The sequence below is a fragment of the Anopheles ziemanni genome, chromosome 2, assembly GCF_943734765.1.
Source record: "Anopheles ziemanni chromosome 2, idAnoZiCoDA_A2_x.2, whole genome shotgun sequence".
NCBI classification, from domain to species: domain Eukaryota; kingdom Metazoa; phylum Arthropoda; class Insecta; order Diptera; family Culicidae; genus Anopheles; species Anopheles ziemanni.
The window spans coordinates 966586-1038674 of NC_080705.1; the positions used below are offsets into that span (position 1 = coordinate 966586).

Below are 72089 nucleotides of genomic sequence, written 5' to 3' on the forward strand. Positions count from 1 at the left end.
ACATAAAATTGTATGTAACTCCCTCCTTGTGTGGGTGTCCGAGAATAAGGAACGGCAAATCGATCGTTGGGAGTAATGATACATTCGTTCATTGCGGGATGCATTTTCATATCAAACATGGACCAACGTTAAGAAAGAATGAGACAGGGAGAGAGAGCGAGAGACATAGTTAAGAAAAGAAAAAGGAATCGAAGCAGCAAGGAACGTAAGGTGGTAAAAGGAGAAGGAGATCCGGAAAAAAGATGAAGCACCGCAAATCTACAACAAAAAAACCCCTCGGCTCAGCCCCACCCTTGTGTGCTGCAATCATAAGCATCAAAGCTACCCCCATCGTCCACCCAACCGCCGCCAACCCCACGTACGGTTTTACATACATACACACACACACACGCAAACACCGCAAGCAGGCAACCAACCAAAAGCGTCCGAACGCACACTTCAGCACCTTTTTCTGCCCGCTTTATTAATAATATTATCAAAATGACTCCACCTTTCTGTCATAATAATAAATTGTTTATGACGGAGGGGTGCGATGGGGCGAAGGGCGTTCGCCGGTGGGACGAGCAGGACGGCAACGTGTGCCGTTTCGAAAAAACAACCCCTCTTCGGCTTCATCGATCCGAGATCGGCGCTCGTCTGTGTTGGTGGGGTAGGTAAATGGGCAAGTAACACGCTTCGGTAAACACAAATTTATGTTTATGCTTTATGAAAGATAGCCGTCGCGCGCGCAAGAGGAGGAAGACCGACACCCTTCGACTTACGACGAACGGTCGACGAAAACAAATACTTCGCCGAGCGGATATTCGATAAATATTATGATTCGTGTACGTCGCGCTGTTGTACATAAGCCGCACACACGCGCGCACTGCTAGCATACCCGCCCGCCGTGACATCATGCTGCGTGTTCCATCATGCTTGTCAGAGGGGCGAGTACATAACGGCACACGCACACACACTAAGGCGCGTACGACGTCGGGGAAATCTCGACGAAACACCGTATGGTGGGGGAAAACGCTGTACAGACACGGACCCGTCGGTCGTCCGCTGGTGTGCGTGAAAAACCGCAGGCTTTTCGAAAAGCAATTGGTTGGCCGCTCGGTGGTGTGCAGAAGTTTGTTTAGTAATGTTTTGTAGTTTACGGAAACGCGATCTCTCGTCCGCCGGAGCATCGACACACGCGAGAGACTTTGGTGCGTCCGTTGTTCACTTGTGCCGTGTAAGCGGGGTGCGTTTTTCTTCGCGCGTTCCGGAAAAACCTCGACAACGCGGCCTGCCAGCTCTCGACCGGAGGATTGCCGAGATTTGTTTTTGATTTCGGCGCTCGGTGTGGATTTTAGCGTAGTTTTTCCGCGACCGCTGTTGGGTGTGTGTGTGTTTGTGTATGCGGGTGGGATTGACATTTGAGCGTCCGTTCGGTTTCGTCGTCGTCGTCGATTTATCGCCCTGTGCTCCTCTTGGCTGTGAGTCTTAAAGATGCTCCAGGAAACGGCCTTCCACAACAAGTGCAACGTTCTTGGGGCGAGGAAATAAACACACATTTTTCCACGACATCCCGAGCAGAAACACTGTGAACGATAACGATTTGTGCGTGAACGATAGCCTTCAAGCAAGTGACATACAAGTGACACCATTCATTGCAGTTGTTTTCTTGGAAAAAGAAAAACGAGGAAAAGAGCAACTTCCCTCTCGGTTATGTTAAAACAAATGCTATCAGTGCAATGAGAATTATGGGAGGAAGATAACCAAAAGTATAGTGAAACGATTGGTGGCAAGCTGTCATTGTAGTTTGATGCGGATTTTCCGTGGATGGTGTGGATTGAGCATGAGAAGCTAGTGAAGGTGGGTGTAGTGAAACAGGCGAATTTTCCCCCTTCTCAATCCCGTATGGTGCCCACCGCAGATCCCGGGTGGATGTGTGTAGTGCAAGAATCGTGCGTTCAAGAACGTCGTTCCCGACACGGAACACCGGCAAAGGCAGCAGCAACAGAAGAAGCTGGACCAGCACACAAGCAATGATTCAGGTCGACTCTGTTGGATATTCGTCAAACGTGAAAGATGAGCCCAGCGCAGTTGAAGGTGAATTTCGTTTCCAACTTGTCCGAACGCAAGTCCACGAATTCGGGGTCCATCCGTTGAAGCTGGTAGTGGATGTTTTGGAATGCCGACGGCAAATGCCAATCGCCATGTTTTTGACCGATTGCAAAACTCGTTCGCTCTACAGAATAGCATGAGTTTCTCCACTTCCTTTCGTTGGCTTTGTTTTGGGTCGAGTTGGGTGGCGGTGTGGAAATGCCAGAAGAGCCGAGCCAGCGTATGCAAACATTAACAATCAATTATATTTATAACATAACATTTTCCCATGGCACTCACAAAACAGAACACTACCGATAGGATAAACAACACCGCACTTCGTGGAAACGCGCGTGAGGGATAGGTGGAAAATAAATAAATTTTTCTCGCCCGTCCGTGATCCGGGCTTTCGGCTTTCTCCTTTCCCCCGGTCATCGGTTACCTTGTTTTTTTTTTTTTTTGGTGCGCTGGTCAAACGTCCCGTGCGTCTGGCGAGGGATGCAAAATGTTGGGAAAAGTGTGCGGAAAGAGTTATTCGGAATCGATCGACTGTATGTGTGTGGGGTTTTTTTTAAACCGATGTATGGTTTCTACCTAATCGATTTATTTTATTTTTAATCGACCCCCGCCCGGATGATAGGGTAGGGTTTCGTACCGTTTTTCGCCTCATATCATAGCAAATGGCGAACAAATCTCAACCATGTTTACGACTTATTATAAAACCTCCTATGTAGGTTATAATGCGATGAATAACCAGATTTTATGTAATTTGACATGCTGCCTGCTTGCAGTGCTTGTAGTTCGTGACAACTATGAACGGTTTCTCTGCCATTCGAGGTTTACTGGATCTCACCTGGAGATAATTTGTGCAGAAGATGAAAGATAGATTGAGATAAAAACTAATTGCAGCTTTTTATTGTATAAAGTGGTCAACAAATCTGCTACACTGTGTGAGCATGCGATACAATTTGTACACCTTTATGCATCGTAGTAATAACGTATAAATACACTACTTACAAGATGATAATACGTTTGGAAGCGAAGAAATAATGCTACAAGCCTTGCAATGTTTCAAAGTATGCGATCGAATTTCAAAGAAAAACAACAATGATTCACGACAACTTTTCAGTTTGATAAAGTTTTAATAGTTTATTGATACTATGAACATAATGTTGATTATCGAATTGTTTAGCAAAATTCTTCTTATGTTACCTATCTACCTTTTCGTGAAGATTTAATTAAAGCATCGCCCTTAATCTTCCGATTTTGAAGCAAACACCTTATATGGTTAGAGCTTGGGATTAACGTTAACGCCGTTTGATTTATAGCTGCATTAGTGTTTTATTTCTTAGTTTGAAAAAGGCGTGCTTTATGTTCAGAAAACGAACCTATTTTTATCGGTTAAAGGCTCCTGTATACCCTGACAAGTATCGGAAAAATCGAACCGATTCGAACCCCCACGAGTGAGCTATTGATTGATAGACGTCTTGTCTTGTCTTGTCTTGTCTTGTGGTCTACGTTGTGTCTGTCACTCCGTCGAGACAAAAGCTCGTGCAAACCAAACTGCTCCTGGAACACAAAAACGCATCGTCTTGCGATTGGCGACCTCGCGAAGTCAATCTCGCACGTTTTGGCGCCGCGATGACGGATAGTTTTCCATCGTCTCGACCGATTGATAATGGGCGGAGTTACGGCTGCGTTATGACTGCTTGCCGTCGTCGTCGTAATCGGTCGTAACATCGGCGTCGATTCGACGAACGAGGGGTGCATTGCATTATTGTGGCTGCTTGGATGGCTCAGGGGGTTGCTGTCGAACCGTGAGTTCGTGTGTGCCGTGGGTTGACGACGAAGCCATCCAATCCGATCGATGGATTAATGGAAGCACCGTTGGCGATTCGTTCTATTTCTAGCTGTGTCGTTCAATGGAGGGATTTTTAACAACCAAAATGTGAGTGAGAAGCAGAAACAGTATTTTTAACCAGTCATTACTTGTGCAATAAACGGCGAGATGCATTTTGAACATTTGCCAATCGTTGTCAATTTACATTGTCAATATACAATGTATCGATCGTTCAGGGTAGTGTAAACACTGTGTGCTTAAAGTGATAATTGTATATTTAGCACAGGTTTTGCACGTCAATAGTCATTTCTTTATGTCGTTGCAAGGTTATTGGTAGGGCAAACAACCATTTTTACCGAGATTTTCGATAATTAAATCGATAGGATAAACGCTTACAAATTAAATCGTCAAAGCAAGCTGCAAGTATCCGTTGGGTTTGGGTAAAGCTACCAAATCTGCACGACTTAAAAATGGCCAAGCTCATTAGAAACAGGCATTCCATGTGGCTAACGAATGTCAAAAGGGAAAGGGTCATGGCGGTTTAAAATCATCATCTACAGGGAGCTTGAGGAATGTAATTTCCTCTGAGTTAAATTTAAACAAACGGACCTTTCCCGTTCCACAATAATCACGCCCAAAGGATACGCTCTTTTAGGGTTTGAACTGGGATGAGGATTGCAACCGTCGCCGAGAGTCCCAAAATGACCGTCATTAAGCGAGATAACGCACACGGAGCTCCCTCCAAAGGTTTCCCTTCAACGCGTCAAGAACCGGCACCGAAGCACTTCTGGGTGTGATTAAAAATTAAGATACCTCGTTCTTGGAAAAACGAACAAATAAATGTAGGCCTTCCGGAAAAGAAATGGCCAACGGAAGCGGTCATATCGCGACGGTTTGTTTTAGAAAGAGGACGGACGGGGAAAAGGACCATCCTTGCTAATGGCTTCCTGATCTTTCGACTGCCTCGAGACATTTATCACAACGGAGAACAACGCGCCTGTTGGAAGCGAAATAGGTTCGAATAATATTGTCATTTTGCTCGTAGATAAGATTTTCCATGTTATTGTTATTCAGTTATGCTCGACGCCGGCCGTTGCGGTACATTTGCCTGGTCCCGCGTTCTGCTTAAGGTTAGGGGAATCGTTCCGCCTTATGAATGTTTTGACTACGGCGTCCGAAGATTATATTTATCGTCGGCAAGTCGTCAGCGGAGCACTATTCAACCGAATGGTTCGCTGTTTGTTGTTGATGATGATGATGATGATGTTGTTCGGCATGCGCTAACCATCGTAGCGGAGAGTCGGATATTTACCATCAATAAATTTCGCGCGAGTCGATGAGCCGAGGACTGTTCCGTCTATTTGCACCTCCCCGGGTCTCCGGGGGTAGCCGACGCCAAAGCCGAAAACCTGATTGAACGATTGGTTTACTTTCAGCTGGTTATAAAACAGGTTTCCTGTTTAGCGTGATGACGTGTAGAATGTTGCATTGCGCAGGGTTTTCCTACGAAGTCGTCCGTGTCGGTGCGCTGTCCGGTGGAGTTTTTCCTCCGCCACGGGGAGAAATTATCAACCCGCGAGCGAGGACGTTTTAGGAGGACGCACGTACACATTTCCGGTGGACAGGCCGTCAAGCGGGCTGTCTCGATAATTTTTCGGTCGGTCGGGTGGATGGAAAGCGGGGGGAGAAAAGCTGCCAAAATGTCAAGCTCTTCTAAATCCAACGGGCTAATCATGTGTGCGAGTCCATAAAGATGGTCATGCGCGCGCAACATGCGGACAAGATTAACCGGGTTTTGCTTGTTGTGCCGGATCGGATATGGAGCTTCGGGGGGGCACTGTTCGATCGAAGCACTGTTAATTGTACTCGATGAGTTCGTTTTTCTCCCGTTCTACCGTTTTTCCCTGTCCGCGACGCCCGCTGCTTATGCGTCGGTGAACTCGTTTTGTTCGCACCGATAAGGAGTCCCACGGGGAAGAAGGAGCCACGTGAGGAGACACTGTCGAAAACCGGCCTCGAGTGGGTGTGTGTGTGTGTGTGTCGGAGAGTCAAGAGGTGAAAAAGATGAAGAAGCGTTTCGATTGCACATCACAAAAGGGTTATCCGGGGGCTATCGGGGGGAAAAAGGAGAGGACAAAAAGGACCAGGAACGGAGAAACAGAAAGGAACAGAAAACTGAGTCAGTTCTGCCGAATAAAACGAAACGAAACAAGGCGCGCGGTTTGAATCGCGGTGCATAAAATGGTCGCCGGGCTCGATGGGAGGCTGTCGTCGTGCGTCGTGTTGTGATGATTTGGAAAAGAAAAGCCTCGATCGGGTCCGGGACGGTGCAGTTCCTTGCCGTTTCGGTCGCTGCATCAGCCGATTATTGATTGATCAGCACGAAATTTTCGAGAAAACGAGCCTCATACAACGACCCGGGGCCGAGTCGCGACTTGTCATGTTGTCGTCATCGGGGGGTTGCCGTGATTTGGTCGGGATTGTGTTGCCATCATTCATGCACCCTCCCCCTCCCGCCATTCCTTTTCGGACCGATCGGATCGATCGATCGCGTGGTCCACCATTTTGTTTTTCGGGGTCCTCGGGCCAAGAAACAGGCTCAAATTAATAACTCGTTTTCTCGCCACAGCCATGATGGTTGCCTTCTCTCGTCCCCGAAACTTGACTGGCCATTTGAGCATTATTTCGCGTAACCACATGGCCTGCACGCGCCCGGAATGCAAAAGCAAGCCAAATGGTTCCGTATGGAAGGCGTGCGCTCTGATTTAAATGACTTTGGTGCTAAATTTACTCAGGTAACTTATTTTAAGTGGGCCAGCGAAGCTTTCGGCAATGTGAAAATTATTGTCCTCACAGTAACGGGAGAGCCCTCCCCGAAAAAAAGCCTCGGACGGAAATGTCGCTTCACGTACAATAACAATAAATAACCGAAAAACTACTGCCACAAACGGTGGTCGGGAAAAAAGAGAGGGGAACGGAAAAACACGACGGCGACCGCCCCGAGGTATCGGTTGATTTATTAATTTAATTTGCCAGACGAATTATAATTAGCTCGAGTCCGGTCGAGGCGCTGATGATTCCCGCCATCGCCATTCGGAAGGCGCCTTTTCGCTGGGTTTCGGGTCACCCAAGTGGGAGGGGGAGGGGTGTCGTTGCTCGCGCATTAGCATAAAGTGCATAATATTTTTGGACGTTTAAGTTTTTCGAACCAATTGACGTCTGTCGGCCGCTCCGTTGCTTCATTATCGCTTTGAACTCGATTGTCGTTGATGCCTTCTGTGCCTTCTTCCTTGAGTCGCGGGCGCGCTGAAGTGCAAAATAAATGCGCAAATTAATAGTTAGTGTTACCGCTCGTTTCGGGTGTCGTCAATCGCATCAATCCGCTTGTTGTTGGTCGGTTTTATTGACAGCGACCACGACAACTTTATGGCCGGTGACCACGAGTTCAACCATCCAGTTGATGCACATTTTATTAAAATTCATTCCATTCGGCTTTATTGAATGTTGGGATATTTTAAGCTCATGGTTGAGGAAGTTTTTCCATTAATCCAAATGAAAACATCTTTCGTCGGTTTAGTTTTGTGATGGGTTCCATAATCCAACTACTGTAAGAAGTGACCAGTCAGATCTTTCAAAAATATCCATTTCCTAATGGAAATGTTGCGCAGTGGAAACGTTAGTTTGCACCGAGGCTCCGGAGGGTTTGTTGGGGGCCCTTTTATGGAGGCAGATATCAATAGGAAGAGCAGAATATGCTGCCCGAAATAAAGAAAACGCAATAAAATAAAACTCACCCATAACACGTCCGAAGTGTGCGAGTGTTTGCAGAAATTGATTCCATATCGAGAGATCCTCAGGTTGATGCGAACAAACAAAAAGAAAAAGTGGGGGGAAAATAGGAGGAAGAAAATCAATTTACAACACCCTATACCACTTGTCCGATTTGTGGGGAAAAAGCCGAGTCGTCCGAGGCAGGAAAAAAGGGATTTGGATCGCCCTTTTCCTTCGTTTTCGGTGAAACACGGTCGAAGAGAGTGAGATGCAGTCTTGCGCACAGATTCTACTCGATCAAAGGTGTACATATGTTGCATGTGTGTGTGTGTGTGTGTATGCTGAGGGAGGGTGGGCCAGGGAGGAAGATGCGGTCAGTTTTGTGTGTACATGAACATATCGATTGGAGCAAACACCGACAGAACCGAACCGACCTGTCGTCTACTCAAACGAGAGACGATTGAAGTTATTGCATTCAATTTCAGAATACACTTTTCCTTTTCTCGATCATCCCCGGCTTCCTGCCAGGATCGAGCGGGCCCCCCAGCGATGCTCGGACGGTTTTTTTTTATCGTTCGAATGTCAAACAGTGTTTTTATGAAATGTGAATGAAATGGTCCCGAGTTTTATCCGCTTCTTGCCTTTCCATGGGGCAAACTTTTCGCTTCCAATAGGGGAAAAGGTTTCAACCGAATGCGATGGGAGGCCAAAGGAAAACTCCTGCCATCGGTGACTGGCTGGCTTATGGTGGAGGCTGTTTTATCGCTGAACCGGTCAACCGGGGAAGAGATAGAAGAAAATAAATTAACACTTTCCTTCCCCGCGACTTCTGCAGACTCGTCCGAAGAAGGCACCGTCGACTGATTTGAACCTTTGATGCGATCAAACCCTTCGACACGGGGCCTTGGTGGGACTGTTTTTCCCCGTTGGCACAAGGGTGCCTTTGGTGATGGCCACGAGCTCGGAAAGCCACGACGACTAGTGTCCGCAACCTTTGATCGTTTCGGCGTTCGGTCTGCGGTTGCAATTGTTCGTTCAAATTTAAGGTACTTAATTAACATTATTCCTGTACCGTTAATTTAGTGCCAGTTAATAACCAGCACGGTGACGTTCCGCTTCGGCCATATCAGCGCAACGGTTTGTTGTGCTCCCGCAATTGACATATTTTTGATTGAAGAATTGTTCCGCCTTTGATCTGCTCGCGGGAGCACGCGCTTTCGTGAAGTCGTCCACGTTCACTTTGGAAGAAATTATGGTCAGTGGGGAGGGAGAAAGGGAACCCAGCTGTATGAAGCATTCGATAAAAATGCATAAGTCCTTAACAAACCGCCCCGTGTCCTCGTGATTTCTCGCGTTCGGCGGCGCAATCCGCCAATAAATAACGGCGGAACGGTGGAAAAGCCGGCCGAATGCGTGCCTCGAGTGCGGTTTGACCATCGGCCGAGAAAGAAAATCCTGCAAGAGAGGGAGGCAGAGAAGGGTGAACTGCTGAGTCCGAAGATGCCGTACTCGGCACTCGCCCTCGAAAGGAAGATGAAGAATGGAACGACGCAGAACGCGAGGGGGGGAATGGGCAAGGGGCGCGAGTCGACATCGAGAACATAAATCCAAACTGAGTTAAATTTATAATAAATATTATATATAAATTTAATGCTCGACAGACAACCAATCGGGCATAACATGTCCTCCACTGCGATCGAAGCGAGAGCTTTTAGTTCCCCTCACTCTCAGCCCTTCTCCCCTAGAAACCCCCTTTTTTGAAGGGGTGTTTTTTTTCTCTTTTATTTATTCATTTTGGTTCCGTTTTCAGTCCTGCCTGCCATTGCCCGCTTGTTCGATATATTCCCGATAATTCCAATTCCGTTCCGTTTGCTCCGGGGAGCTCGGCCGGAGGGACATGCCGTTTGCTTGAGTGTGCGTGTGTGTGGCAGCTTCTCGGTGCGATGATCTCGATTCGCGGACGAAGCGAAGGATCGGCGGATTGTTGTGGCTCGCGATCGTTCCGCAAGCTGGACGATATTTGCAGTGTTTAATTCTCGCCTGCCTTTTATGCGTAATAAACGAAACCTAAATGGCGCGAACAATCGTGTGCCATCTCAAGCACCGGGGCTCAGCTCAACCGCCCCATGCCCTCCCCCCATCAGTCCGCCCCATTCGCCATTCCCTTTTTCGAGTCCCTTCGACTGATTCCGTTCGATCAGCCGTCCGACGTTCCGATCGTGCGTGCATGAATTCGCCACATGCGTGTCTCCCATTTCCTTCCAATGTGTGTGTGTGTGCGCTCCAATCGCTGGGGAATCGAGCTGGGCGAGTGTTTTATGTGGCAATGGCGGTTTTTAACTTGTGCTTATTCATGTAAGCGGTTCAATGCTTTTTTTTCGTGCAACTTTAATTTTTCAACTTACGTGAGGGCCTCGTTTTGAAGCGTTTGCCTGCTTTGATTCTCTCCGTTTACTTCGATGCCATTTTTTTTTTGTTTTGGTTTCATCTCCCGATGTTTGTTTTATGCATCGTTATTAAAATATGTAGTCCATCGAATGGTCAACCCTTTTGCCCTCCTTTTCCCCCGGTGTCCCGTTTCTATCTTTTCTCCGTGCCGTTTTATCTCTACCGTTTTGGGACATCGTATTTTATCCATTCCCTTTAATGCACGTGATGTGACTTTACGGCAATCCGTGTTCGAATCCAAAGCAAATCTTCCCGTCCCGTGTTAATTGGAGCCTTTGATGTGGTACGTGTCAACATTTTAGTGTTTCGTACGGGGGCTTCTCTGGTCCTCGTCCATCATCGTGCGCCCGTTTCCATCGTTTTATTTCCAAATCAAAATTATGGGTACTATAGTCGCTTTAATGACACAATAATTTGCTGTGGGTCATGCAAAAATAGCGAGATGATTATACTCCTTGTTTGTGTGGCCGCGGTTTGCACTTGGCTACCTTTTTGTGACCGGCCCACGGTTTCTGTCTTCCTCTCTCTCCCTCTCTTTCGGGTGTAGCATCAATTCAGGTTCATCGGGAGCACAACAGGATAACGTGCTATCGCGAAAAGCATTGGTGTAATGCACACCATATCGAGCGCATAAACATGCCAAACGTGTAATGCGAACGGGGCAATTTTTATCACCAACGTCGTCGTTGCGTCGTCATCCTTGCATCCAGCCAAATCCCTTCCCCTCCCCCGCTGCACGCTGGCTGGTCGCCTGGTTTACCTGGTGGTGGAATGCAAAATACAATCAACCATTAAAACCCGTTTCTGCTCACTACTTGTGTGTGTGTGTGTGTACGCTTCGGACAGAAACTGCCGAAATGAAAGAGAGGAAACAAGATACGTTTTACCGAGCCTGAATGACTGGGAAAACGATCGGACCTCCCGTTCCGACCTCAAACCCGTTAGCATAATTTGCCAGCAGGTGGAGGGAGGGGGAGGAACGGGTGGGAGGGGACGTCATTACAACGCCCAAGGTTCGCTTGATCGACTCCCCAAAAAGTGCTTTATTTAAATGTTGATTTGGTATGGTGGCCTTAAGACTTAAAGGCCTCTGCTTGGGCCGGGGCATAACATTTTTCCTCCCTTCGGTGAAACATACACTGATTTTAATCCGTCCGTTTTTTTCTTCTTCTCTCTCTCTCTCCCCCGCCACGAAACTGTTTTACACGCGGTGCAGATATGAAGGAGAATGGTTGCATCGATAACGAGGGCACAATCGCGAAACCGTCGGCGCAATTGTTAGCGAAGATGTCGGAGGAATACGCCGAAAAGGCGGCGTCGGCGGCGGCGGCGGCAACTCGACTGAACGACCATCATCTTCATCATGCGCATTATCAGTCGGCGGCCACGACAGGTCGCCATCAGGAGCAGGGCTCAGATCGGGCGGACGATCAGATCGCGCATAACGAGGATAATTTAAGTGAGGATGAAAACAATGACGACGAGGAGATGGCCGACGGGACGGCGGCGCCGGGGTCGGCGGCCGCAAACGATCGGGAAAGTGGCCACGAGAGCGGCGGCGAAAGCCGGGACGACCGGAAGGGGCCGGGAAGTGAGTGTGCGACGGGCCGCAGCAGTCCACGATCTCCGGTTTCACTCGTGGGCCGAGGTGGGGAAGGGCTGGGGGCGATGCTATGTGGAGCTGGGCCGGGAGATGACCCTTCCACTACGGCAGCGGCCGCAGCCGCCGCAGCCGCCCTCGGAGGTCCCGCAGCAGCCGCCATTGCAGCAGCAGCGGCCGCCGCAGCAGCAGCGAAGGGCACGATACCGGGGGCGGTAGGTGGTGGGGTGGGCCTATCGGCGGCCGACTTCAATCCGGCGGCGGCGGCGTTCGGCTTCCCGGCGGCTCCCGCACCCGCCCCAGGAATGTCGATTCAGGCGTTCCAGAACGCCATCGCTCAGTTCACGGCGAACGCGCTGGCCAACAACATGGACAACGACACGGTGGTGAAGAACCTGGCCATCCTCCAGTCGGCGCTGTTTACGCTGCAGCAGCAACAGTTCCTCCAGTTCCAGCTCATCCAGCACCTGCAGTCGCAGTTGGTCAAGAAGCACACGGAGAAGGAGGACGTCGCCGCGTCCCTGCTGGGTGGAGCGTTGGGGGGACTAGCGGAAGGCGTCGGAGCGGGCGTTGACAGTGCAACGATCGGTTTCCTCAACAACAACAATAACAATCACAACCAACACAATCACAACAAGAGCAGTCCGCAGCAGCATCACCTGCAGCAACACCCGAACCACGCCAGCAGTCGTCTGCAGCAACACCATCAACACCTGCAGCAGCAGCAGCAGCAACAGCACCAGCAACAGCAGCAACATCATCAGCAGAACCTGAAGAACGAACCACAGGATCTGCGGAAGTCCCAGCCGGCGGCTCATCACGCCATGGACGCGGAAGACGAGGAGGAAGTGGAGGAGGAGGGCATCGAGGATGCGTTCAGCAAGAGCTACCAGATGGCGAACATGATGGCGGCGGCCGCCGCAGCCGCCAAATCGCACGTCCCGAACCACGTCAACGAGCTGTTGTTGCGGCCTTCGATTCATCCCGTTCCGGAAGAGGAGCTAAGGTAAGTCTTATGTCTCAACCATTCGTGAAACTGTTGATTTTTGCCAACCTCGTTTCGTAACCTTGTTCAGGTGTTGAAGACCAGTATTTTCGTTCTTGACCCGAATCCAGATATGATTTTAAAGTCTTTCCTTGCCGGACTAAAGTGTCAAATGTGTCAACATTTGACATACACTTGTTCCACGACGAACTGGGATCGGAATTGACATTCGTTTTGCATCGTTTTGTCCCTGTTTAGGAAACCAAAAGCAACGGAGGCGAACAGCATCTTCGGGTCCTCTTCATCGTCAGCGGGGGACAAACGGACCCCGAACGAATCGGCGTCACTGTCCAGCGCAGTGTCCGTTTCGTTGCCATCCTCCGCGGCTCAAACCACCTCCAGCACGAACGCGTCCAGCAGCGCTAACGCCAGCAGTGGACGATCGGAAAAGGACGAAATCTTGACCTACCACCAGGAGCACGGTGGCTCCATGGGTAGCTTCTCTTCGTTGGCGGCCAACATTATCACCGACCACGCCCCTTCGATGCTGGGAGAGCCGAATTCGCTGGCCATGTTGGAGAAGAAGGCACAGGAAGTGCTGAACTCCGCGTCGCAGGGGATTCTCTCCAATAACTTGCTGGATGAGTTGGCCTTCGCTAACGATAAGTCGTCCCCGAATGGGCGCAACGACGCGGCACTGTTCAAACACCGGTGCCGGTACTGTGGCAAGATCTTTGGGTCCGATTCCTCGCTGCAGATTCACATCCGGTCACATACGGGCGAAAGGCCGTACAAGTGTAACGTGTGCGGGAGTCGGTTCACGACCAAGGGCAACCTGAAGGTTCACTTCCAGCGGCACTCGGACAAGTACCCGCACATCCCGATGAACCCGAATCCGGTGCCGGAGCATCTGGACAAGTACTTCCCGCCCCTGATCCCTCAGGAGGCACTCAAGGAGCAGCAGCAACAGCAGCAGCAACAGCAGCAGCAGCAGCAGTCTGGCCAGCCACCCTCGCAGTCGTCGCCCATGCCAACGGGAGGATCGGCCGGGCCGGGTCCTGGCGGTCCGGGCGCATTCCCCGGAGCGCTGGATGGACGCGCTCCGGCTGGTTTCCCTCCGCGAGGATTCTTCCCGGACTTTTACATCCCGCGACCACCGCATGCCCAACTTCAGGAACTGTTTGGCGCTTCGGCAAACGATGCGGCCGCACGCAATCCGGTCGATCTGTCGCAGATGAAGAAACCGGAACCGGTGCCACCAACGCGTGATGCCACGCCCGAGATGCGCCATTCGCCCGAGCTCTCGAACGATGCGATCCCCTCCGCCAAGATCAAGCAGGAACCGATGGAAGAATCGCTCGATCTGTCGGACAAGTCCTCGAAGGTGGCTTCGGCAGTCCCGGCGCGATCAACCAGTACACCTATCCAGCATCACCATCACCATCACCGAGATCACGAGGAGTCAAAGGATTCGTCCAAAGATGAGCCGCACCTGATGGATCAGTCGGATCAGCTCAAGGAGGACAGTGGAGCCGTCGGCGCTGGAGGCTTGAACAACTCGACCAGTGAGAAGGAGTTCCCGTTGAAGCTGAAGAACAACTCGATTGAGAACTTGGCCACGGTACCTTCGGTGTCGCCTCCTTCCAGCTCATCCTCGGGCTCGCTCTACCAGGACACGGTACTGGACCCGTCGTTCTACGCCGCGCATCTCCCGCGTCCCGATAGCAACGACAGTTCGTGGGAGAACTTCATCGAGATCTCGTCGGAAACGTCGAAGCTGCAGGAGCTGGTGGACAACATCGAGAACAAGACGTCCGAGCCGAACCAGTGCCTGGTGTGCAAGAAGGTCCTCTCGTGCCGAAGCGCCCTACAGATGCACTACCGAGTGCACACGGGTGAGCGTCCGTTCCGGTGCAAAATCTGTGGCCGCTCGTTCACCACCAAGGGGAACCTGAAGACGCACATGAGCGTACACCGTATCAAGCCACCGATGCGCACCCTGCACCAGTGTCCCGTCTGCCACCAGAAGTTCTCCAACATCTTCGTCCTGCAGCAGCACATACGGCTGCACACGGGAGAGATGACGGACCTGACGCCGGACCAAATTAAGGCCGCCGAGATCAAAGACTACGACGGTGGAGTGCCTCCTCCGCCGCATCCCGACGCGCTGCGGTTGAATCCCTTCGGCATGCGGTTAGCCAGTGAGTTCCACCAGCAGCAGCAACATCTCGTCCAGCAGCAGCAACAACAGATGCATCAACAGCAACAACAACAGCAGCAGCAGCAGCAGCAGCAGCAACAACAACAACAGCAGAACAAGCGCTCCCTCGAGCACTCGGATGAAGAGAACGACCACGAGAATGGCGGAGGGCAGCAACATCAGGTGTCGATGGATCGTGGCACGACTCCTATCGGGAAGATGCCCAAGGTTCCTATCCACGAGAAGCTGAAGGTCAAGACGGGCCTCACTTCGCCCGCCATCGACTCTCAGGTGGAGGACCTCCGCACGATGAACCTCCAGCGTCTCTCGATGCGGTCGCTTCCACCGGCCGAGGATGGGTTCTCCCGTGACTCCTCCTCGGCAAGCCCCACAACCGCCACCTCCGACGCCAAGCGCCTCCGCTCGTCCAGCCCCTCGAATGCGTCCTCCTCGACGATCCACTCGCGTCGCTCCCCCATTTCAACACCCCCGACCGTCGGAGGCGCCGAGCAGGCGAGCGCGGCCGGACGAGCCGCTGCGGCCGCCGCAGCCGCCGTTGCCTTCCCGTACGGACCCCCCTTCCTCGGCATGCCCCAGTTCCCGCCCTTCATCAACCGACCGCCCTTCCTCGGCAACGTTCCGATCGTCCCGCCCGGCTCCAGCATGCCACCGTTCGGACTTTTCGGTAAGTAACTCTAGCGCCCTCTAGCCAACTGCCCTACTCCCGCATCTCCTGACACCCACCACCCCCCGTCCCCGTCCCGCTGTCTCTTTCTTCTTGCGTTGCCATTTTGCCAACCTTGCCCGCGCGCTCGCTTTACATTCCATTGCCGCATCGCCGAAACCGCGAACACGATCACGCATTACCCGATCCAATGCGATCGCACCCCAGGCTAGGACTGGACTCTCTCTCTCTCTCTATCTCTTTTTCAATCTCTGTAATCCTGCCAACCATCCCTCCCCGTACTCCTTTCCCGCCTCCCCCCCCGAAAAAACCGTTAACCATATCGTTTCAGAACATTCAGATTTCTTATTACAGAAAATTTGATTAATTGTAGGCGTTCGTGGAAACACAACAACTTGTAATATTTGCTTTAAAACTTTCGCCTGTAATTCCGCACTCGAAATTCATTACCGAAGCCATACGAAGGAGCGCCCATTCAAATGTTCAATCTGCGATCGAGGATTCTCTACAAAGGTAAAGGAACAAAACCAAAACCACAACCACAAAAAAAAACCAACCAAACTCCCCCGCCCCCCGACCCCCTTTCACAACCCCGTACTTCCTCGAACCCCTTAGAAAACTTGTCAGGTGGAAGCAGTTTTCCGTCACGATCTGGCTCTTTGACTCACTTTCTCTATCTCTTACCCTATATCTTCTCTCCATGTTTTCGCTCTGTCTGTCTCTGTGTGTTGATTTTCACTATTGTTTCCATTTGTTAAAGGATTATCTGTTCAGTAAGCTGTTCTTCAGTGTAATAATTTACAATAATTCCTACAATTGGTAGTAGTAATGTGGTTATGTTGTGCACAGTATCTCGTACACTTACGTGGTAATGTTCTACTCAATGTTTTTTCTTGCTTTTTCCACCCCCCCTATTTTCTCCATGTTGACCCCCTGTTTTATTTTCCACCTAGAGTATATTTTGTATGGACTCCCCTGTTTGATTGAGTGTATTTTTTGTATGGCTACGTTCTCGGAATTATACAAATTTTAATGTACGACACGAAACAGAATAATGAAAATGAAACACACACCTTCATCCGGTGGCTGATTCGGTGAATTGATCAAAAATTGGCATCTACAGGCTCAGGAAAACTCGAGAGCAGGAAAATGTGTACCTTCATTTCCTCTGCCATCGAAGGAAACTCGTTGTAACTCACGCACACACCACACGTAACGCACATGCAGACAAAAACCGGATCAGCTTTCCATTCTTTGATCTTTCCCTTTGACAAGCTGGACAAATGTCAACATGTTGACAATTATGAAAGCTTCAAACAATGATGGGGGGTTTTGTTTGTGAACCATTAAGGGGATTAGTTCAACAATGAAGAGAATAGAAAATGAAGGATCATAATCGGCGAGGGCTGCAATGCGTATGATCGTCTAATAACGGTGTCATACACAAAGACGTTGCGGTTCAACGAAAATACGGCAAAACCCTTAACATCGAGGGAGGAAGCGATCGGTATTAAATAAACAATCATTCGAGAAGAACTACCTGGAAAAGAATGCCGCAACCGGGAATGAAGAATTCGTGTCACTGGCAAGATGGGACAAATTTGAGACAAACCATTCCTCACTTTCTTTGCGCAATTATACACTTCAGTGGAAAGGTTTGTCGCATGGATGAGAGGATGACAGAGAAGAATTGGAGACAAAAATAGGCGATTAAATGTCGTTTGGAATTGAATCTTTGTGAAGATGACATAAAGAAAAAGAAACGGAGCCGACAAATGTGAGAACAGAAATAGTGCCGAAGGTACTTCGGTGTGGGATTTATTTGCTCTCGAGGAAGAAATGTTTCTCTGCTCGAGCACGGAATGCGACGAAAAGGGACAACCAAAAAAACTCAGCCACGATCGGTAATGCCCTTTCCCGATCGATGCGAGCAAATGTGAGGAATTTTTCGTCGATCTCCCAAAATACTTCCTTCAACTTTCTCCCGAGGGACGTTATTGGGAAAATTGGGAAAAAGACAACTACATTAAAGGGCACCTCAAAATGCGCTTCGGCGTTTAGTACGTGATAGGGAAATATGTTCTAGAACTTAACGTTCCTAAATAGGCAAGAATCTGGTATCCTGCGCCATGCAAACTTGTCCCTTCACTTACGCACAGCTCCGATGTGTGTTTTGTTTTGCTTCATTGGCATAGTTGTTGCCTTTAGAAAGATCACCTCTAGATCACAATTGAGTGAGGAAATTGATGGTAGATAGAATGCTTCTATAATTAAATTCAACAAACGCATCGTTGCCAATGTTGTTTTTCGTTTTCTGCGCACACTTTTTTAGCAAAACCGAATCGCCGCAAAATCGATACGCACGTTGGGGAGAGTTTTCGTTTCGCTTGCTTGTTTGTGACCGGAATTTCTCATCTTCGCTTACACTCATGATCATGCGTTTGGGTTTTTGTTTTTCAAGCTTGCTTTGCTTTTAGCTCGTTGTTGTAACGTTTCGTTTTATTTTTACGTTGTATCCAATTTTTTTTTATCTCGTGTTTGTTTTTACCCCGTTAACGGAATGGCAGTTTGCTTTCATTTTCTCATTTTATCTTTTGTTGCATTCCTTTCCAAAACAATGAGGAAATCTGTGATAAAAGTAGTTTGTCCTGTTTAAAGTTGTGCGAGTGCCTTTCAATAAAATGAAGAACTAACTTGGAAAGTTCGATTAAGGAAAATTGACAAATTTTAGACGAAACAACCAAAGTCAACTGTTACTTTACAACAAATGATCATCATTAGTTTCTTCGTTGCTATAAGAAATCTGATTTGTGTAATTATGCGATTGCTTATTTGTTGCTCTGGAATGTATGTCACGTTAATGTGTTCTCTCTTCTAACCCCCGTTTTTCTATTCCTGCTCTTTTACTCCCTACCATTTCCACACTCCCTGGACTTCCCCACCAAGCATGGCTGGTTTCAAGACAGTCTGAACTAATGGATATGTTTTCTCTTCTTCTCTTTGCTCTCGCTCTCGTTCTCTCCTTTGGCGGTTTTTCTTCTGCAGGGAAATATGAAGCAGCACATGCTCACTCACAAAATCCGTGATATGTTCGGCAGCTCGGGTGGCAATTCCGGTGATGAGTCACGAACTCAGACACCGCCCCAGGACAACCATTCGCAGTCGTCCAACGGTTCGGAGTCGCACCAGCAGCAGCAAACCCATCACCAGCAGCAGGATGGAGCTGCCCAGGACTACACCCCTTCCGGCGGTGGCCATCGGTACGGCGGCGGAAGTCGCGAACGCTCTCGTTCGGCAGGAAGCTACGACGGGGCGCCCTCTGGTGGCAAGCAGTCGGAAGCGAACGAAGCAGGCCTTGCCGCTTCCATGCCAGACGAAAACGGTTCCAGCAGCCTGCAGTCGAGTGCGTCCGACCGGGGTAGCTCACCGACGCCCCTAATGGCCGGAAGTGCAGCCGCAGTGGCCGCTGCTGCCGCCGCTGCCGCCGCCGCAGCCGCCGCCTCCTCGAACAACAACTACAGCGAGTATATGGGCAAAGAGGTGGTCGATCTGAAGAATTGGTGCCAGAAGCTGAAGGAAATGCCGGAGAACATTGCCGCAAGTTGATAATCTACTTGCGACGGCTCCCGACGGCGGACGGACGGTGGAACTTAATCGAATTTCTCAACCAACCAAAGCGAAAGGCCGAAACGGATCGATGAGAGGCTTCTCTGGTAACCGAGTGGAAGCAGATGAGCGCAAATTGGACGAAGCAAAGCTTTTAGACGATGGCGTGGAAAACCATCCAACGAGGACGCTATGCTACATATCATGTAACCCTCACTTCCCATTTATGTCGTTGCTTTAACTCCTTCTTGGTTTTCTCCCGAATGAAATTTTCCCCAACTCGATGGCGAGTCGCTACTTGTACATAGAAGAATGAAAAAAAAAAAACAAAAACTGGAGTTGCCTCAAGTGTTTTGAAGTGGCCACCGGAGGAGACTCAAAGAAATAGGAAGCAGGACTACAACTGATCAAAATGTTATTTAAATATAAAGATGTGTTAGCCAACAAATGCAAGATAAAGAAAAAACAACAAAAAACAGAACATAAACCTAAATCGCTGTATGTGAGTGTGTCGGTGTGTAAGTGTGTATGTAAATGTACAATGTCTCGTAGATTCGAAGTTAGTTCAAAATGCTGTGCCGGGCGCCGGGAAAGCTGCAAGAGAACCGAGGCAAAAGTGCAACAAGTGTTCCGGTAGATGGTGATCGTGCAACTGAATGGAAAATCAAACTAGGCTTAGCGTTGAAAAGGGGAAAGGAAAAAGGTTCTGTATGGAAGCGATGGACGCTAGCGTTTTTATGTGGCGATGTGGCGGAGCGCATATTATCAAAGACAACAAAACACTTATATGTAGTACTAAGTTTTAGGTGTGTATAGCTGCGACAGCAAAGAAGCGGCAAAACGGAACAGGGAAGCCTGGGAGAAAGCGATGAGAGGGAAAACCAATCAATCCGTGACGCGTACTGGTGTAGCGATGTTTTATCTAATCAAATCAAACGAAGGACTTTATCGTTAGGGAGCGCGTAAGAAGGACTCACCACAAGACAAGGTGCATATGGTTATTTGTGGAGCGGTTTTGATTTTTGCAGAAGGTACTGGCTTGTCACTGGCCCAGGCAGTGTTAATCATGAAATGAAACAAACACGACCCACACAAAGTATATAAGCACTCTCTAAACACGGAAAAAAACAAACAATCCCAGATATGTTTCAATAACATCAACTCGAGCATACAGGAATTTATCGACAAAATTTAGTTTCGTTTTATTTGCGTTTCGAAAGACAAAACCATTCGACCGGTTCGTAAAAGTTCTTGGTGAGGGGAAAAAAAACCCAAGACAATTGATTAAGCTACATTTCGAAACATTATGTGCGTATATTCATTGAATGAAGAAAAACGAAAGGAAGTAAGCAAGTAAAAAAAAAATATAATACATTCAACCCACTGAGGCAATCTACCGTTTCATTTGAAGTATGTTTCGTCATTTGCGGACCAGCGCCAAAACCGAGCGGACAGAAACGCAATCGAATGAATAAACCTTTTTGTGATAATTTATGTTATTAGATACTTGAACATATTCGTAGGTATTTATACTATTAATTCCTAAGACTCTGTTTTTTTATTTTAATTAATAAACCAAACCTGTGGAAGAAAGTATAAAGTAAACATGTGTCTTTTCTGAGATTTAATTTGTCGATTATGATCCGAAACGAAAATTATGGCATGAAATTACTGAATGGGGGTTCTTTAGTTTGGTAGAAAATGGTCTTCTCTTGGTTGCTAAAGAATGCGCCTTTTTCTAAAGTTAATAAAGAGGGAACTGTAAAAACTGAGCCTACCAAAGGGACTAAACCATGTGCACGTGTGATGGAGGGCATCGAATTGGGCATAGTGGCGTAAAAACATAACACGCTTAATTTAGATAAAGGTACCACCGTCATCGTACCGTCCTTTTATCTTACCCGCCATGCCGAGAAAGTTTTCCGGCACGATTGGCCACAAAATGCTCCAACAACCAGTGCGCAAGCAGTTCTCCAGGTCAGATGCAAAATTGGATTGTAAATTTTCCTATTCGCCCTACGCCCGTAGAACCCATAAACCAAACCCATCTCGCTGAAGCGCCAAGGAATAATTACTTGCCCCTCGGTCCAGCCTGGCCACGCACTCGTGCGAGAGTTTCCCGTTTGCTGGTTGGATGAAAGATGAAAGTCATGTCGAATCATCGTTTATTATGTAATTTATTCGAAACGCCGACGCCCGTTCCGAAGGCCCGGCGCTCTTTTTGCACTAAGCACCGACGCTTGGTGCCATTGGAGAGGGTTCGCCATCGCTTCGTCGCGTGAGTTTAGAGGTTTTAATGAAACATTTTAAATGATTTTTCACGGTGAAAATTGATGCACGGGGAAAATGATTTATGCCCATCCCCCTATGAAGATCGATGAGGATAAGCGAGCTGACGCGAAAAAGGTTGAAGGAAAGTTCTGATTAAATTCACTTGTACCGTAACTGTAATCAACATTATTAGTTTTTGTTTTTCATATACATTCCTTGCAATTTAGCAATTATCAAATCATTCCATTTAGCGACAGTTTTCATGATCCAAAATGGTGTTCTTTTGGGTATATGCTGAGTTCAGTACGATATATTTCTCCTAACTAAATAACGAGCAATGTCGTGTGTACGTCCCTAGAGAATAAAAAAGAAACGGTCAATCGAACAGGGAATCCCTATACCCTCACTGTCCGAATGCTCTGCAATATAACAAAATTCAATATTATATAACTCCAACGGCTTCTGTCTTTTGTTCCTCCTAGACAAGGAGACGATTAGATGTGAGTGAATGAAAGGTTTTATATGAAAAAAGACTAGGAACAATATCTGCAAAAAGGTAAAGGAGACGTGCTCGCCAGGGTACAAAGGAGCCCGTAATGAAAACCCGAAAGAAAAAAGTCATTGCGATGGTAAGTCCTTGGAAAAACAATAGTAAGCTGCGTTTCACCCTTAACTTCTAGCAAATGGAAACCATTCGAAACGGGGAGAACGTGGGCGAAGAGCCTGGACAGCGGTGGGAAGTAAAAACAAAACGGAGGCGAGGGAGAAAATTCTCGAACATGTTCCCCGCCGTGACCGTGGTCCCGTGGATGGTGGGGAAGCGTGGGCGAAGGGATGGAAAAATATATGAAAATACATTACTCACATTTTTCTCATTTCGCCCCATTTTCGGGCTAGGGTTTGGTTTGGCCGGAGTTTTTGGGAAGATGTTCCGGAATATCATCATTTCAAGGAATGGGAACCCGCCTGCGCCCACCGCCTCCCACTGCTATCACATACCCCCGGTGGTCACCCGAAAGGCGAGAGGGAAAATGCGAATGTCCGAAACGAACGGTCCGATTGTTATTTCTGGTCGTAATTTTGGATGTGTCCAGCGCAAAACTCATCAACATCCGTTTTCGGGTCCGCGGGAATGGGCAGTGGCCGAGGTGGTGCGGAGGTGGTCGGGTGGAATTTCCACCCATTCTCGTTAGTCTCGACACTTTCCCTCGACCTTCTCGCGCTGCCCGCTTGACACAGGACCGGGAAATAGGGACCGAAGGACTCTTGTTAGTGTTCGTTTTGAAAAGGTTTATGAGTCGAGCAGGTTGTTGTTATAACATGCTTCGTTTGGTAGATTGGGAAAACGTTTTTGGGATACCTTTTTGTCTATCGCATGTAGCGAATCCATCGGGATGGTTTACATTTTTTCCGACTGGTTTTTGCAAAATTGACTGGCCAATTGCCAACGACGAAACTGGAATGGAAGAAACATAACCCCTCTCCATGAAGTACCCGATTAGAATATTTCTATAAAAATCCAAAACTCCCGCTGCGTTGAATGTTTTGCGAAAAAGTCAATTTCATAAGCCAATATGCACAAATATTTTTATTAGAAGTTCAACGGATGTGTTAACGCGGAAATATGTTCATTTCGAATCTATCCTCCAGGTAAACTACGCACCTCCTTCGGTTTCGGAAAGGCCGAGGGAAACGATGAAACCGAATATTGCGCAAATACAGTCTGAAAACATGGCGTCAGGCATCCATCGATGATTGGGTGAGTCCTGCCGAGGGGATCGTGTGCCGGTGAAGGAAGAAAAAACAATCCTCCACCACCACCACGGGTTCGGCTCATAAATACAGCATAAGCCACTAACGCGTCTAGCGAAACGAGCAGCGAATGTGGAAAATAACCCACCCCGTGGGTGGCATCAACCGTTTGGTCCCTTATCCGTTGGAAGATCCGGCCGGTTCCGGATGTCGAGAAAAAGAGAGCTCGGGTCGAATCCTTCGTTCTGAAGAGCATCCGCGAGCGATGTGAAAAGGAATCAGTGAGTGAGAAGGAGAAGGCGAGCGAGTGAGAGAGTGAGATAAACGTAAGCAAGAAGTCCTTATTATCTCACCCATCGGGAAAATATCTTTTCCCAGCGCCCAGCGTGCAGGGGTGATATCCCTTTTTTTCGAGCCAAGGAAACGGAAAAACCTTCGCCGAGGGAAACGAACCCTCTCACTTGCGCGACATGTCCTTCGCTCCCCGGGAAAAACGGACGCCACTCGGACAGAGCCAATGATATCGCTCGCTAGATATGGCAAGAAAGTTATGAAATATTTTGACCGCATGCGTGTATGCGCGCTTTCTTGGGCCGCCATCTCGCTTTGGCTTACTGGTCGGGTTTGTTTCTCCCTTTCGGCGGTGGCGCATCCCGGGGCCTTTATATCTTCCCCCTGGTTTTTCTTTCCTGTTCGGATTGGGAAAAAGAAAATGCAGGTCCGTTCTTTTGCGCGATTATGTATCCGGAAGCCGCTCCAGGTCCGGTCGCTCGGTGGCTTCTTTTCGGATTTATGGCCGATGGGTTTCTGAAGCACCGTACAAACTTATTACTGTGGCGTATATAGAACCCTGGACGTAACCTATCTCACACACATAGACACGAAATTTCCTGGGGTAAGCCACGTAAAACTAGTGGATGGAACGGACTCTCTCAAGACGGTCATCCCGATAAAAAAAAGGCATTGGTAGAGGTCCTGTTATCATTCTACATCTGCGTGGTACAAACTCGTTGTTGTCGTTACCACCACCACTACCACCAACCAATCGTAACACAAGCATTTTTATTTCCAAGATGCACCCAAGACGTCGAAGTGTGCCTTGATTCCCCGCCATTTTTTTTAACAGTTTTTAGCTCCATCTTCCGTTATGCTACTTTGTCATACCGAATTGATCGGTCCGTGTGTCGTCTCGCTCTAGCAGCGAACCTCAAACAACACAACAACAACCCAGGATGAGAAAATTCACTACTTTCACGCAAAAGGATCGCCACGAACGAGATGCGGTCGGGTTCCGATGACCGCTAGTTTCCATTTAAGCTCCTTCTGGTCTTGAAGGAGAAAATAATCGGATTTCTTCGTGATTTTTGTTCCGCTCGTTGGCAGCCATTTCTAGTGGGGGTTTTTTTTGCTTCGCTAAACTCTCCGAATGGTACAATTTGCACCGAAGAGATCCCATCGGAAGAAAAACAAACAAAAGTTGATGTTAAACTTGGAGAGTCGAGGTTCTAGATATGAAGTGAAAAGAATCGCTTTGTATTTTTTGGCGGTGGAGAACAAACTGGGGTAGAAGAAGAAAACTTTAAAGCAAACAAGCACTCGCCTCCAAAGGAAAAACAACTCCTGGAGATCTTTCGCTTTCTCCCTTCTTCGTTCGATCTGAACACACAAACAGCCTTGTAAGATGTGGAGAGAAAACGATGTAATGGATTTTTGTGAGCGATTGATTCGGCAGAAGTTTTCCATCCGGAAACAGGTCGGAACCCCTTTCCGTCAGGTGCGACAAGATGTTGATCGTTGACCAGAGAGCTGTAATTTCTTCGGTCAACAGTCCACTGTTGATTGAAAAGGAAGCTCGTTGGAACTCTTTGCGGTTGAAGTAGTTTCCTGACGATGACCACTCCTGGTGTTGGACCATCGTCTCTAGAATGCTGTGTACGTTCGAAATCAAAAGAAAACCCTTACCAATCGCTAGTTTTCATCGACTTGAGTAAACAATTTGAAGCTTTCCACTGCTTCACATATTTACCATTCAGCTATAAGTTGGTGCAAAAATTTTGGGGTCGAGTTTTTCATACACGAAATTTCCCTCTGTCATAATAATTAGCAAGAGAAGCGAAATGTTTCCCAATCTCTTAACCTTTGACCCATCGTGATTACTTGCTTCGACCGCATTTGCAGGGGATCGATATCAATAAATCGCTCCGTATGAGTTGTCATCGGAATCGTTCCTCAAACAACCCACTGAGCCACGGTACATCTTCTAAATAGCCGTTCAATATACCGACAATGCAACATATGCAAACATCAATAAAATCGTACTGGCACTGGTTTTTTGTCAAATTAATATATTGGCTTTCAGCGAGGAGAGGCACCGTGTCAGAAAGAAGAAAAACGACCGTCCATCCCATCCCAATAAAACTATTTGGGTGCGAACGACGGGAAGACCTGACTCGGGAAAACCCTACCCACCCAAGGGGGAAGGTAATTTTTTGATCAGTTCATCCCTAAAATGGAATATTTCCATCGTCGAAAGTGTCGTCCGTTCGTCCGAACGTCCGAACGATCCAATATTACACTTCGATAGTCCCGACTCGGGCATAGTAAGGGGGTCGGTTGGACATACGACGTTTCTTTTGGATGGTTTCCGTGCGGGACTGTATCATTAAAGTGAACCCGGAACCGACCGCGGAAATGACTGCGAGGCAAAGGCCCGAACGAACAAAAGATTAACTCTAAACCACTTTACCATCTGGACGCATTTACTCGTTACTGTTACTGCTCGCCGGGACGGTTGCCAACGGTGTCGGGACCACCGATTTTCCCTTCGACGCAAGGGGGTGTAGTATTTTATTGGGAAAACTCTTACGTTCAATGAATTTCAATATTTTTCTAGGTAAGTAGTAAAGCAAAAACGAACTTTTTACACTCAACATATAGAAACGGAAACCTTGTATTTAAGATAGAAAAATATCATACAGCAGTAGAATGCACCCTTTTGCGGAAGAAGATATGTTTTATTGAGCGTTCATTATAAGGGCACCCCTGCGTCAATCTGCATCGCAGGAAGTACAATTATGAAGATTAAGTTCCGCTCATCCTGAACATCCTGCTTCACGTCACCGTTTTCCAATCTCGTACCTTGCCTTTGTCCGAAACATAATTTTCTGCTTTATCAACCACGGCCTGCACTAAAAAGGGGCAACCTGTTTCGTTCCTGGGTGGTTTTCCAAACGCCACGTCGCACAGAGCTTCTGGCAAAAGTACGCTAACAACAATACCCGGCCAGCGGTGATAATTTTCACTTGTACCCAGGAAAAACGCCAACGGTGTAGTGTGAATGTGCAAAAGGCTAAGGGCTGGTTTCAGGCTAGGGAGCAAAAGGTTTTCCTAGGAGCTGAGCTGAGGCGAACGTCCTTCGATGACACCCCTCGGGCTGGTAAGAAAGTCGTGAAGGAGGGTGGCCCGATAGAACGGGGGAAAACAAGTGTACAATTTCACAGTCAATAGAGCGATTGTGTAGCTGTTCGGTCGTTGAGTATCGACTGCATGGGAATATAGAGTCGTACAAAGGGATTAAAATAATCCCTTGAGTTATTAATGGAAAATTGTCATCTTTTTTTCCTAACTCTTTTGCATTCTTCTGCCGGCCAGAAATGCATTAGCATTCGCTTTGATTTGATTCGAGGTAAATCAGGCTGACGGCAAGTCGAGGGAACAAGCGAGAATCCAGATTTTGGAAGATCTCCGCTTCGAGGGGATTTAGGAAACGGTGGAAGTTGGCGCGGGAAGAAAATCCTACTCGATGCAATTATCCTCTCCGTGTGAGTTTCCCTGCTGGAGTGTGATAAATCTCGACTCACTGCCACCTTCAGTGGGGGCTTATCATTTTGAATCGAGCGTAAAATGGTAGAGGGTAGAATAATTTTTCTAAAAATAGGTTCCGGATTTTCCAGAAGGGATTTCCGAGGAGATTTTCATGTGTTTTCAAAAGAGCAATCGAAAAAGCTTTAAGAATTGCATCGAACTGGAAATGTTTTTCTTTCATCGACCAAAAACATTACCCACGTTAATGAACTGAAGGACTACCGGAAAGAACCCATAACGGAAGAAAACCTCACCCATAAAGTTGTGTAAATTAATCAACATCAGTTTCGAAACGGTAGCTCGGTGAAATTTTTGAGGAAAGAAAACTTTCTCTCTCTTTTGAGGTGTGAAGGAGGGGGTTTGAAAAAAGGACCCTTCGAGACACAAATATCTACCGACGTTTGCTAATCACTGTTCGGTTTTATTAACCTTATCCAAACAAATTTATGAGATGCAAAGTTACGGCTCGCGTTGAAGCGTGCTGTTGTTTTTGTAGCCACTGATTCTTGGTTTTTCCGAAATTCTTCATCCGGGAGCCTTTCGAGAGGCCAGCAACGTTCGGTCAATATAAGGGGAGCTGCTGCTTGCTTTTGATGTCAAGTTTGACGGTTTGCGGAGTGCCCTTTTTCATTTGTTTCATCTTTCTACGGGAAATTTCTTTTTGGGTGAAAGAAAACCCCCGTTGGAAGAAAACGTTCTTCGAGGAAAATAAATGAAAAACACAATCAATATCACTACCGGAACGGAGAGTGTTTTGGGTAGGCATTTGGAGTGTACGCAAAGGAAAACGAAGATATCAAGCGGCCAAAAAAAGTGGGCCGGCTTTTTCTTCCTTTCCCAGTGAACTTTTTCCACGGAACAAGCAGAAAAAATGAAAGGCAAAGAAAGGACTGATTCATCTTTGGCGGGTGAAAAAGTTTCCGACTCTCGCTAATTTCCCATTAAGCAACATAAATCATAGCATGTTTGAGAGACAACTCGGGGCAATGAAAATCAATTCAAAGAAATAGAACTGTTCTTTGGCCTCGGAACTTAAGTTTTACAACGGATTTTCTTGTTCTTTGTTTTAAAATGACTAAATTGAGGCAAGGGACGATTGGATCGGATTTTCCTACAAGGGAATTATTTTCGATGAATAGCTGGAAACAAAAAGTAAATAGTTTAGGAAGAAGCTTTAAATAACTTGTTTATAATGAAATCTTGTGAAGCATTTACTTATACTAACTTGAAGTAAGTAAGCCTGATAAATAAGGTTGCGCTAACAAGAAAAATAAGATGATATAAGCGAACGATTATTTCATGCAATTTTTCTTTGAAATTATACCACGTTCATCTAGTTCCAGCCTTCATTCAAAATCAGCAAACACGATGGGCTCGTTATTGACAGTGAGTAAGCGGCACAGAGCGACACTTGGGGGTATCTACTTCCGGGAACTAAGCAAACAATAAGCGAATTTTCCCTTCGTGGACCGACTGTGACTCTCCTTTGTACCATTGATACCCTTTTGGTGCGGGGAAAATGCTGAAGAAGGGAAAATTTTGGTCGTTCCGAAGGGTGCAAAAGGTATAATCTTGAAAATTTACATAAATGTATAATAAAATAAAGCATTTGTCTTTTACTTTTTTTTCTGGGCGAGTTAAAAAATACATCTCAATTTTATTTGGAGGAGTAAAACAGTCGACAAAAAGTTCGGTCCCGAAAGCGAGCGCGTGAGTTTTTATGTGAGCTAACGCGGGCTTGTAGGAGATAAAAAAAGGAGCGGGTAGCACAGAAAAGGGAAAACACGCCATGAAAGAAAATATTGCGGACGCCTTTTGGAGCAATCGTGTGGTGATGGTGAAGGGGAGCGCTAGCAATCCACTAGCGAACCCTCTGAGTTAGGAGTGGAGGATTCAAAAAGGACCGTCCTGAACGCAATGTCGCATAAGTTTCCCCGAAGCGGGTGGTGTAGGGCGGGTCAGGGGAAGGTTATCGCGGTCTTATTTTATGAGAAATTTAGCCTCCACCATCAATGCGAGATCCTCTCCCCGTCCGTGGCCAATCGAATGTACAAAATGGACGCTCTGAAGCTGTGTCGGTCAAGGACCGGGGGTGGGAAGGAAAGGCGGTGGGAGTATCGAAGGAAGAATGGGGGAGAATTTTATTTTTTCGGTCTTCATCTTTTACAACACTTTCCCGTGCTTGAGAGGACTGCGTTATACTTTTCACAATATGTCCACCGTTTGGGGGGAGGGAAGCTAGATGACTTTTCCACCCGCCCAACGGTCTCGCTGCTATGAAGCCAACGCCACAATGGCCAACGTTGTCGCCATATTTATGTTTCCCAACCACCTTTTCTGGTCGTTTGATCCCTTTTTTGCTGCTGCTGCTTTATCTTGCTTGCCGCGTTGATGGAGAGCATAAAATATTGATCTTCCATCGCGCAGGAAGACGAGGGAGGAGGCCAAACAAGAAATGTGTATAAACCTTTTCCACCAAAGTTAAGTTACATTAGAAAAAAGAAAAAAAAAATGTTATCCCAAACAATGGCTCCACACGGTGGACGAAGGACGGGAACGATGGGAAACGAAAATAAAATTAAACAAAAATAAGCTCATCGGAAGTGAACGGAAAATCCCTTTCGCTTTCCTCACGATTTTTCCCAGCCTCACCGACTCACCGACATTCACGCGGGAGTCCTTGGGCGAGCAAGAACCGGGGCAATAAGTTTGATACTCACTTTGCATCGTCCGTACGCTTTTCCCCATCGTGCATTTTATTGTTTTTCCTCATCTTTTGTCGCTGGCGTCCATTTTGCAAAATGCCCCTCCTACGCCGGAAGGGAGTGCTGGGCGGACGGGCGAAGGGATAAAACGTAATGTTGGTGCGAGATATTACATTTTATCCATACAGATGAGATTTTTATGGCAATTTTTGTTTATCGGATTGGTTGCTTCGTAGCTGGCGGGTTTGTTTTAGGATTTTTCCTTTAAAACGGGGGGAGTCCGGAAGGATCGATCGACCATTTTCACCGGGCGAGCGAGGATCTTGGTTTTATTTATTTGAAAATTTATTGTTTTTGATAAAAGAGCCCCTGTCACGGTTTCCCTGGTCCCACTAGACGCTGGGTGAAGATTTTTCCTGCTCGCTTTTCGTACGCTGCTTATGTTGCGGCGTTTTCTTCTTTCCCGCCCGCTTTCCGCTCGCGTCTCTCGTACGTTCATTCCAGTCGGTCGGAACCAGCGTAAAGGATTTGTTTTAACGCTGGATAAAGCGACCCCTTAAACCAATGGCACTGGGGCCGAGAAATGTGACAGCAAGTGGAAATCCGAGGGTGGAACTCGCAACGTGTGCTGAAAAGTTGATGGCAAACGATGGTACGATTTTTATCGCAACTTAAGATTTACGTCACGCCAACTTGAGATACAGCACGTGCATATTGCGAAATGTTTTATATGATCATACCACCGTTTTGTTTATTTTGAATAGATTGTTCAATGTACTCGTTTAAAAATATTTTAAGTATAAGAATTTAACATATTGTAAAGTATGTTCAAATGTATTTGAGAAAAAACGTTTAATAAATCACGTTACAGTGATTTGAAACATCTTTTCTTCTCCAAAACTGCAGGACATAAGTAAACACATTCATCTCCTTATAGCGGAAAGCATAAGGTTACGGCGAAACAGATGCCTTTAAATTTATAATAAATTGCTGGTAATATTTGGCCAATTGTTGGTCACACTTCACCCCTGGCGTATTTTACATAAAACATTCGCTTCCTTTCCAACGAGCACGAGGGGACGGTTGTCCTTCGCCAGAGCAAGGACCGACTTCCCTATTCGGGAAGTTTAACAAACCCAAACCGGAACCAAGGGAACCTCCCGGAGTGAGACAGTGTCACACTCAAGTTAGCCATAATAGAAGTTTTAATCAAATTTGTCATAATTTCTAGGGGCTCTTTTTTTTATCAATCTCTTTAAAACGGTCGCCAGGCGAACGCGGTGCTGGTGGTGGTGATGGAAGGAAGTGATCGCCATAAAAATAATCGACATGATCCGGTACTTATTTGAATGAAATTTAAATAATTGAATCAAAGGCAAATGCGCTTCTTTACGGTAATTTTCACGGAGGATTTGACCGTTTATTAATTTGTTGTGTTCGGGTACCGTCTCTACCCGGACCTCGGGCCACCCCCCGGGAGTACCGGTGGGTCTTTTTTGGTGACAAATAATTTACTTTTTATCGCCCCAACGCTGAAAAGCGCTTAAGTTCGCCCGGTGTGGTGCGAGCGCGGGAAAAAGCGTGGCGAAATATTTAAATTCCTCGCACGTGAAATGGAAATGATGACGCCGTCGGGACGCTGTTTGATCGGGAGGAAAATTGAATTTGCATGTTGGAGGCTCAGGGAAGAGCCGGCGTGGAAAATCCGCTCAGACCCGGTGCAAGTAAATCCCGACTTTGCCGGTGCCTCCGACCGACCGCTTTATTGTTCAAGAATATATGGCTGCGTGCGGAAAGTAATCCGTGTCAGTGATGGTATTAAATTTCGTTAACGTAGCTTTACGAGCATACACGGAGTGAATTTCAATTTTATGAAAATTGTGTCTTCAAAACGTAGCCAGGGAAGGGCCAAAATCTTGGTACGATTTCGTTCCTCCAAGCGATTGTTCTGCAAATACGGAATGACAAAAAATATGATTGTACATTGTTTCATTCTTCTCAAAAATATGTTTTTCTTTTTTTTCTGTTTTGGCTACCGAATGCACCGAAAGCTGGTGTGGAGCATGCGGTCGGTTATTTATTATTTATTCAACTGATCATATTTCTTTCATCATCATCACCACCACCGCCATCAACCGATGCATTGTCCTTGGCAACGGTGACAATCGAAGGCGGCATTTGTTGTCACTTTTCCAATTTTTCTATCTTCGCTTCCTGCGCTCAAATCTGTTTTGCCGGAGCCCGAGATTCCGCTGCGCAGCGTTCGATTCTGTCATTCAATCGAGCGTTCGAAAGTCCCAACATCGAGAGGGAAAAAAACGGGTGAGTGTTGTGCCCTCATGAAGAACACAAAAGTGTCGCTGAGGCAAATGCTACATCGAGGCGAAATCTGCGTCATCCCATTCCCGTTCGCCCATCTTAAACACCGCCCGACGAGGCAGCTATTCATGTCGCAAAGGTGTCGAAAGCGGTATTCCCTTTTTTGTGCATCCACCACCGAACATTGCGACACCGGTGTTGGTGTCAGTTCCGATCGGTTTTCCATAGCGTAGCCCGGTGGAAGGATCGACCGAACACTGGATGAGAGGGAAGGTGAGGTGAGGATTTATTCACACTGTATTTATAAATTTATAATTTAAAAAATTCTCAGGTGTTCAACGAAAATATTGCAAGAAGAAAAGCATCCTCCAAAAAAGACGGTGGTGGAGAGTTCGGCAGTTTTGGGGGATCTCCTTTGTGGGCTGGCGAAAAGCAAAATCCGGTGATTCTCGGTCGATGCCGACAGATTCGATGAAATACACACAAACGATTCCGACCGGAGACACTTCCGTCCCTTAACCCCTTTGCATCGACATGCCCTTCGCCGGGCAGGATCCTTTGCCTTTCGGGCCGCTCAACGCTGCGAAACGACGCTGCCAGACAGGGTGGCATTATTTTACCCCTTTCCGCCCGGTCCAAACATCCTCCCGACGAGCCGTTCGAATGACGTTTCGGTGGTCCGAACGGTTTTCGCTCGAATTCGTAGGGTTAAGCATACACACGGGTACGGGGAATTTTTGAAAGATGCCACCGACAACCTCTCAGATCCATTTCGAAGATATTGATAATTCAATGAGCTACCGCGATTCGTTGCTGTTTCGCTTTTCGGCGATCGGTTACGGCACCCGTCCTCGGGGGGAGGTGGGTGTGCGGCAGTCCAGTGTGCATTCGATTCCCTTTGATCATGGTCTTGGGTCCGTCCGGGATCCCGGAAAAGGGAATCAATAATTCTTTCTACCACTTAAAATTGATGGGAATCAAAATTTTCTTCCCCCGAAACGCCCGGAGCGAAGCACACATCAAACGGAGGATGTTTGCGCAGAAATGGACCACATTTTGATCAAAAGTGCCAACAAATGGGAGAGCGAAAGGAAAAATGAAGCAAAACAGACGGTGTTTGTGGCTGGTGTTGTTTGCAATGTTTGTGGTGCTTCCGATTTTACACCATCCCGTCCATGGCGAGCCTTCTCCTTCGCCACCGAGCTACGTTCAACATCAAGGAATCAGTGGCGGGGAAACCGGAGCTTCGTCTCCGACGGCGTCTCTTGCGCAAAACCGATGTCGCCGGGCTGTCTCTTGTCTCTCGACGATGCTAAAGCGAAAAGACGGAAAAGACTCGGGAAGGAAGCAAACATGTGCGATGCGATGCTCAGCGTCAACCACGTGTTGACACACTTGGAATGTAAAGGATTTCCTCTTTGGTATTCAATTATTCAGCAGCCCTCTGCCCACCTCGCAGCCTTCTGCAGAGCACGCCATCACTCTCTGGCCGCACGTTTTTCGCCAGCAAAAGAGATAGGGCCCCTCTTCTGCATCACTTTCACTCCGAAGGTAAAACCACCCGGGGATTGTTTTCGATACAGTTTTGAAAAGCAAAGGTCATAAAATATTATAGCATGCAGTGTTCATTACGGATCGGTTTGAATGTATGAATGCAATGAAATTATATTACGTTCCTTCGATGGCAATGACTGGTAATGTTCTTTTTTCGAGAAGGAGTTTTCCTGTATCATTTATGTTTTTACTGTTTAATGTGATATTTGTACAACGAAGCTGTAAAGGTATAAAAGGTTGCAGCATCTCCCTTCTACACAACCCCGGCATACTGCATGCAATCCGCGATGCCGAAGGTCAGGTCAACTATTCGTAAAACCCTGTGCAATTATACAAGCAACATTAGAGATTGGTCCCAGCGGAGTTTACTCGTACAGATTGTGTACCAAATTCGAACACACACACTGGCGCGTACTGGAATCGAAACGAAAGGCAATCAATTTCACGTCATGATTTATTCAGTAATTATCCCGACCGGACATCGGAACGTACCCATTTGGCTCGGTGCCTCCTTTTCGGCTGACCACTCCTAGGTATTATCTTATGTCGTGATACCGAGCCGCACGCACAAGGGTGCAACTGCCGAGGGAACCCCCGCCCAAGGGTGCAAAAGGTCGAGAAGCGGTCAGCGTTCGATCGAACTCATCTGGCGATTCTCTTTGAAATCGCAAAAATCAGTCCGAAAACGCATTAGTTTCATACATATTTTATTACAAATTTATATCAATAAATGCATACCAGTGCAAACAGCGCGCGCATCGGAGCAGTCCGGCCAACGGACTTTATTTGATTTTACTATCAATAGATGTGACGTACGCTTTGATTGAGTTCCTGCTCCCATCGTTGCTGTCAATCTCTGGAGGATTGGAAGTGGTTGTTGTTTTTTTTTTGCGCAATCCTACTGGTCCCATGATATGCTCGGAATGATAATTGAAAATATATTTGCAATAACATCAAGGGACAAATCGGCGAAATCGGGGCACATCCGTGTTACACAATTGAAAAAGGAGACAGGATGGAGAGTTGAAAAAAAAAGCGATGCAAGGAAAATCCATCGATCGTGAGTGTGTGTGACTAATGTTCTAAATGAAGGTAAATATATCTTTTCGAATTTATCTCCTGGTCCCTTATTAATGTTTACTCTACTTTGTCACAGAGTTTCGGTCCCCTGTTGGGATTGTGCTCGCACTCGTCCCTCATCCTCTGCGAAACAGGATCACGATTACAACGCACTTCTTCTCCGGGTGTCGGTTGGTTCTACATGAACCGTTTCGTGGATTTTCCCGGGGGGCGCTGGTGGTGTCACTTTTTTCCACGTTCATCATCACCGAACCGCGCGCGGAGATCCCTTTTTTGCCAACGCCAACCGTAACAGGTCGCGCAAATGGGACAATTGCGTTCCGGTGAGTGACTTCTTACCCATTACACAAATAATATCTTGCACGGTACACGCAACCATTCCCGTGTGTTTCATCCCTTTCCGCGCTTCGGGGATATATGGAAATGTACCGAAGCGTTCCGCGATCCTTCTGGTGTAGTAACAAAAACACGATCTAAATCGTACATGGAAGAGGGTGAGAGGGTGTACGCGGGACAGAAGGAGGACACCACACATCAGTTTCTAAAAAAAAATGAAACACGTGCTGGCGCGAACGTGCTGGTCATGATGAAGGAGGCGTTGTTGGTGGACGCAGTGAGAGGAAGCGTTACAAAAATGACATCTGTCAAATGAATTAAGTGTGAAATTATAAACAAGTTATTGAGTCAGGCCAGTGATCTCCTTCCGGCCGCGATTTCCCTAAGGCACTGGAGGCACTATGCAGGGGCGTTGACGTCCCCTTAGTAAAGGGGAAAACTAGAACCATAACTTGTGTGCGTGTGTTTCTTTGCTTTGAGGGATGTGGAAATTTGCTGGTGAACTTGCGTGAGATCCTGTGTTCCTTGCGGACTTGGACATATTCATCAAAGGAATCTCGGTATGAACAGTAATTATTTGTATATTCATTTTTGAGGATCCATATCTACAAGCCATACTTCAACACAATGTTCGTGCATTGCACAGATCCGCAGAAGGCCACAAGGGAACCGGGGAAGCGTTCCGTGTGTTCACCGTGTCACACGTTCAGATGAAAGAAGATTTATTGTTTGAGCAGTGTGAAAATAATCTGCTGGAAAAATAGACGCGAGCGCATGGAACCGGGGACGAAAATGTCACATTTTCCTGGGTCGTCGTCCGCGGAAGTGATGGTGGTGGAAAATGAGCGGTGAGGAAATTAAAAGGATAATGTAAACATTTAATCAAACCAGTCATCCGAGCGAACCAAACGGTGGACCGAAACGCGGCGTCGGGTTGTGGTGGTTGTATTTATGAAAACTATACCTCCAGTTCATAAGCCCGCGGAGAGCTTAAGCTGATTTCGGTGGAACGAAGGGGGACGTTGGCGGCAGTAGATCCATTTGCAGTACAACAGTGTCTTTGTCAAAGGGATGAAAACCTGCGAACCGGAACCGAACGAGGCGTGTATTTACCGAGATGGGTTTTTTGTTTTGCAAAGTATCACACTGTGTGCGTGTGTACCGAACATTGTCACGCTTTGATTGAGGATAAAAGGATAGCGCAAGCGATGGAGAAAAAAGTAGAGAAACAAGCAGGGATAAAAAGCAGTTCCGTTAGTTTTTCGGACGGCGATCATAAGACTGATTACTCGCAAGCACCATAAGTTTTTTTACTCCATGATGGTAAGTCATCAACATTGCTTTACCTCACTAATTAATGGCAGAAAAGATAATTGACTTGCAAGACAGATTATCAATGAAAGAAAATAATTTCTGCTACGAAAGTCAATCAAAACGATAATTTTTAAAATATTCCTAGTACTTCTCCGCAAGATTTTTAATTCATAATCCAAGAATATTTACTGAAGGTCGCCCCTCTAGTTCACCAACCTTCTAATTTGCTTGTGAAAAAAATAGAAAAATAGCAAAGAAACTAGTTCTTCTACCTTCGCCGTACTATCTCAGAAGCAAACATTCTTTCGCGTTTCTGCTTATTCTAGTTTCGCCGTCAAAGGCGTGATTATGATTCTGCCTTTTACAGGCTTTTAGTGGACCTTATCATTGTAACCGACTCCCCTTGAGGCGTTGGCTGCTTTACTCTTTCTTAAATTCGTAAGTTTTTTGCTTCTGCACGAACTTGTGCTCTTCACCGGAAAGAAGTAAAAAGGTAAAAAATATGATGTTAATGAGACTCGCAGGCTGGTTGATGAGGCTGCAGGGCAGGTTGACGAACTTGGCGTGGAGAAAGTTTGGATAAAAACGCGTAAAAAGATTGACCTCGCAGTTGCGTCAAGTAGGGCAGAAAACGGCGCTTGTAAGAACCGTTACAGCGTTCTAGCTAACCGGTTTGATTAAGCCGCTCGGCTTCCTCTGTGCGCTGATGGCCAAGTGTATTTTAAAGGCTCCTCGCGATCTTCTGCCAGAACGATTCGGGATATTGTGGAGTGTGCATCGTTTCGCGCTGGTGCCTTGCACGGTTTTTGGAGTGATAATTGAAGTAATAATTAGTTTTATCGAAGTGAGAAAAGATGCTGCGGTGGACCTTTGTGTCGTTTGTTGTGTTGTTGAGCAGTGCAATGCTGTCGGTGGCCCTTCTGGACCGCGAACGGCTCAAAGATCTGACGGAGATGCTCTCGGAGATCAACGATATTGACTATGGAAATCCGCAGCTGCACGATTCGTACGATTACGTGATCGTCGGAGCGGGACCGGCCGGGTGTGTGCTTGCCAATCGGCTCTCGGAGGATCCGTCCGTGTCGGTGTTGCTGCTTGAGATTGGCCGAGGTGAGCGTCCGGCCTTCTCGGAGCCACCCCTGCTCGGGCCTATGCTCGCATCGACGGACTACAACTTTGGGTACGTGACGGAACCGCAGAAGTACGGGTGCCTTGGGCTAACCGGACGTCGCTGTAACTGGGCGCATGGACGCGGTGTTGGAGGCTCGTCGATCATCAACAACGTCATCTACACGAGAGGCAATCGGCGAGACTTTGACAACTGGGCGCGAGCGGGGATGGAGGGTTGGAGCTGGGACGAGGTGCTTCCTTACTATCGGAAGATCGAGCGTGCGAATATTCGGGACTTCGAGAACAATGGTGCACACGGGAAGGACGGACGCGTGTCGGTGGAAGATTGTCCGTTCCGGTCGGATGTATCCAAGGCGTTCGTGGCAAGCGCAGCCGAGTCAGGATATCCCTACCTTGACTACAACGCTGGAGACAACCTGGGCGTTTCGTTCCTGCAAGCTCACACGAAGCGAGGACATCGTGTCACGGGAGGAACTACTTACCTGAAGGATGTCTACCACCGTCCCAACTTGCACGTTTCAACCCGCTCGTGGGTCATCAAGATCCTGTTCGACGAAGGTAAGATCTCCTTGGAAGACTTGAACGGCTCTAATCCAATCTCGTCTTTCTCAAAACAGCCAAGAAAGAAGCCGTTGGAGTTCGGTTCACGAAAAACAAACGGTACCACACGGTAAAGGCTCGGCGGGAACTGATCATCTCCGCCGGCGCCTTCGAAACGCCCAAGCTGCTGATGAACTCCGGCGTGGGACCAGCGGCGCACCTGGCACAGCACGGCATCAAGGTGCTCCAGGACCTCCCCGTGGGTCGCCGCATCTACGAGCACGGAGGTGTGTTCGGGCCGATCTTCATCGTGCGGAACGTGCCGGCGATCGAGCAAAACCTGATCAGCCTCGAGCAGGTCGTCACGCTGGACGAAATCTTGCGTTTCCGTAACGGAACCGGTCCGCTGACGTCGAACTCGATCGAGAGCCTGCTGTACGTGAAGTCGCCCGTAGCCGCCGACCCCGACCCGGACATGCCGGACGTCGAAGTGATGCAGTCGTTCACCTCATTCAGCTTCGACTCGTCGACCAGCACGCGCTTCGCCTACCATCTGCCGGACGCGCTGTTTCGCGAGTACTACGGACCGCTCGTCGGCACGCGCAACTTCATGTTCCTGCCGATGCTGCTCAAACCGCACACGGTCGGGCGGCTCGAGCTGAAGTCGCGCAACCCGTTCCACCATCCGCTGTTCCGCTATCAGTACTTCGAGGACGAGCGTGACGTGGAGGCGCTGGTGTACTCGATCAAGGAGGTGCTGCGCATCATGCAGGCCGAGCCTTTCCGGCGCCTTGGCGTTGAGCAGTACACGCGGCCAGTTCCGGGCTGCCAGCACCTGACGTTCAACTCGGACGACTATTGGCGGTGCCACGTGCGCACGCTGACCACTACCTTCGAGCACCAGGTGTCCACTTGTCGCATGGGCCCAGCGGGAGACCCGGAGGCGGTGGTCGATTCACGGTTGCGCGTTCGCGGCATCCGACGACTGAGGGTGGCCGACGTGAGCATCATTCCCGAGCCACCGAGCGCGCATACTTGTGCCATGAGTTACCTCATTGGAGAGAAAGCTGCCGACATGATCAAGGAAGACAATGGGTATTAAGTGGGATGAAAAGATGGGTTGCTTTAGAACTATGTTTACAATAGAAAATACGTAATGGATTTAGCCTCTCTCAGTTTAACATAGTCTTTCTTAAAGAGCCTTTAAGACATTACTATGTTTTGGCAAACACAAACTCAAAAAACGAGCAAATAAAGATAACTGAAGATAAAATATTACTCCTACCGTGAAGTTATTCCCATGGGATTCTTCTGAAGAGAACAATCTCGCGTCGAGGAAGATATCAACGTGCATATAAAATTGAAATTTTTGGTGAAAAACAAACACCAAAATCGCCTCCACGTTGATGTGAATGTGAATTCTAAATTGCCCATGTTCACACCATTAGAACGGCCACCGAAACTGTCCCCTTATCCTGCCTCCCACTTCAACAGGCGGCACACCCCACCCCCTCCCCGTTAGGGCCCTCCAAAACCTCGGTTTGAAGGACGGCTGTGAGAGCCTTCGGTTGTTTGGTTTTTTTTGTCTTGTTGTTTCTTCCTTTTGCTTTCGTCTCACACGCGCGTTCGCCGGATCGTTTCGTTTATGCGTTTTTTGCGCCTTGCTGGTTTCGGTTTCCGCTGGGCGCGTATTGGGGCGTTCCATTTTGTGGTCCGAAACGTCCGCTTTTTATGATTTTTCTTATGAACGGGAAATTTATTGAATCCCCCATTCCGGTCACAATCTGCCGCCCTGCTCTGCCCCATTCCCTCATCCACGCATGAGAAGAGGACGCGCGTCAAACTTCGGTCGACTGTCCAGCGAGGTGTTGAAGCTTTTGACGTGTCGGAAACGTTCCGAGAATATCAAAGAAGCACTTCGGATCGGGAATCGCGAGTTCCTAGCCTACCTTCCTTCCTCGCTTGTGGTTCGAGAGCGTTTTCGTTTTAATGGGCGCAATGCTGCAATGAAGCGATCATAGGAAAAGGTTCGTCGCTTGACAAAATTTATTAGCTAATATATTCAAAAGTCCAACCGACGCTGCCCGAGTCTCCCAGAAGCCTCCCATGAGAATGCCGAAGCAAGACGATAAAACAAACCGGCCAAGTTCCGACGTGTGTGACAATCGTCAATCAAATCGTACGACGAGTAACGTTCCCACCGTTCGAGGGAAAGGTTGTTTCGAGCGCTCAGAATCTGGGAACGGATGAGGCCCCCAAAAAGGAACTTAATTACTTTGGGGAACTTGCGCCGCGTTTGGGGTCCGGATTTTGACGAGATTATCGACATCGATGCGATTTTTATTGGAATCTAATATCATCGTAGAGTGGCGAGCCCCACTGTAGCATAACGATTGATCCGATCCGATGGAAATGTCCGTCGGAAATGTTTCAGCGAAAAATAAAAGGAGAAACATTGAACCGAACGACGCGGCTTCAAGGAACATAATTACCCAACGTTTCCCGCGCGGGGCCCTTTCTTTGTGGATTGGTTCGGCCGCCACCGATCGCCGGCGCGAGAAACGCCAACGATAGATACGATTACGGGGAGATTTCGGAATAGAAAACCGCTGTGTGGGAAAACCTCGATAAGCACCGGTGCGCTTCCTCCACCGTCTAATGGGTTGGGTACGGAAACCCCTGTGCTTAAAACTATCGATAAGTTATGAAGTAACGCTAAAACTTTGGTAATTAAACTTTGGTTTTCCTCGAACCACGGAGTCAGCGGAGTCACCCGTGTGACCCAAACCGAACGACGGGACGTGAGATTTTCGTTCGCCAGGAATAGGATCGTGCGAAACTTTTACAAAACAAGCCAACACTACGGTTGGAAAGATGTTTGGTGAGAAATAAAATTTCTCAATTTCCTATCAAATGCAAGTTGATGTCATTGAACACAAGACTTGAAAGCCATTTATGAAAAAGGATAGCTAAAACCTGCTCGGTCACAAATCGGAGGTATCTCATTAGTCAATACATTTGAAGCAAGCAGCTCAACTAAAACAAGGAGTAAAATAACATTTCTGGGAGGAGTTTCTCCTTTTCCTATCGCAAGACCTTTTGGTTGAAGTTTGTGTGATGGGAAAAGAAATTAATCTTATCACTTGGGAGCCGAAAATTTATGCACGTTCACGATTTTCGCTCCATTCGGCTGCGCTCATACCACGGACAGGCTGCACTGAACTTCTGGCGTCCTTTTTGGCCAACGGTAGCGGCATGTGCAGTCAACAAGCATGAAATTAAAATTTTGCTGCAATTTTGCTGCCGAAAACTTTGTCCCGGCTGGGCGACTTCTGTTCGTGGCCCTGCATATCCCGAGGAGTTCCTGTTTGCCGAAAATGGGATAAGTTTTATTTCAAGTAGGACACTTTAATTATTACATTTCGAGAAGATTTTTGCAAGCATGAAAGTTTGTCCCTGCGTTTACCAACCCCGAAAAAGGCGTACATTGAGGCGACCGTTATGCTTAGTCTACACGAAGCGCAAAGCAACCTTTGCAAACGGCAAAATGCTGTGAGTTAGCGGTAAAATGCTGTCAGTTGGCCAGTCAACTGTCAAAGTAAGCGAAAATCTGTTTTTCGGTCGGCGAGTGAAAAATAGATTTGCGCACCTGGTATAGAGTGCCGGTGGATGGAAAATAGTTGTTTTTAATAATGTACAGTGGTTGTTGATAAGATTTCGGAGTACACAATACCTCTGTGCTGTTTTTATTACAATTAAACAATCAAATCAACATTGAATGCGCTTACATCTGCATCGGCTCACGAATAGGAACGTCTACACGAAGCGAAAAAAAGTGACAGAAAAAATGATATTTTCGCCTGTGTTTTCAGAGTTTTGCGCCTCGTGTAAACTAAGCATTACGGCTGTTTGCTTTTTACGGTCGCTAACAAAATAATGTGCCTCGGAAGTCCTTCCAGTTCTCTGCAACTGCATTGTCCGAACGACATCACGCCGGGTTTCGTGTGTGTGATTCTTGTTTATTTCGTTGCGTTGTGCGTTTATTTAACTACTCCACAGTCGTTCGAGATTCATGCCTTCGGTTGGGATTGAAGGAAAAATCATACCCTGTTTGACAAGGCCGTTCAAGACGGTTTAATCATTACCCGCAATGATGCAGGTTAGATATCCCGTAACATTGGAAGGCACACGGCGTCCGAAAACCTTTACCCCTGAGCGTAAAGTGTCTGCCAGTGGAGGTACATAATAAAAGGGCCCGCCGGAAACGGCGGATGAAAGTTTTCCAAAAAAGCAAAACTTACCAAAAACACGACTTTCGGTTTCGTTCCGCACCTTGCATCATCACCACAACGCGCGCCGTTAATGGAAGGGTACGGGTTGCGAAGACGCACAAACGCTATTTTAAATATTTTGCAATCATTATCGTTTCAAAATGCAGGCTAGCCGCGTCATAGTGTGGAGTCCAGCCATCTCATGAACTCCCTATAATTAAGCTTTAAAACTAAAATCTAAATAACTGTTCTTGGCTTAAAAATGAGAACTTTGACAGACCGTAAAGCGTTTTGACAGCTCAAGGATAATAAACATCGGAGGATATTAACTTTAAAATGTTTGTGGTTTCATATTCCAATATTTAAAATTATTTTATTTTGTATGCTTTAGTTGGTCTGATCCTTTCTCTGATTGAATAAAAACATTAAATCAAGAAATTTCAAAATTTACTGTATTATTTGAAATGGTTGCCTTTATCTTGTTTACAACAGTAAAACAAAACATGCTCCGCTCCAGAACGGAAATTAAAAATTATGACGATTTTAATTATGCGTTATTACTCACTCATTTGATGTCTGTGGCGATAAAGCGAGCGCATGCACTTTGCTCGTCCCTTTTTCACAGAGCAGGGTCTATGGGTCTCGCAAGTAATCGTGCGAGTGTTAATAATGCAGTTAAACACGCACTTACCGGTTACAAGTGACTTTGTTGATATGGAAGCAACTCACCGAGCGGAGAAGGGAGGTTTGTTGTGAGCGTTCCATTCACACATCAACTCGTTAACTCGATCTTTTTATTGTTAATTTAGCAACGAACCGTTTTGTTTCCCCCCGACAGGCGCGCACGGAAAGGGATGAATTTGGTCGGTTTTTGCCAGACTTATATTCAGCGTTTCCGAAGCGGAAAGACGGGTTTCAAGTGGTTGAAATGTTTCCGGCAATTATCAATTCTTTTCACCCCCCTTTCCGCCTGTCTCGCTCTGGTTCCTCCGTTTGACGGAAAAAACACGCACCCACGCGTCTCGCAACCATCGCTAATCTTGGCGATGTTGCAAGGAAACAAAGACTACAACAATCGGGGGATCACGCGAATTTTCCTAGCCTTTGTCTTTAAGGCTTCCTTCCATTTCCTTTGGGTTGTTCCCCCCGTTCGGTTCGTAATAATTTTCTAGTCTAATGAAATTTGGCATCTCGACGTGAAGGGGAAGTCCTTGTGATGGGATAATTGAAGCTTCGGGTGCTTAACCGGGGGCAAGGAAAGGATTGCGTTCGCCGACCGAGATGACGGTTTGGGAAAAGTCTGTTGCTCAACATTCCTCGCCTGATTATGATCTTGATCGGAAAAGCGTGATTAGATTCAATTGTTCCGGCAGTCAACCGAGTTCAACATTTTGCGTGAGAAGAAAGGCGGAAATCGTTGGCAACCAATTTGAACCTGGCCTCTGGTTAACCTTTCGCGCCCCGTCTGTTTGTGTGTGTGTGTGTGATTTTGTTTTCCAAAGCAAACGGGATGCTGCTTGACCTCAACCTAAAACCTCAAAATTGCCCCTCAAAGTAGGTGAATTATTTGACAGCTGGAGCGGAGTGGCAAGTCGTGTTTTGGTATTGTTTATGTTGTTTTCCCGGTTTACTGCGCTTCCCCCAAACGCCTTGGGCTGGTTGCCCCCCGGGCGACAAATAGCCCGTCGACCTGCGGCGTCGTGGAAAACCCCGCGAGAAGGGAGCTCACATCGCTCGACGCGTGACGCGTGGCCACGCTTTCATGCGCACATGGTTGCTGTCCTGCGGTGCTGTCGCGTACGTCAAAATGACACATATGAGCGACAACGGGTCGCGAGTCGCGCGCGGTCGCCGGGAGAGAGTGTGTTACTAAATCAAAAATAGTAAACAATATATCCGTGGCCACGGCGCAGCATATGGTGCGTGTGCGTTCGGGTGTTCGGATGTTCGGCATGTGCATTGTGTCTGGGGGCCCGGAATTCTATTCTTCATGTTCTCCTCTAATAATAGCGTTCGAATGGCGGAAAGCCGCGGCTTTGCGATGGAGAACGGCAAAAGGGAGAAAGTGTAAGGGATTTTCCGGCGCACCGGCGTAGGGGGAAACCCCCGACCGAGGGGACCGTCGGCAGGGGGAGGGGGAAGAATGTATTTATACTTCGCTCCACGCTATTACTACTTTCGTCCCAGTGTCGGCTTTCGGTTATTATAAAACGCCATAACTGTCGCTAATGGGGCAATGCTTTCTTCTTCGAGCGGATCGTTCGGAAGGACGGAAGGCAGTCGAGGGAAGGAAGGCCCGCGGGAAGGGGTTGGGTGAAAACATATGGATACGCGGATTTACGGAGCGACACTTACCAGAACCGATTCGTCAGTGCGATAGTTGAACGTGTGTGCGAGGAAAAGTAGCAGAAATGTCGCGTAGATTGCTGCGTGGCAGCGAGCAAACATTTGTCGCCGTGTAATGAGACTGGAAAACCGTGGAAAGCGGCCCAGACAATCCGCGTGTTTTATGGGTGGATTAGCTACCGATGAAATATGCTTGACATTTGTACAACACATTTGCACCGGGGCAAATTTCATGGCCGACTGGGGCCATTTCCCCGGGGGAAAACAAATGCAGCAACAATTTATCATAAGGCCATTTCCTCAAATGAAGCGCAAACAACTATTGCATCCAAGAACTATTGTCGACACGCATCTTAATTATGAGTATCATTTTTCCGCCACCGCGAACCGATGATTTTCCACAACGACGTATTCAACGATCGTTGAGAGGTGCGCGCGTTATTGCCCATTGAGCTGCCCTTCGTGCGGCAAAGTATCTTTGGTGTTATGATGGATGTTTTTCAGCTGTCATGCGTGACAATCTACACGCGCTGGAACATGGATGAAAAAGTCACGTGATGACAGCAGCTAACGTGCGGGAAATCTTTCATCCTAGCCCTCACATCCGAGAGCGTTTGGGTCGCGAGCTCATTTAGGTGTGGAAAACAAATCAAAAACTGTTGGAGAATGAAGCAAAAGGGGTTCTCCGCTTAAGATGTAAATTAAGAAAGTCATAATAACGATAATCGATTGGATTACGGCCGCTTCGGTGCTCGCTCTTCGACCCTTTCTCCATGACAACTGCGTCACGCGTTGACACGGTGTCATCTTCACGACATCCGCATCGCCCCCGGGAAAGGGTGATGTTGTGTGTTTTTCCACTTTTTATTTTACTTGGTGTGCGAGTGTGTTTTCCGTAACCTTAACTCTTACAACCGTTAAGTGGCCTGTGCTCGAGAAAACGGATCGCTCGTAAACGAGTAACGGCACGGATTATTGTTTTCATCAGCAGCCATCATCAGACTAATTTTCGTCGACTCATTTTTCCTTTCCCGTGCATCGCGGAGGCTCTCGAGTTTTATGAGGAACAATATTTCATTTCGTAAACTTACGCCCCGCAAGGAGGCCAAAAGGGTGACATCCGCTCGCGCGTTGACTGGGTTTTTATTTGTTTTTAGTTTTCTGGTCTAGAAGGTCGATCGGTCGGTCGGTTTAGTTACAAATCCGCGATCCGATCCGAACGACCGAACGCGATCCCCCATCCGGGAGCGCGTCTTCGTGCTGACTTCCTCCCAGGGAGGCTGCGGGAGGGGAAGGTTGAAAATAGATTTATGGATATTTAACCGGGTGTCTATTAGTCAATTTTGTGACGCTCTTTACGCCGGAAAGATTTCCTTCCCGTTTTCGGTCCTCACCAAGGGGGCTTTCAGCTGACAGCTGGCTGTTGGGAGAAAAGTCATAAAATTCGAAACTTTTGATGTTTCGATGTCAAAAGTGTAGCGCGCGCGCAGCAGCGAACGCACTAAGGTGCGATCGTTTTTCGGCTTTACTTTTTACGGCTTTATGGGCTTTTCCGGGCCTGCTCCGTTGGCAGATGGTCGGCAATATATATTCACTAAAACTTTTTTTTTGACGCCAAGCACCTCTACTTGATTCAAAATGTTGTCCGGGAGGAAGCCTTCTTTATTTGTCCAAAAATGGAGTTTGAAAGCATTCATGGTCGGATCGTTTTGTTGGCAAACGGGGAAGGTTCCTAAAAGGTGTTTTTGAAAATTCAATTGGTGTTAACTTTAAAACCGCTAGAACAGGGTTTGGTTTAGCATTAACAAGTTGCCGAAAACCTATATAACACAAAGTTGCAGAATTGATGAAGGAATTAACGTAAAACCATTTCTATTGAAGGTAGGAAATATATTTTTTCAGATTAGAGCCGGTTTACTAGTTTCTGCAAATGTCTAACAAAGGACTCAGCAGTCTTCAAAATTCAGAATAATTTTTTGAGGGAAAAAATCAATGTAACATAAATTCTTTAACCAACACAACTATTTTAAGTACTTTTCTATGAATTCTCAACAGACATTTTTGTGTGAAATTTTGTTGTCTATGGATTTCGCTGCATTGTCTTTTCCCTGCTGCATGACCAGTTTTTCCTCTTGTTGACGAGCATAATATTTTCGTTTCCAATTCCACCTTCGCATCGAGCGTTCATGTAATATGGTATTCAGAGGCGTGTCTAAACTATTATATCATATCATATTTTATACCTTTCCGTACATAACAGCGCCTGCAGGAGAAATGTATTCCACCTATACACCTGCAGAGGAAAAACACACAAGCACACACGTACACGCACGTTGCTTTGAGACTTGGGAGAACATCGTTGCGATTTCCCGGTCAGAGGTTAAGTTTTCGTGCTCTCGCTTTTCCCGCGGTATTGCTCTCAAAACTCATCTCTGGCATGATGAGTATCCCTTTGCGCAGATGGTTTTCCCATTCCCGTTTGCCCGATTGTTCTCGCTTAAGAAGATGTTTGCGGTGGTTTTTGTTCTACGAAAACCCGCCGGGCTGATGGTACGCTGCGGTTTGGCATTGACTCGAACGTTGGCATCAAGTGGCTGCCTTCCGGGGTATGGTCATTGCTGGCCAAGGGAAAAATCGAGATTTCCACAGCGCCAGGTACATTGTCTGAAACGTTCGCTTCGGCGAGGAATACATAAACCGTATGCTCCACCACACGCTCACGATTTCCAGCGAACCAAAGGTAAAACCATGACAAGCTGTTGGCTGGAGGACCAAGACATGAAAAAAGAATGGAACATCGGAAGTAGAAAAAAAAACACCAGACGCATACTCGCCAATCCATTTCATCACGAGTTTTCCGGATGGAGGAAAATCCGGGAGGGAGACCAACAGGATCCAATGTATAAATATAATAACCGTTCCACGGAGCCCCGTTCAGCCATTTCAGCTATATTCCGGTCGCCTTCGGTGCCGCGCGAAAAAGCGGAACACTCGAAAGAAATGATCTTTCGTGAAGAAGGCGAAAAGGAGACATCCGCCACATCGCCAAATGCGCTGGCTCGCCTTGCTGCCGAATCGGAAACGGAACAGCATATATGAAAAACATAAATCACATTCCGGCGCAGGCGTACTTCCGTCGGGTAGGATTTTAACCACCATCTTTTCTGCGGCGAACAGGTCCTTTCCAGCGGGCGATGATCCGCTTTCGCCCTCTCTCCGTCGTCCCGTCCCATCGTCGGCGTCGGCGGTGAAAGAAGAAAAAGGAGATTTTTATTGAATATGATGAAAATTTGTTGCGCTTTGCGGAGTGCGCAAGTGGTGGTGCTGTTCCATGGTGCCGGGCGGATGGGGTGGGGAGAGTCACGCAGTTTTCCCTCGCGGAGCCGAGGATGATACCGTGGATTCGATTTTTGCACCAATACAAGCGGCATTTCCTCGGTCGTTTGCACTGGTGTGTGTGTTTATTCAGCGCATATGAAATTATGACATTTTCCTTGTGTTTTTTTTTCTTTTTTTGGGTGCGAATGTGGTTTTCCACACGTTTTCCTTTCGCGTGTTGCCTTTTTACGTGTGGGTGCGAACCGCAAACTTTGAGATGAAGGAAAAAGAATCCCTTCGGAGAAAGTCAAAATGGAGGACATTATGTATTGAATGTTCGTTTTAAAGAGTACACATTTTTTGGATACTAGAAAAGTTGTGACCTAAGCATGTTAAGATTTGTTTTTTTTTGGGAAAATAAATACTCTTTTACCAAAAATATCGAAACATGGAACTACATTTTTAACCAATTTCTCGCATCAAACTGCTTCCCATTACGTGAAAGAAAATATGACCCTATTACAACAACGTATTGCCAACGGGTTTTTTCTTAAATTAGACTGGCCGTTCGACATAGCGCAGTTATTTGTTCCAATTTACAAACATTCCAACTCTTCAGTACCTCGGTATGTTAATCGCGCAGCGCAACGAAACGAAACGCCCGCAACTGGCGCTAAATTATGAACACTTATTGATGAGCACGTTTGATCCTACGGCCAGACAATGCCGGTGACCCGTTGTGTCCGCCGTATTTGGCCCAGCGTACGGTACACATTGTTATTACAGGGAAAATCCATCGGAAAGTGGCCATCGTCGTCGTCGTCGCGCCCCGTCAAATGGGGATTCCGACGGAGGGCGATTTTCTGGTGACGTTTGCCGCTCAAAATTTCCCATCCCGCCAGGAGGCAATTTCCATTTCCAGCCCGAAAACAATCTGTCAGGCAAACCGTAGAAACATAAACATGCCCTTGTTTCTCTCCCCAATCCTCTTAGCCAGCCCTCCCTTTCGGCCTTCCGCAGCGTGATCGGTTTCCTCGCGGTTTGTAGAGGGAGATTATTTTTTTCTTGTCCTGAAAACCCCGGCCCCGGGATTTTGTATTTACTCCGGATCATTCGCCCGAACTCCGAGCGAGCCCTTTTTTTGGTAGGAACTCAGTGTCTGTCGGAAATCAGAACTTTTGTCGACTTGCTACTTCTTTCGACCGGCTCACACGTCGCGTTTGAAAAATCGGATTCACGAACGGTGGGTGGTGGGTTTGGGAAATTGAGTGAAATATTCAAATAGAATAGTTCCATTCACGCTTTTTCCGTCTATATGCATTCGGCTCCGTCTACGGTGGGCACGGATGATTATCGTTTGTGCCCGAAGCACTTTTAACCATAGTTTAGGAATGTGCGCGAGCAAGAGAGATACGAAGGAGGAAAACAAATGGGGAGTCACGTTGGGGCAACGGCCCGGTTTTAGAAAATGAAGATATTAACGCGGCAAAGTCCTCCCGCCGCACGATAACACATAATTTAGAAATATTTGAAATTTCATTCCTGACATCTTCCAACTTCGCCACCAAACTAGTGGATCGTATGCTCTTGGAGCAAGGCTTTCCCGCTTCCCAGCACATCCTTTCTATCGTCTAAAAGGAAAATGGAGAAAGAAAGCCAAGCCGGCCTCGGAGCTAAAACGCGTGCACCAGCATTGGAATTCCATCACGAAGTGATCCCATTGTGGTGCACCGTCGGTCGACGCCGGGCAGGGAAATGTGACCCGCACGGAAGCCAGTTTTACCGAAAAAATTCCTCCCGTCAAAGGGCCATTTGCGCGGTGAAGTGGTGTCCCTAAAAATAATCAAAAATTAAAAACCAATAATAATTCCACCCAGTTTAACGGTGGGACGTTTGTTTGGACAGAAGATAGTAAAACGATAGACAGCGAGACAGTTCGGAGCGATCGCAGCCCAGCGGGGGAAGAAGAAAAGTGAAAGCTTTATTCGACAAGGTTTAAAAATAGTTGACGATTTATTGACGCACATTCGGAACAGCTGTTCAACGTGCGGTGGAAACATCCGATTTGAGGAAGATCACATTACTCATGTAAGACGTTCCTGTTTTCCCCCGATCACAGGAGTCAAACAATTATCTTTTCTTCTCGGCTTACATGGCTGCCGATCGATTACTTTCCCTACATGCATTGGGATATTTTTTAAATATTAAACAGGATCACTCCTTGTCATTAGTCGCAGGAATTCGTACATGAGGAAAGTTGATATTCAAATATACAATTTTGAAATATTAAATTCCGTTTCAATGTCTATACCCTTCATAATACAGGGTGATCGAAGTTTAGGGAAGTGGAATTGGAAAAATAGGGGTCCTTTGAAACTCTTCCTTTCTCGAGGATCCGGAACAAGAACGAGGGTAACTTTCTTTTTGACAGATTTATAATAATTTGGTTTGAAAATCTTCGGGCGCACGCTTCGTGGTACTGTGCCTAATAATAACAAAATATTTGAAATGCGGCCTTAACTTTGCGCCCATAAGTCCGTAAGCGCTAGAACACCGAAGGAAACATTGGAAGCGAAAAACACTGCTTGCTAGCCATAAATGTCACTGACGTCTCCTTTTCGGCTGGCTCGTGCTACGCTGACTGATTTACGGCGGGCTCGCTCAAGCCAGGCGGCTCATAGGTCACCAGCCGCTCAGGTTCGGCCGAAGAAGGGTCAACATTTTCCAAGGGTGGCGTTTGAAACAATCCGAACGCTCCGCCGGTTGATCTCGGCAAGGGTAGGGGTTTCGACGCATGGAAAGGTCACGGAAAAGATGGTCCATTTGCGATACTCATTAAAACCTCGGCTATTAAGACGAGCCAAAAGTCGGGCCTACTTCAGGAAGGGTCACGATAAAGTAAACGTTGGTGGTTAGCCGAGCGCACGGTTTCCGGATTACGTTTGCCAATACGGTTCATACGCGCGTGCTGTTGGGCATAACATTCATGCTATGAATTTCTACGCTGTTTGATAACTCAATTAATGTTTAGGAAGTAATTTAACTTTTCGAAAAGACAACACACAGTCATCGTGGTGAACATCTGTTATGATTCATTTAACTCCACGGCTTAAAGCGCCCATCGTATCCCGAAATACGACGAAAGCGCAGAAAGGATGCAATATATTTTGATCAATTTAAATAAATTCGAAACAACAACTGAAACTCATCGAATTATTCAACATCGATCGATTCGCTGTCAATCGCATTTCGAAAACCCGCTTCCGGAGGAGCAGGAGAACTTGAACGGGAAATGGGTGTCGGCTGATTGGATGATGCGACAACATTGCTCTAGAAAACAGATTAATGTATGATCACAAACAAATATTTTCATGTTTCGTAAGGGAAAAAACCGAAACAACAACAAGGGAGGCAAACCGATACACGCAGCGAAAACAAAACTAAATTTAATTGAACGAGATTAAATGCAATTCGTCTATCAACGTTTATTGATTTCGTTAGACCATCTCTTTCGACCGGGTAGTCGAGAGGGTATGGTGGTTGCAAATTGTAGTTGTAGTTGTAGGCCCTTGGGGAGTCGGAAAATAATTTACTATTTGTGAACGACATGTAATCGGAGGACGAAGGATTGTTTTTGTAATGTCGGTGCCAAGTTGATTACGCAAGAATAAAAGGTATAAAAGGGTATGGTTGTTGAAATCTAAAAGAAAGCTGGTGTTTCAAAACCATCAAAGTATGCTCAGCAACGATGGTCTTCAAACACTTTCCAAAACCCAAATGGAAATGCTTTATGATTGCAAGCGTTTAACAATCTACAGTCATGGACCGTACAAGCGTCTAAACGATTAAACAGTAAAGTGACCATGTGAACCAGTACCAGTTTGCAAGCGTGGCAAATTGGAGGCAAATTCATCATCACACCCTTTGCCGGAAATGTAAAAAAGAAACGCCATAGAGAAGCAACAAAATAACACATTTTAATGCCTTTCTCATATCGTGCCCGCATCAATAAAAGTTAAAAAAGCTTAACCGACACAAACTGGGTAGGAATTTATGATTTTCTGTGTTGTTTGGCTCGCAATTTATCGTTCCGACCCCACCACGGACAACCGACGGGCCGAATCCTCGGCCGAATGTGGATTGCCAACGATATAAAATGAATAAAGAACGAATGTGGCCAAAAACGGTTCTGCCCTTTTTCCCGAAATTGCATCCTTTTTATCGTACGGCGAGCAGCCGGACTCCATACGCGTTGGAAAGGGTTGTATCGAACGAAAGAAAGGGTAACTGTTGCACAAAATAAGAACTACGGCTTGATAAAAAGATTCTCGTTCGGGGTTTCAATGCAGACTGGTAGAAGAGAAACCTTTATAACTAGACACGTTTAGTTTTTATTATAAATATAATAAAGTGATACCTTAGATTCTATTCTCTGAGATGACAAATGGTTAGCAAAGGAATGAAGTAAACAACTATCAACAAGTAATTGTAAGTTGTACGAGTTACTTATACTGAACAAATAGTTCCCTTTTCGATTCAGAAATATGAAAGTCCAATGGCGTTCAATTTAGTTCGTCCTGCCGTTGGAGAAGGGTGCTCTGAAAGGCCCCACGTTAGCGAACTTTCCACCCTATAGCGTTTTCCCAGAAGCTGCTTCATCATAAATTACATTTTCCGGTCGCTAGGCAACCGGGGAAGAAGAGAATCCATTGCGAAATGGTCAGTTAGTAAACCATACACTCAAACCCATACACACGCGCAGGGATGTATCTAGGGAGATGGTGCTCCATTTTTGCGATGGTCACTAAGCCCGCGTGAGTGTGCGAGTGGGAGCAAATGCAGGGAAAAGGACACATAAAAGGACATGCTCCAGAGAAAAGCGAAGGCAGCTCTCCCGTCAACTTTGTTTGAAGGCATCAACGGTGCAAGATACCACTCGTGCGAAAGGGATGCAGCGATACCGTTGAGAAGCAAACAAGGATACAAGGGATCGCGTGTGTTAGTGCCGACCTTCGCCGAAAAGGAATGTCAGTTCGAGCGGTGACGGAGGAAAATGATGGGTCGCCGAATGGGAGATCTTGCGTGTATGTGCCGCACGGGCAGTTGTATGTATGTCGTGGCGCACGAGGGGATGGTTAGAGGGTTGCTGGAACGTCTTCGGTCACGCTGGAAGTGAACGAACGAGATAGAACCGGCGTGATAAATTTAATACATACTTTAGCAGAATATCATGCCCCGAGATGGACATCACCTAGAACAGTATGGCCACCTTCGAGAGCGCCCTCTCTGCCTCGCGTACGAAATCTCATTTCTACCCGCTTCTCGTACCTTACACCCCGTCCTCGAAGGAGAGCGAAAACGGGGCGCCCCATTGTGTAACGATAGTTGACCATTTTCTCCATCGTAAGGATGCGCCTTTCGGTGATGTGATTTACTGCGATATCGTTTTGGGGGTTTCCTTTTTTTTCCCCACTCCGACCTACGGATTGCGCTCTCGCATGCGTCTCTCGACCTCCCCCTTCGGAACCCCTTTTCCCGGAAACGCCTCGTCGGACGGAGCAGAAACCAATACAAGCGAGCAAGCAACATAAACGTCGGGACTGTTACATATGAATATGTGTATTAAACCTCCCAATTTTCGGACAATTCTTTCCATTCCTTTGTGCTCCATTTTCACCAGCACCCAACCAAGGGGGGGACGAGAAAGAGTTTTCCACACCGATGAGCAAATGCGATGGTTTGTGTGTGTGCCCTTTTCTGCTCGCTCACGTTGCAGATTCGTTTATTTGGTGCTGGTGGAAATGTTCGTGAAAAAAGCACTCGAAGGTACAATAAGTTTAACTTATACGCTAACGATACAAGAAACAAACGAAAGAGGTTGACGAAGTACGGGGGGTACGGGGGGAGGTCAATAAATATTTTATTCACTTGAAATCCCACCGGTCCTGGGATGGGAGTATGCACCCCACCGGAAAGGCCGAAAGTAGCGTCGGAACTTTCCAATCGCTTCCCAATCCTTTGACTGACCATGCGAACCTGAAGTGGACTGTAAGGATATTCCTGCAGGACCGGCCGTGTCTCGGGGGTCCACTATAACCCGGGGGATCGCAGGCGGATGAAATATGACTTCGAATTTATCGTACCTCGAAACACGGGAGGACTTTCGGAAAGTCAGCGAGGTGACTTCCTGGCCCCGAAGCGAAGCGATGTAACCCACAAGGCACAAAGAAGCTGGCACTGATTTAAGGGCCTTTTTAAAGGTATGTGTGTGTGGAAGGGGGAGGAGCGGGGATGAATCTGGTAAGGCGGGAGGTCAGAAAATACTTTTCAATCGAATTTCCACTCCATAGTTTCGTGTCTGCAGTGAGTAAATCGGGTTTTGCAGTCTGTCTTACTCGCTCTATGCTTACGTCGTACTGTAAAGATGACCAACATGCCGCTTTTGGACCACGTGATAGTGTGTGTGTGTGTGTGAGCGCACAGGAAGCATTGCAAAGTGGATGCGAATTCCTGGCAAAGTTATTGGAAGTTATTTATTATTGGAATTTTCGGAGTTTTTGAAAATAACTCACTGAACGTAACGCAAACCGGTACGGCTTGAACCGAGACACAAAGGCCTCGTTTCTCCGGCAAGCTTTAGGAGTCTTTAAGTGAGTGAGACGAAACACACCGGCAAAGCGAACGGCCATGAAACGGAAGCGATTGGAATTTCAATTTTGAAATTGATTTCAATTCGAACGAGAAAATGTTTGAATCATCTTCATCTTCTAACTGGCGGGTGTTGCGGAACGATCAACGGGAAACGATCACCTGTGAGGAAGTGGCAGTGGGCGGGGAAGCCATCCAACCATAGTTCAGTAACCCGGCTATGTCCGGTATGTCGAGGAAACTACCAACTCCTACACCTACACCAACCCCTACCTCTCTCGGGGAAGGAATCGTTTATCTCGTTATGAAAAATAGTTCAACCGATTTTGCGCTCGCAGCTCGAAGTAAATTTAATCAACAAACAACATTGACTCGTCATTATAATACAACCTGATGGTGACTTTTCCATATCGTTAGCTCGAGCGTATCAGGCCCACCCTTCGCACCCCTAAAACAACGCCGCTCAAATAACGATTATGACTTTATTCAAAAACCTGCCCCGGGATCGGCGAACAAATTCAATTTCCACACCCGACGATTATTTAGGCACGCATTTTAAGTTTATTTTCCAATTTTCCCCCGACCTCGGCAAATTTGTCCCTTCAGCTGTATGTTTTTATTTACTTAGTGTAAAGGCCTTCCCGGGGGCCTCCAGGGTCCCGTATTAAATGTCTCCGAGGATTTCGGCTCCCTTTTTTTCGTTGAACGCTCGCGTTCAGATTAGTCACTTACTTTATCAAAAACGGATTTTCGCCGTTTCCGGGGAAACGAGGGGGAACGGAGGTGGTGGTGTTCGGGAAAAGTGACAATCCCTCTGGGCATACATAATTCACACATTTATTTTTTGTTCTACTGTATTTCTCCCTCTCTCTCTCTCTCTATTTATGTGGATGAATATGTTCTTCCTCCTCCCCCTCCTCTATTTGGTATCGGAAAGAATTGTGTTTTTCCCTCCCGGCGAGGAACTGCCCTACCGTGACCCCTGCATCCGACCCAAACTATATCCGAGTTTTCCCTTCCGAGTTCACCAGATTCATATAGCCTGAGTTCACCTACGTTTGGACCGATGACAACTTGCACAAATTAATAAAACATATTCTCGGAGCAAGTCCGCTTTTTTTTTCTTTTTTAAATGGGTGTTGTGTCCGATTCCGCCGCGCTGTTACGGCTGTTAGTTTAATGCTAATATTACTACCCTGGGGTCTCCGGAAGCGATTCTTTTCACACTTGCCATTGTTTCCGCTCCGCACTCAACCCGAGTTTATGCTTAGGGGCTTCGCACTCGGAAGTGTTGCTTGGACTAAACAATGCTCGCAAATGTGCGTCAGCACGTAGTATGTGTGTTCCATGGTGTCCACGGTGAACTATAACGACCCTGTATCGATGCCATTGTGTTTATGACAAAATACGCATAAATCACATCTGTCGTGACGCGCAAAACATCGCTAAAGAGACGGATGGGGGGGGGGGGGGGGGGGGGGGGGAAAAAGGTAACATTAGGAAGTGAATACAGGAGACAAGGGCCTTTTCTTCAGGCTGGCACATGGTCTACAAGTGTGTACCTCGTGTGTTTAAGTCCGGTTGCTTGTATAATGAAACGTTTTACGTAAATACTTAATTGTCAAATAGACGATTTTATCCAACTAATGAAAAACTCCCGTTTTTAAAGAGAAAATAAAAACGAAAACGGAAAAAATTCTTCCGACATGAATCAGCCTGAAGAACGATGTGTTTCGGCTGTGCGTCGAAAGGACACCCAATAGCATTCCTTGCTACGCCACCAATCTGTCATACCGTGACGGTATGAATCGAGCGGCTTAAAATAAAATCTCAACCCGAGCAGGTTTGTCCGAGTTGGACGAAAAGGGACTTATAGCAAACCGCAGCCGGTGTGAGCAGTTTGAAAATATTATATTTTTATGATGATGCTGCCCTATCTCGACCCGAGCGCCATATAAATTAAATTTTTATCAGCTCATAATGTTGACAACGGCGCCTCCGTCGGTTGCGTGTGTGTTGTTTCTCTGTCCCGGCCTTCGTTCATTTGTCATTATCGTTAATTTATCCCCGGTCCCGGTCCGTTCGGTTCGGTTTCTTGATTTTTCCTTCGCTCGAAAACCTGTCCTTGTCTCCAGCCATCTACCTGTTTTCCTTCCTTCCCGTATGGCGCAATGGAGTGTCCTTTCCTTCGGAAGGGAACGCATCCTTTCCCGGTGCGTCACTTGTGCAATGCTGGTCCGTTTCCGAGCGTCACATAATTTATGAGCATCCTTTTCATGTCCCTTTGCGATGGTGCACATCCTTTTGCTGGTGCCCTTGTGCCCTGTCCCGTGATTGCTCAAGCACAGCGCGCGTTGGAAACACTTGCCCGCTTTCCCAAATGCAACGGCAAACCCCGCACATAAGCAAACAAGGCGTAAAGTTTACATTTTTCTACATCTAGCGTCTGCCTTCAGGATCGTTATTTGTCCTTTTACATCCTTCCTGAGCCTCTTTCCTTTTCACTCTCTCTCGCGAAAGAGCTTGTGTTGGACATTCTTGTGTGCTGGGAGCATCAACGATGACGAACCGGCGTCATGAGTGGAGGATGACAGAGATAAACTTATAAATTATGGATTCCGGTTCGTGTTTTTATTTGTTTTACTAAAAAAAAGTGGTATAAAAGGGACACTTCTGGATTGATTTTTTCCTTTCGTTGTGCTCCCTTCCATTAGCGAGTTATTGAAAGGGCAGATTTTTTTCTTGTGATTCCGATTTCGATGTCCGTTGATTGAGGGAGAGATACAGACACATTAGCACTGACGGTGCGAGTGACAACAACAAGGCTTGAAATGCATTGAATTTAAGCATTGACCCCAATATAATTCACAAAAGCAATGAAAACACTTGCTGTACAACCACAGAAATAGTGTTACGGCTTGTGAAATGCTCTCGAAATATCAAATCGACGAAAACCGACGGACAGAGCAATATCGTTCCTTGGGACAAAATGTCGAATAAATCGTTACAATGCTCATTAATTTAATGTATGAATCTTTAATCAACGCCCTTCGATGGCCCTTGAGCACGGATCTTCGAGTGGCTCGGAAGAAGCACTCGAGCTAGATAATACGACACGATGGCGCGACGACCGAGGGGCATTTTTCGTCTGAAGTGGTTTTGCTCGCGCGTCTTACGCGTGCCCGCCACTTGGTGTTGGGCACCAAAATGCCCACAAATTTCATTTTGAGGTGTGAAGAGCGATCAGGGCGCGTTCGAACTGTACCGGACGTTCAACAATTCCCCCCCGGGAAAGCTAAAGGTTGATAAGTGGTGCTTATAAAGAACCTACGCTGTGAATGTTTGACAACATGGCAGATTTTAATTTAATCATACAATAGCGCAACATTGAATTTATCATGTGTAAACAGAAAAGAAGCAAAACAAAACAAACAAAATAAATGCAAGTAAATTGATTTCAATTTATTTATTTATTAAATCGAAAATTCTTTATCGAAATTTATTTCATTTCTTGCTGAGAAGAAGCCAACGTAAGTCAAAATGAAACTTTTAGCACAACTATCCCCCAACTCTTCACCAAACCGTTGACCCTTGGGCGTGTAAGGGCAAGTGGTGTACATGCGTTTGGTAACTTTTCATCGGAAGGCAAAGTTTTTCTCCTGCAGCAGCAAATGGAACAGATAAATCGATTGTTGCCCTTGGCAGGCAGAAGACGGGGACCGGAGTAGACAAAAACCGGAACAACTTTTCCTCCGGGAAAGCATTTTTCTCCGGCGGTCCGGAGTGCTGGAAAAACAGGAAGTTTCATTGCTTCGAAAACACCATCCGGACTTAGAGAGAAAAAGGGACGAAACGACAACCTAAACAAAAGGAACCATTTTCATGTATTCATTGCAGTTTCGCTGTGCTGATACGTTTGCTGATTGCGATTTTGATCTTTCCAAACACGAACACGTACAAACAAACCCCTTTTCAGCCTCCCCCCGCTCTTCAGGGCCGAGACGAAGACAGGACGACCGGCGGAAGAAGATGAATTTGTGATTTGATGAAAAATATATCGTTGTCGAAACTGAATAATCACCGGAAATCCGGTAAATATTCACTCCCCCATAATAATTTCTGAACGGCCGTGGACGTCGTGGCAGACGCCGGAACCATTGCGCCGGCTTGGGGAGGTTACATTTTGCCACTAACTCATCCGCAAAGTAAACAGTTTCCGAGGAAGGAAAACCCTTCGCCCGCGGGAGTGTCTTTCTTTGCTGGCCCGGGTGCTTAAGCTCTCGCCCCGGAAAAAGGCAGAGGACTTTGGTTTGCTTTCGTCAGACGAAATTGCTTCCGCTCGGGTGTCAGCCCGAGTGAGGGCTACGATTTTCCCGACCCTGCCAGAAGACCTCACGCCGGGGCAATTTTCATATTTTAATACGAAGTAAATCGCTGCTGATCATAATTCCCGCCCTGGCACGCACGTTCCGTAAACAAACAGCGGGATACGAGGAGCTGGGGAATGACAGCGGCGATGACATTCGGGTCGACCCTTTTCGTCTCGTGACCGGCAAGGCAAACAAGACGGCCGGAAGCCGTCGGTTCCTTCGAAAGACGATGACAAACGACCAACAACCCGAACGGCAAGTGGGTAATAAATGAAATATTTCTCCGCCGCCATCGACGACGACGACTTGGCGTGGCGGCGTGTGGCGCACATTTGTGTTGTGCTGCCTTCCGTCCTTGCGTACATTCTCCGACGTTAACGCCTTGACGTTTCGAACCTAGTAATTGGCCACGTGCACGAGCCTGGCGTGGGCCTCCGAAAGCCAAATGTTCACCCTCCCCCCCGGAATGCATGATGGCATAAAGGACGCGGAAAACGAGCTAACCGACCGGAAGGAATGCACTCCCGAACGGCAGAAGGAAGGGTCCTGACGGGTTGTATGGAAAATGAAAAATGTTGCCCTAGGCTTGCAGCCGGGAGAGATTTTCCGAAGGGGTATTTTTACACAACCTCGAACCGGGCGATTGAAAACAACTGTTCGGCAGGATGCCGAAGGGGCAATGTTGGGCTTTGCGCGAAGTGTTGCTTCCTCCCCGGGAGCGAACGCATGTGTTAGAGTATGACCAGCGAGTCATGAAAAAAAGGAAACGAGTACAGAGGAAGTAGAAGTCCTCCGGATGGGGACCGTGTCAATTAAAACCACTCAAATGCAGTAATAAAATAATCACATTTTCGTCGACCCTATTTTAAAGTGCGCAGCGTGTAACGAGGCAAAGAGAAAATGGGAACTTCGTTGAGTGAAAACAAAGGATGTTTTTTTCATCATTCGTAAACTTTTTCAATATGTTATTCATTTAGTTCGATTGACAGTTTTTGCGTTGTGTTTTAGTAATCAAAAACATCTTCTTTTTTTTCGCTTTATTTCCATAGCCCTTTTCCTTTTTAAAACATCTTTCCACACGCAGCACGCAAATGGCGACATCGTTTCGGCTTCCGGGCCACGAATTCATGCCTAATTTAAGTTCGATTTGAAACAGAGATGCCAATCTAAGTGTCCCCGAACCCCGAAAGCCACCTTACGCAATGGAACTGGACGCCGTGAAAGGTTTTAATTCAAGACTCAACCATCAGGCTGACCGATTGACGAAAAACCTCCCATCAAAGCGTCAAGCATCGGATCGAATGGAGCCGAACTGGACGAGTGCCATGTGTACGTGTATGTTAATGTTGGCCAACCAGGGAAACCTTCTCGACCTTAGCGTCTGGGAAAGAAAAACTAACTCCCTCCGTTCCTGCACGAAACTGTTCCAGCACAATGTGATTTTGGATCCGGCGGGCGGGCAAGGAAGCGCGGGGGTGACGTGAAGCTAACCATTCGACTGACCAACACCGCGAACGACGTGTCAGTCCCCGCGGCTTGTGGCCACGCTCCAGAAAGACGGAGTCGCGAGTGACGCGAAGGAAAGAAAACTTGGTATGGTAATAATCGTTACACGTTTGGAAGCATTTTTCAATCTATTTCACTTCCTGTTTATTATTATTTAGTTCCATTCAATAAAGATTTTCTATGTGTATACAAATCAATTTCATTTTCCTTCCCCTCTCGGGGCCGGAGGGGGAAGGTTAACAACTCGCGCGTTGCCAATCGGATCTGGCGCGCGATCACGGTTTCTGTTTTACGATCGCCGGCCGGGGAGATGCAAAATGTGTTTGTCGATGATGTCGAAACCGATTTATTTCGTTCGCTCAGCGTCGGGGTGAGTGTTGGTGTTTCACCGGAGTGAGCCGGAGATGGCGATGAATGAATAGATTTCTTCCACATTTAAACCCACCCACCTTAACCTTTTCTTTTTGCTTTGTGACCCCTTGCCCGCGTTGTATGGAAGGAAAAACATGGGGTGTGTGCGCGGAGGTGGTGGTTTGTAATTTCTCAACTCTTTACACTCTGTTACCAAATGGAACGCCATAAGGATGCGAGGTCCAAGAAGAAACGTGCAGAGACTTGGAGACACGAAAAGAAAAGCAACGAACTAGACCACGGAATCGATCGCGACAAAATAGTCATCAAGCCAACGAATATGTTCGGTTCGGTGGCTGGAAATTGGCCTCGGATGCCACCCTCACTCCGATTAATGGGCGGGCCTGGGAAAGCGAGCGTGGGGACGCGGAAAGCGATGGCCGAAGACAATCACCAATGATGCGAGACCATAAGTGAACAAAAAAACAGATTCTGCTTTCATGGCGAGTGACGAAGGAGGATGTACCTGTTATTTTATTTCATTTCTTTTTTTTTAATTTTTCAATGCTTTCCACGTCACACCCTTTCCTTCAGGTGCTTCCTCTTAGCGCTTTCGGAAGGAAATGGAAACGACCATGATAAATCTGGTGTTAATCAAGCGGACAAAGCTTCGAGTCCCATTTGATCGATAGAATTGGTTTTATGCATTGTTAATGTTGGAATTTATTTTCCATCCATTTCGTGCGTTTCTTACAGATGTAATGTAATTTCTATTTTTATACAACCGAGAAATCTATGAACATGAGTTCGATAAATACTATTACGAACCTTGTTCCGAGCAAACGAAACGAATCCCTAATCGTTTATCGTGAAATGTTTAAAGTATCGATTTTTCGTTCGCATAGCTCAACGGTACAGACAATGCTATTTCATTCATTTCTTTTCCAGATTTTCCACCAAGGTCCTACCGGGGGGAAAACTGGTCCCCTTCGGAAGGCAAGTAATCAATCGGGAAAACGAGCGTCATGTTTCTGCTTCCGATATGGCCGCCGTGTGAGGCACTGGAACGAGGAGCGCGATGAGAAAATATAGTTTGCCTTCCGTCAGCTGTCAGTGGGACTCGCCTCAGACTCCGACAGCCAGCGCAGAGAGCAAAGGCTCCCTTTGCCAGATGATTCCTTCTCTATCATTAAGTCGTGTTTTCCGGGGTCGGAAAGAATAGAACACACTCCAGTGGAACGTTCTACGGGGCGGAGATGGGCTAAGAATGAAATGAGCAAAACGGGTGGTGGCAAGCGGGATGGTGGAGGAAGTGGGGTACCACTGGGAAACCGACTGGCAAATGGCAAATATGCGTTTCGGGAAAAACCGCTCCCGAACCGGGGGGAGATGGTGGAAATAAAATATAATTAAGACCGAATGTGGGTGATTTACGATAAAACATAAAGATAGATAATATCGTAATTATTTACCAAGAAATTGGAGCATTACCCGGGGAAATGGGAAAATGTGAAATGGAATTATCCTTCACTGGGGGTGACGGGAGTATTGCACCGGAAGGACACACACACAATACTCGGTTCGGGTGGAGACTAATGGATGCCGTTAGTATCTCTCCCCCCACCGAGCTGAAGCCGAATGGTGCAGAATTATTAAAATTGTATCAGCAATTACACGCTTCCGAGGAACCGAGGTCCGTTGCCTGGGAGGCTCGGTTGGCCAGAGGCCCATCGAGCACCTGAATAATTCCCAGTATCGTAAATCATTTGGAAGTTGTTCATTAGCGGGAATTAATCATCATTTGCATTGTCGAATCGACACGGAGGGATGCTGACGGGGTCGGTGGTCATCCTTAATTCTAATCCCACGTGCGGGCCGAGGAATTGAGGTGAAAGTAATTAGTGGATCGTAGTATCGCTTTCGCTACCACTCAAATGACCATTATTACTTGCAACAAGGCTTGGTTGTTTGAATGGCTAATGGCGAACGTAACTTGAATCGTCTGACAAATGTGCTGCGAGTGGATCGATAAAGGAAAACAAATGAAAGTCCGTCCAATTGTAACGGCTTCCATAATCTGCGCTGCTGCATTGAATGCTTATCGTACGAATTAATACATTTTTCACCACATGACCCACACATCCTGCTATATCTTTGGAATTTCCTCGAGCCACAAACAAGTACATTGGTCCCGAAATCCACCAATCAATCAAATCCGCAATTCTTCCGGTCGGCCAACCGCATCACAATGTTGTCACCGTGGCCGAGGAGTTGGAACCCGAGTCTCCAATCTGTAAGGATTCCCCCGGAAGATAAGCGATAACGTGAGCCTCTCTGCCGGTGACACGAGGCTTCGCATGAGTACTTCCTATAGCCCGTGGTATCAATTTGCCACCGTTTGCCTTCTCGCCCTCGCCCGGTTTCAACTTGGCCCGGATCAGATTTCATATGGCGGCCAACGGTGGCGGAAGGCATCACTTAATTGAATAAGTGACAAATTATGTACATAAGTTGGATCAAATTTCTAATCCGTCTGGCACGGTACTTGCGCACAGTGTACTATTTATTCGCCTTTCCCTTCGCCGGGAGGGATGAATTATAGGGTTCTCCTCCCCGATTTCGGTGTTGCGAGGCCCCGTGGGATGCGGACGGAACCAGGAAAAACCAGGAAGGACCTCACCACCATCACACACGGTGACTACGATTTCCCGAAACCATCAATTAGATAGGTTTCCTAGGTCACAAACATTTGGCGGCTCTAAAATTCGGCAGGAGCCCGAATCGGGACGATGACGTGGTAGAATAGTTGGTAAAGACACGAAGCGTTTTCCTACAAATTTCACCCTTAGACCGAGCGGGAAAAGAATGCTTGAACATTCCACCACCTGAAACGACCTTTTCTCAGCCGTCTTCATAGGGTTTGTGAGATTGAACGCATGATCGAACAGATGGTGGAAACAGAAGGGAATGGTGGTTGGAGGGGCGAGGGAAGGACTGGGTAGAAACCTCATTTCCGATCGCACCGCGTGTAACGCTGGTAGCCGCGTCCGATTCGTTCGGGCAAACGAACATAAACGAAAATTAATAAAAATCTTTTGGACTAATGCGATAAATTACACATTTTCCTTCGATCTTGCTTCCCTCCTTCGCCCGCCCGGTGCTGGTTGGTTCCGGGCGCTGGCCTCGGGACCGGCACCCACTGGAACATAATACCGCTACCGGTTTCCCCATCGCGCGGCTTTTTCCACCTCGGCGCTACACAGTTATGTGCACATGATTTGTGTACGTACGATCGAGAACGGTCGTCTCATGATCACTGAAGTGTAGAACCTGGTTCCACGGTTGGATCTGCATACCGCAAACGCTGGGATCATTCTTTGTCCGCCTTTGCGATGGCCGGCCATTTCTTTTTTCTTTATCATTCACCAGAAAAAGCCGACAGTGAAGATCTCGTCCGAAAACCGGGATCGCCGACGTCGATCGCTCACTCGACTGATCAATGAAACTTTCTAACCCGAGTGTGTGCGTGAGGTGTTCGCTAACGAAACGCTAGATTTTCGGTTTCATGAATGAGCTGAAGGGGCATGATTTGTTTTTGATTTTTTTTTTTTTCCTCCGGAATGCGCCTCTTGGACAAACGGGAACCGGGCATGTTCGGAGGCTCCCCGGGGGGGAGGGACCATGGCGAAAGCATGAGAGATTCATTCACTCGGGATGGGATTGCCGGTCGGCCGCTTCGGTATGTAGAGAAAATTGGGCGTCGATTGGTCTCGGAGATGGGGTAGCCTTTTTTCCCCGTTTCTTTACTCCAGCCCTCAGTGTACCCCACCGCCATTTACTTCCCTTGAAGCTTCTTCACCCCGAATACTTCTTTTGGAGCTTCTTCGGTCGGGTTGCATGAAAGAAGACGCGTGTGTGGAGAAACCTGAAACACCTCAACCCGTTAGCAGGAGGGCTTCATTCAAAAAGGTGCCAAGAAGTCTTCAATGAATCTCACACAACAATCCGAAGCTTTTTATCAATGGCCGCCGCTTGAGAATGACAAGCGTAGTTTGAGCTTCGTGACGTTAGCCTGTGGAATATATTTCTTTTCCCTTCGAACACTCGATCAATAATTGATTGTTTCACAAGGTGGTGATGTAATGTTGTACTGACATGGCGATAATTATAATTGACCATTTGTCTTCTACCAGTCAACGTGGAAATCAGCCATTTTCCGACGCGCGTTCGATCTGCATACAACAAATTTGCAAACCAACCCTTCCAATATCGCGCGAAGTTGTTTTAAACGCCGATTGCAATCTGTTCCTCCAATGGCATGAATCATGTCTAAAAGCCATCGCTACCTTTCCCTCACCTCATTTCCCGCCATGCTCATCCCACCAGTGGGTGATGAAAAGGAATCAATATTTACCATCACATATTTTCCGATGCATTTTTTATGCCGAAGCTCTCGACCATTCCGTTTGCAAACAACGAATCGCGTTCTGGAAATGTGTAACCGTTATCAGATAGTAATTTAATGAGCAGTCTCATTAAAGGCCTTTTTCCCGAGGTCTGCGTTGCATTCCACCTCGCTGTTGCGTTGTGTTGTTGATATTCATGTTGGTTCCGGTTCGCATCCACCCCTCTCATTCATGATGGCTGTGGATTAATAAAAAATGGCCAAAATCGTACGTCCTGGATTGCTTATGGTACTGTTTGTTTTTTGTGCGGTTGCTTTTGTATCCTTTTTTCGTCCTGTTGTGGAATGGAAAACATAAATGAATATCAACGATAATTTGCAAATGACTGCGAACTGCAACCGTGGCCGATGGTCAACTTGTGGCGATAGAATCAAGATGGGGTTTGTTTTGGGCTGTCAAACTGTGCTAGGGTGAATTTCGATTTATATTATTTCATCCGTTTTGGGTTGGAAAGTAATGGCCATCGTCGTGGGGCAGTTGGTTTGCTCGCGATCCGTTAAAGAAATCCGGCCAGCAACCCGAATGATGCCGAGAGTGGAAAAGCGAACGTGATCGCAGGCAATGGGCCGGGCCGGGATAATTTATGGGCGATCATGTGCATAAACGTTTTCATTAATAAAGAAGGCCAGCTCGGTTTTGCAGCGGCAGAAGGATGCAAAGTCGTGACAAACGACAGGATGCTATCATACGCGAGCGTGAAGTAAGAGGAAACACCAATAAGCCAGTGGAGATGTCACGAAGTTGCTACATATTTGGTCGGTTATCAATCTTCCTTATGAAATGTGATACTTTTTTTAATGTGGACAGCGAAGGAAGAATAGTGTCCAACCTCGAAAGACGAGGTTCGTTGTGACTTGCTTATAATGTGACGTATGGATGTTGTTGTTAGTCGTCGTTGATATCAACCTCCTTCCCAGTCGACCACAAACCATTCTCAAGGGCGATACCGATTCGAGATTGACAACGAGCATGAAAAAATAATCGGCCAAACCCCCGCAAATGGAACATTCACGACAAACCTAGATTGATCATGCGAATTTGAATCGTATCATGTCGGTGAGTTGTCCCATGTTGTTCCGCACGTTCCCCAAGCCACATGCAGCTGTGACAGGGGTCTATTTGGATATGATTTATCTGCCATCCGCCCGCAGGGCCCGAACTCGAAGAGACGCTTTTTGTGTCGTTTTATTTATATAAAAAAAGCGTGTGCTATTGAGAAGCGTGAAATTCGATGATGGCATAGAAGCCGAAAACGAAGTTAGGTATTCCACCCGAGGGATGAATGTGTCATCGAATGTCTTTTAAAGTAGATGCCTCATCTTCACTCACCGCGGGAGGCTTTTTTTCTCCCACCGGTGTTGTTTTTTTTTCTCTCGCAACAGGGAAGAAAAGTCTCCAAGAAAATGCTCCGAGGCAATTCTTTAGGGAGGCACGAGCAGACACGAGGAAATTGATGTACGGCTCCCTCTAGGCTCGCACTGATTTTCGCTCCCCATCAGAACCCTCGCTCAAGGTGAAAGATAATGTAAAAGTAGCAATGGCCAAATGATGATAATAGTCACCACGAGACCGACCTCCACCGATCACCGTCTTTGGAAGGCGTCGGACGGTCACTAGCCGGGTGTGTATCCTTTTTAGTTACCCGCAATTTTCCCTTCCACTCTGGAGGAAGTCTTCCGTAAGTAGGAAGGTCGAAAAAGGAGCCACTTCAGTCATTGCACCGCGTTCGAGGGGAGGAAATTATCCTCGGACGTACGAATAAAGAAACGGGAAAATTAATGGTACAATTTCGTTCGAGTAAATAAATTACTCATTTTGAATAGATTAACGTTTCTCATTGTGTTTGCTCTCTACTGCGTGTCTGACGATATTCCTCTTACTTTTAGAAACAAAATAACAATGTACAAAATAGAATGTTTGAAATTGAGAGAGAAAAATAACAGAAAACATTGCTTCTTAAATTGAACAGTTTCTTTCTCCTTATTGATAAATCAGATTCAAATTTTGCTCTCAAAATAAATGACAAATGCACCCTCTCTGCTATAATGTATGGAAACATGCAATCACACATCACTGGCCAACATCGTTGAACTGTTAAGAAATTTATGGAGCAATTCAAATAAATCATCGCAGTGAAAAGATTTGAAGCATCGACTCATCGCTTCCAATGAAGTTGTGGCAGCACGGAAGTGATCGGATTACCCTTGTGGCACAAAGAACCCAACGGCTCTTTCCATCGAAACCGACGGCCCGGGAGTGAAATCAATATTTCATGTCAATCAGGCGCTATCATGCGTGACATATTCTAAAACTTTATGGACATTCCATGTTATATTTTGCTACTATATTATTCAAATCAAATTGAATAACCTAACCAGCTCGCTTTCCCAAACACGAAAGCACCCGCTCTCCCGGGGACAGGAAGGAGATGATCCTGTTTACGCGGGTTCACCGGAAACAGCCGGTCGGGCCAATTTTCTTCCTTTCCCCCATATGTGTTCCCCTCGTGGCAAGGATGTGTCCTTCCGCGCTTGCCCGACCGACGCATGGTAGCAAAGAAAAGGGGTTCGGATTCCGTTTTTCCGTCGAAACGTTGCCACGAAAGTGAAAGCGACTGAAGTACGCGTACGTCTGGGGGTTGCGTTTTTATTTCATTTCGTTTGAATTTGATACAGATTTTGGGTTTTTCCCTTTGGCAAATGTGAATAAATATTGAATGTGAACTCGCAGGGCGTTCTGCGTCATACGTTGTCCTACGCTGAGTGACACGGAACGGCGCTACTCGTCTTTCTACTTCGCTCCGTGGCACTCAATATGTTTTCCATTCACTTATGCGGATTACAAGAACATACTGAGGAGGGTAGATATAGGAAGTAAAACATAAAAAAAGGTTACATCCAAAGGAGACAACTCGGTGATCGCAGAAAGCAAAAATTTAACTAAAACTAATCCTAAAACTTTTGGTTTTATTTATAAGTAACGTTATGTAAAATGTTAACTAAACAAATAATCTTTTAATGATGATAATCGTAAATTATGGATAGGTGTATGTTTAACATAAAACTTCTCGCAATGTAGCCGCTCAGGAAACGAAGAAGTGTGAAACCTTTCTATGCTTTGTCTTCCAAGCGAATTTGTACCGAAAAGCACCCTCGTATCCGCTCTACGTTATCTTATGCATTCTTCTTTCAACATGCAACTCGCTTCCAACTATTCGATCTCGCCCTGTCGGTCCTCCGCGAACGGCCTTCCGATACCATCCCGTTGCCGGTGAATGTAATTTATTAAAATAAACTTATTATTATTGGAACGAACCGCGATTTGTAGATAAAAAAGGTCCCGCCAATGTATGCACAGCTAACGATCGAATGGTGGTTGCAAGCGAGAAACGATCGAGCAGAAAACTGCAATCGTCGACAACAACGTTGCGATTCGCACGTCCCCCGTTAGGTCTGCTGTTGCGGTTGTTGTGCGAAAAGCTGCGACTAATTAAAGCCATAAAATATATTAAAAATTATGTTTGATCACTCTCGGCCAGGCTCAGGAAGCCATCCGTTTATCGCGGGCCACGAACAGTTTCGCTTTGCGAGCTTCGCGCGGCTAACGAGCAGCACGATCATGCTGTAGCGAGTACGATCGAAACAGTGGTCTAATATAGGGCGAATGTTTGGCCAAAATCGATGATTATAATTAGCAATTCAAAAGCATTTCAAAAGAATGAATCGAAAAAGCCATAATGCGAAACCGTGAAAATTGTTTGACAGTAGCTAAAGTACATTTCGGTTGACATGGTTTTAAAAATTCAAAAAACATTATATACGAGAAAAAGGGGAAATGAAAGTATATGGTGGTCAAAGGGTGGGTACGAGTGTGTGTTACTACCTCCGACTGTCCAGAATAGAATGCGACCGGTAAAAAGGAAACACCGACACAGACCGAGTCCACCTGAGAAAGTCCATTTAGAGGAATGGAAACGAACCTGGAAAAAGAAATAATAACAAATCTTCCCCCGACTCGCGGAAGGAGGACGATAAAAAAACACAATCCCCGACCTGCACCGGCGGGTGACGCGCAAGGTGACGATCATTTATGCAAGTTCATTGGGGCCATCATCGTTCTGCGCAGGTTCTCGCGATCCCTCCGATACGCGCGCAGCGAAGGTGACGAACGAAAGCATGATAGCGTGATCAATCGATTGATGTTGTGCGCTCCGAATGGTGGACGGGGAGTGAAAAAAAAAACATTCACAATGAAACACACTCACACTCAGTCTAGGACGCAAGGCAACCCTTCATCCGTCAGTCGTAAACGATGAGGATACGATGACAACTGATAGTTGCAGATTTTCGTCGCCTTATGGATGCTTGGGCGCGCCGGACAAGGGAGGGGACACGGTCGAAGTTGTCAATCGAGTTGCACATGTCCGCGGTAGCACCAGCGTTGGCCAAAGAAAACCCTCCAAGGTACGAAAGTCACCTCAACCTCCGGTGGCCGAAAATGAGCAACGGCACGTCGTTGGAACCTGGAAGGGGGCAACCGGTGGGTCACGAGCGCGGTATAAAATATTGTCGATTATGAAGAACACAAGCCCGACAATCCAGCAATCCACCCGTTTGCAGTTTCAGGCGCAACCGATGAGACCACAAATGGCAAGAAGCGAAGGGGGAAAAACGGCGACGAAAAATGCTGCCTCGAGAAATTTGAAGCATTATAAATCTTTTAAATCGCACAGAATGCCTACGGCCACCTCCCCCCCCCGTTCGCCGCGTCCACATCGCCGCGTCCAGTGGAGGAAAAAGGGGTGGAAAATGTCGCAAAGCGGTTTTGATGTTCTGTAAAGAGTGGATGCCAAAGTTGGCGGCATCCGGTACGCAAAAACAGGGACAACCACAAACGGCAGCAACGAACTGAAGTGAATTGAGCCCTTTTTTTCCAGCGAGCGGGCGCGCGCGAGCCGAACCGAAGTGTCAGAAGTGAATAAAATGTGACTAAGAATGAGCACAGTATGTCTACGTTCCGCTTGTCCTTCCTCCCCGATCAGGAGGCAGGTCGGCATCTGCGAGGAATCATTTGCTCCTTGCCTTCAAATCGGCCTTGGCCGGAGCACATCAACGGCGGCAGAAGCAAAGCCGGGTGCGGGGAATAAATCGATATCGCGATACAGAGATCGAAACAATTCCCGCGCAGCACATTCATCTCGTTTGCAAGTGATATATTTCTCGCCTTTCGGTGCGACTTGGGGACCGTTTTTATTCGTTCGAGCATAACGAGAATCTTGCCATTTTTCGAATGTGCGACGCGGCCGACAGAATGTGCGAAAAATACGCATGAACAGAACGTTTTGAGAAGAGGCATAGAGGCGAAGAGAAGGACAAAGAGTTATCCCAGTAGCAGTCGGTTGCATTTTGCTGCTACTGCATAGGATGCGTTACAGTTTTCCTTTTCTATGGACACTTCGTGGAGGAAAAGAAGAGCATTCCCATGCTATACATAAATGATGTGCTTATTTCATTTGGTTTATCTTTTTCTTTCTTTTAAAAGACCATAATATCCTAGGATAACAAACGATGATTAAGAGAAAAAGAATGTGAAGAGAACTCGAATTAAATGATTATTCCAGAATTCCGGAAGCTATAAATAGGCAAGAAATAATCCAACACCACCTCATACACCGACACGACTCCAGTTTGATCCCAGAAGGATGATCTCCGGGCGGCAAAAGCAAACAAAATCCCCAAAGATTCAAGCGATTTGGCCGCGAAAAATGATTTGTGACCGTCACGGAACAAAGCAAATGCAAAATTTCACCACGAAAACGTTGCTACCTGTCTTCAAAGAAGTGTTCAAGTCCGACCCTCGGTTGCGTCTATCTTCTCACGGACCCAAAGAGGACATACACAATGGCCACGCAAGTTCGCGACATGACGCGCGCGCCCCATGCTGCGAACTGATCGATGATTAACTTCCCTTTTTCGGACGATTCCCATTCAAAAAAGCCGAGACGAAGCAGACCGCGGGCGAAATGTGCAACGTCCTCGGCGGGGTCCACATTCTCGCAAGTGTTCGATGACAATTTAAAATATGAAAGCGAGAGTCCCGCGAGCCATCGTCGCCCACCCGATCGCGCCCCAAAAACGGGGCAACGGGAAAGGATCGACGCAACGCACGGCCGGCCCGAAGAAAGAAGCATCCAAATCGGCACCCAAAAAGCAAACAAACCCCGCTTCTGCCGGTCTCCGAACGATGGTTCTCCTGTTTCATATTTTACCGCTTCACACTTTGACCAGCTTTCGGTGACACTTTCCGCGGCGGCAAGCGGCGGGGAAAAGTGCACCAGGGACCGGGCGGAACAATCAATTGCTTCGCTCCGTTTCCTTCCCTCCAAGAAGCGCGCCCGGTATTTGCTGATCGACCGATCGGATCGATGGAAGAAGAAGTGTCTACCTGGACCATTCCATTCCGAGATGCTGGTTGGGAGACGATCGTTCCTCTTTGAATATTTTAAAGCTCTAATTAAGTTTTGTTTTCCAGCCAGTACAAAACCGTTTCGGATCGCAACGGTGAACGCACGGAATGCCGCTGCCGCTTCTGATGTTCTGACGCTCCTTCGCATCGTTTTCCAGCGTGAGTGGGCTTTATCGCCATCGCGGCTATTAATTCTCATAAACTAGGGAGCTGTTTATTAAATTGGGAAAGCGAGAAAGGAGATGATTTGTGGCAACTACCTCGGAAGGAGATCGAG

At 47.0% G+C, this 72089-nt stretch overlaps 2 protein-coding genes across 2 annotated transcripts; both read left to right on the forward strand.

Moving 5' to 3' along the window:
• Window positions 1-2012: 2012 nt before the first annotated feature.
• LOC131287466 (homeotic protein spalt-major-like) lies at window positions 2013-19205 on the forward strand. Its single transcript, XM_058316519.1, has 5 exons — window positions 2013-2076; window positions 11346-12735; window positions 12973-15599; window positions 15973-16112; window positions 18645-19205. Exons 1-5 carry the CDS (start codon window positions 2013-2015, stop codon window positions 19203-19205), a joined length of 4782 nt encoding a protein of 1593 aa, XP_058172502.1.
• An 18097-nt stretch (window positions 19206-37302) lies between these two features.
• LOC131282959 (glucose dehydrogenase [FAD, quinone]-like) lies at window positions 37303-39173 on the forward strand. The gene is made up of 2 exons (XM_058312515.1): window positions 37303-38089; window positions 38149-39173. Exons 1-2 carry the CDS (start codon window positions 37303-37305, stop codon window positions 39171-39173), a joined length of 1812 nt encoding a protein of 603 aa, XP_058168498.1.
• The last annotated feature ends 32916 nt before the right edge of the window (window positions 39174-72089 follow it).

Excerpts from the sequence above, each read along its gene's own strand:
- LOC131287466 (XM_058316519.1), top strand. The coding sequence starts at position 2,013 with ATGATTCAGGTCGACTCTGTTGGATATTCGTCAAACGTGAAAGATGAG. Across the intron at positions 2,077-11,345 it reads TGAGCCCAGCGCAGTTGAAG|ATATGAAGGAGAATGGTTGC; the intron begins GTGAATTTCGTT and ends CACGCGGTGCAG. Across the intron at positions 12,736-12,972 it reads GTTCCGGAAGAGGAGCTAAG|GAAACCAAAAGCAACGGAGG; the intron begins GTAAGTCTTATG and ends GTCCCTGTTTAG.
- LOC131282959 (XM_058312515.1), top strand. The coding sequence starts at position 37,303 with ATGCTGTCGGTGGCCCTTCTGGACCGCGAACGGCTCAAAGATCTGACG. Across the intron at positions 38,090-38,148 it reads CAAGATCCTGTTCGACGAAG|CCAAGAAAGAAGCCGTTGGA; the intron begins GTAAGATCTCCT and ends TTCTCAAAACAG.